This window comes from Solanum pennellii, chromosome 11, assembly GCF_001406875.1.
Source record: "Solanum pennellii chromosome 11, SPENNV200".
Lineage (NCBI taxonomy): Eukaryota > Viridiplantae > Streptophyta > Magnoliopsida > Solanales > Solanaceae > Solanum > Solanum pennellii.
In genome coordinates this window covers 307,218-370,553 of record NC_028647.1, presented here as the reverse complement: position 1 = coordinate 370,553, position 63,336 = coordinate 307,218, and the positions used below count along the sequence as shown (strand labels likewise).

The 63,336-nt window shown below is 30.0% G+C and overlaps 9 protein-coding genes across 9 annotated transcripts in view; 6 read left to right on the top strand and 3 right to left on the bottom strand.

Annotated features, from left to right (window-relative positions):
* The first annotated feature begins 3,481 nt into the window (after nt 1-3,481).
* On the top strand, nt 3,482-9,293 carry LOC107004441 (WAT1-related protein At5g64700). The gene is made up of 7 exons (XM_015202640.2): nt 3,482-3,775; nt 4,517-4,579; nt 5,046-5,162; nt 6,646-6,892; nt 7,132-7,290; nt 8,192-8,343; nt 8,811-9,293. The coding sequence occupies exons 1-7, from the start codon at nt 3,600-3,602 to the stop codon at nt 9,001-9,003; spliced, it is 1,107 nt and encodes a 368-aa protein (XP_015058126.1). The 5' UTR covers nt 3,482-3,599; the 3' UTR covers nt 9,004-9,293.
* Nucleotides 9,294-13,730: 4,437 nt separating this feature from the next.
* LOC107004443 (putative surface protein SACOL0050) lies at nt 13,731-16,530 on the top strand. The gene is made up of 2 exons (XM_027912764.1): nt 13,731-14,083; nt 15,935-16,530. The coding sequence occupies exons 1-2, from the start codon at nt 13,847-13,849 to the stop codon at nt 16,301-16,303; spliced, it is 606 nt and encodes a 201-aa protein (XP_027768565.1). The 5' UTR covers nt 13,731-13,846; the 3' UTR covers nt 16,304-16,530.
* A 59-nt stretch (nt 16,531-16,589) lies between these two features.
* LOC107004439 (WAT1-related protein At1g68170-like) lies at nt 16,590-18,697 on the bottom strand. The gene is made up of 7 exons (XM_015202638.2): nt 18,452-18,697; nt 18,081-18,143; nt 17,870-17,986; nt 17,523-17,775; nt 17,278-17,433; nt 17,029-17,180; nt 16,590-16,952 (listed from the first exon to the last, which is right to left on the bottom strand). The coding sequence occupies exons 1-7, from the start codon at nt 18,622-18,624 to the stop codon at nt 16,727-16,729; spliced, it is 1,140 nt and encodes a 379-aa protein (XP_015058124.1). The 5' UTR covers nt 18,625-18,697; the 3' UTR covers nt 16,590-16,726.
* A 4,130-nt stretch (nt 18,698-22,827) lies between these two features.
* Nucleotides 22,828-29,673, top strand: LOC107004442. The gene is made up of 7 exons (XM_015202641.2): nt 22,828-23,162; nt 25,499-25,528; nt 25,738-25,833; nt 27,914-28,028; nt 28,652-28,964; nt 29,042-29,096; nt 29,252-29,673. Exons 1-7 carry the CDS (start codon nt 23,004-23,006, stop codon nt 29,324-29,326), a joined length of 843 nt encoding a protein of 280 aa, XP_015058127.1. The 5' UTR covers nt 22,828-23,003; the 3' UTR covers nt 29,327-29,673.
* Nucleotides 29,674-31,052: 1,379 nt separating this feature from the next.
* Nucleotides 31,053-31,928, bottom strand: LOC107004444. The gene has a single exon (XM_015202642.2). The coding sequence runs from the start codon at nt 31,753-31,755 to the stop codon at nt 31,189-31,191; it is 567 nt and encodes a 188-aa protein (XP_015058128.1). The 5' UTR covers nt 31,756-31,928; the 3' UTR covers nt 31,053-31,188.
* Nucleotides 31,929-33,317: 1,389 nt separating this feature from the next.
* Nucleotides 33,318-35,610, bottom strand: LOC107004436 (trihelix transcription factor GT-2-like). The gene is made up of 2 exons (XM_015202637.2): nt 35,154-35,610; nt 33,318-35,013 (listed from the first exon to the last, which is right to left on the bottom strand). The coding sequence occupies exons 1-2, from the start codon at nt 35,414-35,416 to the stop codon at nt 33,792-33,794; spliced, it is 1,485 nt and encodes a 494-aa protein (XP_015058123.1). The 5' UTR covers nt 35,417-35,610; the 3' UTR covers nt 33,318-33,791.
* A 4,436-nt stretch (nt 35,611-40,046) lies between these two features.
* Nucleotides 40,047-43,883, top strand: LOC107004446 (sm-like protein LSM3A). The gene is made up of 3 exons (XM_015202643.2): nt 40,047-40,225; nt 42,465-42,560; nt 43,553-43,883. The coding sequence occupies exons 1-3, from the start codon at nt 40,109-40,111 to the stop codon at nt 43,631-43,633; spliced, it is 294 nt and encodes a 97-aa protein (XP_015058129.1). The 5' UTR covers nt 40,047-40,108; the 3' UTR covers nt 43,634-43,883.
* Nucleotides 43,884-44,504: 621 nt separating this feature from the next.
* Nucleotides 44,505-48,807, top strand: LOC107004447 (protein BOLA2). Its single transcript, XM_015202644.2, has 3 exons — nt 44,505-44,658; nt 48,222-48,244; nt 48,323-48,807. The coding sequence occupies exons 1-3, from the start codon at nt 44,599-44,601 to the stop codon at nt 48,516-48,518; spliced, it is 279 nt and encodes a 92-aa protein (XP_015058130.1). The 5' UTR covers nt 44,505-44,598; the 3' UTR covers nt 48,519-48,807.
* A 12,325-nt stretch (nt 48,808-61,132) lies between these two features.
* The window catches only part of LOC107004440 (WAT1-related protein At1g68170-like), a 6,059-nt gene continuing 3,855 nt past the window's right edge, over nt 61,133-63,336 (top strand). The window contains exons 1-2 of the mRNA XM_015202639.2: nt 61,133-61,393; nt 62,999-63,061. Of these exons, the coding sequence (XP_015058125.1) occupies nt 61,194-61,393; nt 62,999-63,061 (263 nt within the window). The 5' untranslated portion in view covers nt 61,133-61,193. The remainder of the gene's footprint in view (nt 61,394-62,998; nt 63,062-63,336) is intronic.

The window sequence follows — 63,336 nt, the reverse complement described above, 5'->3', positions numbered from 1 at the left end:
TATATATATATATATATATATATATATATATATATATATAAAATTAAATACTTCATTCGTTTTAAAGTAATTATCATGTTTCTATTCTCGAGAGTTAACTTGACGAAGTGTCAAAGCTAAATTAAATTAAATTGATATCTAAAAGTTAAATTTAGATATGAAAAAGTTTTACACCAAGTACGGTAGGTTGTAATTTTTCTCTAATCAATTTCGTGATAAAAAAAGAACATTTAAAGATATTGATCAAAATGTGTATTGTTCAATATTGACTTTCAAAATAAAAATCGTAATAAATATTTAGAAGCAGATGAGAAAATACTATGTTTTGATATGGATGGATTAAGAACTTGAAAGCGAATCATTCAATTGTGAAGAGTTAATGGGGTGTTCATAGGAAGAAAAAGAAAAGAACCTTTTAGATTTATTTACTATATTAAGGAGACGTATGAGATGAAATTCACAAATATAAATACATATACTTTTAATATAATAGAGTAAAAGTAATCGAATCTTGTGAGACAATTATTTATTTTTGTTTTTGCAAAAAAATATTTCACGAGAGAAAAATAGTCAAACATAAAATATGGTACGTTAGTTTATATGTAAAATACATGCACACAAAATATTCCATACGAATTTAATCGAATTTTGTCTCAAATTGAAGGCAACTTTTAGGCCAAATTCATCTCCTTCTATTAAATAAAATATAAATGTATTTTGTGACACACATTATTGTGAAAAATAAAAATAGAATAACTATAGTTTAGCTCTCAATTAATTAGGTTGTATTTGTATGTAAAATTATTGGACTAATAAATACAAAAAACCTCTAATCTAGAAAATCAAACAGAAAAGAGAAGATTAATTAAGGATGATATTATATATGATATATAATGAGTATATTATAAATTACAGTTGAAAATAAAATGAACATCTAGCTCTCTCTAAAATGATTTAACCCTATTGCGATATAATATTTACAAGTCCAACATCTCAACTACAGCGTATAACTCAAACAACTCTTAAATTAATCGAACAAAACATATATACTAGAACTATTACATAAATTAAATTAACTTTAGGTAAATAACTATCTCTAGTACTTATTCCCAATGTGGACACAAAATTAATTTAACCTAATGTGGATTAAAACCAAAAAAGGAAATTCCCATAACAGAATTTTATTGAAATGAAAACTCATGAAGAGAAATATATGCTTGATTGACCTCTCTTATCTTTTTAATTTTTTCATAACAATAAAATAATCAAAAGGAACCAATTATTTTTGCAATTGCTTGTTGAAAGGAGGTAAGCACAAAATAAAAGGGGAATCAAGCATTTTGATGATCTTTACTTTATTCAGATTGTGTGTAATTAATTTATAATAATATATTTGGTAAAGTAGTTACTGAATAAGTTTTTACTAATAAAATATTTTTGCCTTGGAATCCAATTTACCAAAAGGGAGCATCTTTAAATTAGAATAGTTCATGTAGAAGTAAAGCAATAATATATATATAAAAAACAAGTGTAATCGAGTGAATGGTAATCTTGTTGGGAAAAATAATTTAAACTTTTAGAAATTAAATTTATTTATGTTTTAGTATTATATATATATATATATATATATATATATATATATATACACTATTTTGAGCTAAAGTAGATTTTATGCTATTATACATAAATATATTATTAGTCATTTTTTATTATGTGAAATAGTGAAAAATTATAAAAAGCATTTAAAGATTTATGAGATTATGAATAGAATATTGTTCGATACTTCATGTCATGTTACACCTATGCATGCAAGAGCACTGAAATATACAATAATAAATGAATGCAAATATAATTTGTTATGACTATTACCACAGTGATACGTGATGATATAATCGTTGATACAAATTATATTTGTTAATATACTTAATATAATTGATTTGTATCGTTTATTTAAATATATTAGTTATTCATTAATTCAAATTAATTGCATCAATTGCATTCGCGATATAATTGTATCGTCATTTATATAAATTAATTGTATCGTTCTTTCCACTCTCTTCCAAATTTCATTCACCTCTCTCCCGATCTCGCCCATCTCTCACCTCTTTTTAGTAGTTAGTTTTTTAGTACAAATTAATTATATTTGTGATACAATTATCGAGCAAATATACAAATCAATTATATCTCTCTTGTTTCTCTTCTCTTTCTCCGGCCAGATCTCACTCGGCTCTCTCATCCTTCTAACATGTAACTACAAATTGTAATTACAAAAATTATTACTTGAGGGTGATTATATGTTTCTATTTGCAATATTTAAAAAAAAAAAAATTCTTCTTATTGTATAATTATTGGACATTTATTTTTACCCTAATCTTTTCAATTCGTTCGAAGCGGCAAAGAGTTGCTTCTTCATCTCTCTGTTTACTTTTTCTTCTATCAAAGTTTGTTCTATAAAAGTTTGTTCTATCAAAGTTTGTTCTATCAAAGTTGGTTAGCGTTCCATAGTAATTAGCTCGGAAAATGATTGCTTATATAGACTTAGACAATTTAATTTTCATAAGCTAGCTTTACATGTTGAGTTAGGTTCATGTGTCATATTTTTTCAAAATATCAAATTAAGGTTCATTCCAAATTTCAGCTCTGAATCCACACTCCAGTTAGGCCCAAACATGATCGGGTTTACATTGACAAAAGAATTTATTGATGGTCTGCTATAATATGAACTTGAACGATTCTCTTTCATAAACTAACTTAAGATGTTGAGTTAGGTTTAGGTGTCTATTTTTTTATAGTATTAGAGCTAGGTACATTTTCAGTTTGAGCTCTCGATTCACGTTACGTTCTAGTTAGGTTTGGACGTGAATGGGTTTTATAACACATGATTTTTCCACTCAATTCCCATCAAACTTACTCACTGAAAAATACATCGGTAAAAAAACAAATTCTCTTTAAAATTATGAAAAATTCCTAATTTTTCCACATAAAATCACCATTATTTTTTCATTTCTTCCTAATTCAATCAAAATATATGTGAAAATAATTATTCTTTAACATTTTTTGTTGGAAATTTAGTAGCTTATGGAACAAAAGAGAGGGGGGACAAATAATTATAATTATTAAAAGGATCTTTCACTCATTTTTTTTTTAATCTTTGGCAAGATTATTATATAAAACTATTGCTAGATTCATACATGATCCTTAAAAGGCCCAATCTAGAAAGTTGTTTAGTGTTTTCTAATTAAGTACTATAGTAATTAGTTAAGGGTCCATTATCTAATTGGAAAAAAAACCTATGTTTCTTTTCATAAAATAAAATTTTAAAAAAAAAGGAAGCATCCCTAAATAGTTCTACTTTAGAAACTTTTTATTGTTGTTGGTCCCTTATGGTCCAATTGAAAAGCAACTTATACATCACTATCAATAGTCATATTATATTGTAGTTTGTGTTTTCCAAATTCTTCTATATAAATCCCACTTCTTCCTCCCAATCTTTTGTAGTTCTTTGAGTTGATTAATTAATAGTAGACAACCAAAGTTTACACCTTTTTTTTCCTCTCAAAAAAAACAAATCACATAAATAAAAAGAAAAGAGAGACAAAATGGATGTAAAGAAGAAAACATGTGTAGCAATTGTAATAATACAAGCCATATATACTGGGATGTTCTTGCTTTCAAAAGTTGCCTTTGATGTTGGAATGAACCCTTTTGTGTTTGTATTCTATAGACAAGCTGCTGCTGCTGTCTTCTTAGCACCTATAGCCATGTTTCTTGAAAGGTAAATTATTTTAATTGTTTTGATTTAGTATATATGTTGTTCGGACGCTTTAAATATGTTGTCGTATCTCTGTCTGAAAGGTCGTAGCTTTTGAAGGATTGAACACACAAAACTGTATCTTAAAAGTGTTTGGAGCAACATATATAGCCTTTAATCCCACTAATCCATTTTTAAAGTCCAAAACATATTATCGTACTTTAGTGTGTGAAGTTCGTCGCTTTTGGAGGATTGAACACACAAAACTGTATATATTAAAAGTATTCGAGCAACATATATAACCTATCACTCCACTAACCCATTTTTAAAGTCCAAACATGATGTCGTATGCGTGTCTGAAGTTCATAGCTTTTGAAGAATTGAACACACGAAACTGTATTTTAAAAGTGTTTTGAGCAACATATATAAACCTATAATCCCACTAACCCATTTTTAAAGTCCAATCATGTTGTCATACTTGTCTTTCAAGTTCATAGCTTTTGTGGATTGAAAACATAAAACTGTATCTAAAAGTGTTGAGCAATATAGCCTATAATCCCACTAACCCATTTTTTTAATCTTTCTTTTAACTATACATGAGTATTTACTCAAATTTTTAGATTAGATGGTTACACAATGTAATTAATATGGTATCAGAGGTGTGAGTGAAGTTAATTTCTAACGTAATTAATTAATATTTTAATATTTTGGATGAAATGATTACACAATTTTAATAATACTGACCTATTATTTTTGTGTTTGTAGGAAAACAGCACCACCAATCTCATTCTTGATTTGCTTCAAGATTTTCATGCTCTCCTTATGTGGGTAAGTTATGAGTTAATTCTATTCTACAATCACATTTTCCTTTAAGATATTTTCAGAGTCATTAAAATCTTTAATGACATTTAATTTATATAGAGTGTTAGTTATAAATACTCATATTTAATTATTATTACCGCTAAATAATCACTATAAAATCATTTATTTGTTGTAGTGAATACAAATTTGCATTTGGGAATTTTATTTGGATTTTTTAACCAAACTAAGCCATTATATAAAACAGTTTACCAAAGTAATACATTTTTCTTAAATTTTACAAAACTAGTATAAACGTATTTCACGGTAACGTTCTAGGGTATATTTTTTTTAAAAAAAATATACCCTAGAACGTTACTGTGGAATACGTTTATACTAGTTTTGTAAAATTTTAGAAAAACATATTATTTTGGTGAATGGCTTTATATAATGGCTTAGTTTTGTTAAAATTATAATGAAATTGGTATTTTATCAGGGTTACATTGAGCTTGAATATTTATGGAGTGGCACTTAAATACACTTCAGCAACTTTGGCTGCTGCAACTACTAACAGCCTTCCAGTTACTACTTTTCTCCTTGCAATTTTACTAAGGTATGTATTTTTTTTTATTTAATATCATCCACTCAGATTTTCACTTAACTTAAAATTAAAATGGCAATTTGAAAATCTAAATATTCTTCTAAATAGGTGTCCTCTTTGTGTGCAAGTAGATGTGTGGGAAGGTGCATTTTATTAATTTATAAAATTAGAAAAGGAAGTATCTTATATATTTTATCAAAGTATAAAGTTAGGTTTGTGTATAATTTTTATATATATATATATATATATAATGGAAGACAGTATACACTATATACATAGTGTATATGTAATATAATCTATGTAAGTAGTGGTTTCAAGAATATACTTTGCAGAAAGGGAGTGTTAGCTAGGATAAGTATATTTTATGCTAATCAATAATAATAATAATAATAATAATAATAATAATAATGATAATAACGATGATGAGAGACATTATACTTTTTCTTTGTGCTTGTTTACTTATATTTATTTCAATCTTTAGATCATCATACAACAAATAATTCAGGTATGATTTAACAAGAATATTTTGGCTTAATAACAATTATTACTTGCCTTTAAGTAGAGGAAGAAAATAACATGATTTTTTAAAAAATATATATTTATATAAAAACAAGTATAAGAATAACATGGATATGAAGTCATCTTAAAAGTTATAATAAAAGTAAAAAAGGAAAGATATTACATTATTCAAGGTCTATGATACATTGTACAATTTGAAAACTTCATGAATTATGTCTCTCACATAAAATGTCATGACAAGTATTCAATTTAATAAAGTTAAAGTTTTTAAGGGTATGTTCGGTATATGTTTGATTGGTTTTTAAACAAATTATTTTAAGAAAGTAAATTTCTTTAAAATGAGGAAAATGAGATTTTTTAGTAAAAACAGAAAAAATAGGTTATACAAATGACGTTTCATATTAAATTAAATCCTCACTATCTCTAACTGGATGAGGCTCCTCTCCGTTACTTTTTCTCTCTATTTCCCCAAATTCCTATTTGGATGGAAGCTCCCATTGGCCATCTTTAATCATATAGATTTGGAATTTTGTACTAAAAGTTGAGCATAATAAGGTAAAGAGAAAACATTTAATTGTAGGGAATCTTTGAACAAAACTTGACCTTTTAGCTAATTAGCCAAAGAGAAAGTAAACTCACTTACCCAAAATAGGCTTTAAAAAGATGAGGTTGAGGGGTTCTATATGGGAGATTTTGACTACTTTTGGCACACAAAAAGAATCTAATTACAACAAGTAGCATGGAGGGGTTGTGCAAGAATTCTCTATTTCACACCATGTTGGAATAAAATTTTCACTTAGGCCTTTCTTTTTGTTGCTTTAACTAGACAGACTATAGTACATCCTTGTTTTAGTGAAATAATAAAGTAGTCCACTCACATATGTTTCTTATCTAAGTGGTGGCCATCCATATCAATTTTGTGTATAGTAATGTTATATTTTTGGTTCGATGACATTAACATGAATATAAAATGCAGGATGGAGAGTGTGAAGATGAGGACATGGGGAGGGATAGCAAAGGTTATGGGGATAGTGTTTTGTGCAGGAGGAGCATTAACAATAGCATTTTTTAAGGGTCCAACAATGAAACTTTTGATGCATCATCATCTATTTAGCTATCATGGTCAAGTGCAAAACAGTGCTGCTTCTGGCAATACATGGATCAAAGGTGTCTTCCTTATGTTGCTTGCTAATGCATTATGGGCTACTTGGCTTGTCATGCAGGTATCTAGTGTTTAATTTGAAACAAACTAAAAAGGAAATAGGACTATATAAAACAGAGCTAATTGAGTGATTTTTTAGCTTTAAAATATAATATTTTTTGGTAACTTTCATGATATGTTTATATAAAGTGGAGTCACTTTCATGATACTGATATCATTGGTAAAATCATCTCTATTATAGAGTTTTTCGACTTGAAATACTGATAGTTAATGAATTGTTTATGTTATTATCTTTTGTAGAACCAAGTTCTCAAGAGTTACCCATCAAAGCTACTATGTACAACTCTACAATGCTTCATGAGTAGTATTCAATCATTTGTTTTTGCCATAGCTTTAGCAAGAGATCCTTCTGAATGGAGACTTGGATGGAATGTTAGACTCCTCTCTGTTGCCTATTGTGTAAGTCTATTAATATTTGTTTTTGTTTTTTTTGCCTAACTTTATCATTTTATGTTTTCCATACTTTAATTAAAGTGATAATAAATGAAAGGATACAAAGCAAGTATAAAAGTTTTTAAAAAGATAAAGAGGAAGAAATAAAAGATGTTCCCATTGTTAGAATGTTAACTAGACAATGTTGTATTATCACAAGAAAGAGGTATTTTAATGTAACACTCATCGTATTTCGGGAATTAACTTGACTAATTATTAAAGTTAAATCGATTTGTATTAACTTAATTTCATAAAAAAAAAATATACCATAAATATTATAAATTACGATTATTCCCATGTCAATATGATAAAATAAAAAAAATACTTCCATCGTTTTAAAAAAATGACAATCTGATTTGATACGGAAATTAAGAATATAAAGAAGATTTTTCAATTTTGTAATCTTAAATTAAAGCTATGTCAAATATATCAAAATATCTTTTGAACTTGTGGTGTTAACATGACATGTGGAAAATTGAAATTAAAATATATATTTTTTTAAAAAAATTATTCTTTTTCAAACAGATTAAAAAGAAAAAATAAGACATTTCTTAAAATGTACGTAAAGAGTATATACTTTATTGACTAAAATTTATATAATTTAAATCACAAAAAATGAAACTTGTCATATAAACTGGAACACAGAGGATAATATCTTTGGAGTATTTTGAAAAATAAAATGAACCTTTGATAGAAATACTTTACTGTTTAGCACAAAAGATTGTCATTTTCTTGTAACACTTTAGATAATACTTTTTGTCATCCATGACTTTTTTTTTTATGGTAGTCTTAATTAGTTAGAATACTTATAGGTTAAGTTTATTATTATTTTTTAAATTAAATTTGCTAATTTTATTTCTTTTGGCAGGGAATAATTGTGACTGGAGTTACATTTTATTTACAAGCTTGGGTTGTTGAAAAGAAAGGCCCAGTTTATATGGCTATGACTACACCTTTGGCCTTAATTTTTACAATTGCTTCTTCTGCTGTGTTTTTTGGAGAGATCATTAGTTTGGGAAGGTAATATTCTTACTTTTTTTTTTTATTTATTTAGAAAATATGTATATTAATATGAAAATTAAGTTGGTCAAATTTTGTAAAACGGTGCTTAAGTAAGCTTATAAGCTAGTCAAATTAACTTACAAAAATTTCAAACTTATTTGTTGTTCTGTCTTTTTTCTTATAAAGATACTTTTTGATTTTGTAAACAATCTAGTCATCATTTTATTATAAGAACAACTTATCTCATTTTTTTAACCAAACGTGTCAACTATTTATTATCAGTTTCATCACTTTATTCAACACATATAATTATTTATTTATAAATTGATTTTAGCACTTCACACTCTATTTAACTATTTACGATTAGCTAATTCAAACATATATAATTTTAATACTTTATCAATTATTTATGATCAACTAACTCAAACGTACTCTAAAATTAATTATTGATGCACTTTTTTTTTTTTATGTTTCATTTCTTGCAGCATTTTAGGAGGGATATTGTTGGTTGGTGGTCTATACTGTGTACTTTGGGGAAAATCTAAAGAACAAAATATGAAAACTTCAAATATTGAAGATATTGAAAAGGCAGAGAATGGATCAAAGGAAGAATCAATCTTGGAGAAACAATCCTCCACACCAAATGCTCGAATCCAACACGCTTGTTCTCCAACTTAATCAGAAGTCTCGAAAATTAAAAATAATATTTAATGTATGTTTACTGGTTAAAATAATTTATTGTTTGTTCGTATAAAATAATTATTATTCGTATCGTATGTATCTCACATGCAAGAAAGAATCCTTTTGGCAAGGAGGGATTTAGGAGCTTCAATCTCATTGTTAACAATTAGCATAGTGTTTAGGATAATTCATGATCAGATACTAATTGAGTTTTATGTTGTATGTGGGAACTAGCTATATTAATGTGACTATTAATAAAGGTTAGTAGTAATCTAGTGTTATTATTATTTTGTTGCTCTTGTTACTTTTTTTTTTCCCCCGGGTTTCTTTGACTCTAATATTTTATATTTTCGATTATTTTATATGATTTACTTGAGTTGGAGGTTTTATCGAAAATAGCATGTCCAAAAAGGGCATCGTAGCCTTTCTTTTTTTCTTCTTTTGTATCTTCTTCGTCCTCCACTTCCTCATCCTCCTCCTTTTTTAAAATTTGACATACTAAAAGTGTAAATAGTTTGGAGTGTATATATCAAAAGACTTGAACTATTGAGATGATTTCGTATCTAAAATTTGGATTGTGAGGTGATTTTGAGTTGGTCGGAATTGAATAGTCAGTAATACTTCATGTATAGGGAAATTATATTCAGCTTTTTGAGTGTATTATTGTGTATATCATTGTATAACTCATGTATAAATAAGTTATTTATATAGTCATAAAGCTATATATGACTTTTGACTACTTCTACGTAAATAAAACGTAACTATATTTATTATAAACTAATTATTACTTTATTTTTTTATTGTATATATTTGAAACCATCGCGATGGTTTTATGACATTCTCCATGGGCATAGAGGCCCGCATTACTTGGTATCACAATAAATAGCGTAAGGATTTTTTGCATACACTAATTACGTTTTATATATTGAAATAACTAACATAATCAACTTGAAAGTATGTATTTCTTGATTTTAAGTTCCAAAGTACACAAATATGCTTATTTACATATGTGTGTAGCGCATATATACATAGATATACAAAAAGATATTAAGAATATATATTATTTGAACGAATATACATAAATCATGTTTCACTTTTATTTTTTATTTTCAAAATTATATTCATCTTTATTTCAAAAGCTTTATCGAATGGGGTTGGATCGGATCAGATCGAATCTACGTGAACAATTCATGATCCATTATCTCTCTTATAATAAGATAAAGATGAAGAAGTAGAAAATTATTAATAAATAACATTTTCAGTTCCAATGCGCGAAATTAGAAAAAATATAGCCAACAAGCAAAACAATTTTTTATTCACAAATAATTAAGTTGTATAATTTTGAATTTTCTTAGTAGTAATCTCCAAAGTAGAAGCTTAATTTTCCAATTACTTCTAGAAAGTGTGACTAATTAAATGCCTAATTAATTATCTAGGGTTACTCTTACGTCGTGTATGGTAAGTATTATAACAATAATTTCTATTACATTGACTTAGTATTTTTCAATACTAAAAATTTTACCTACAAAAATATCAACTTTCATATTCTTGGACTAATTCTATTAATTCAAATATACTAGTCCCTTAATCCATCCAATCCTTTGCTAATTTATTTTTTATCTAAACTCGATTTCATTTTTCATACGTTCAATAGGCATTCGATAATTGATGGAGTAATTAGATAACATGATATTTAATTTAATTGGAAGAAGAATCTATATGGTGCTCGATTGATATTTAGAATATATTTTTTTCAAAAAGAATATAATTATTAAAATTGATAAATGTTAGAAAATCAAGTAGTGCTTCGACGGTATGATTAGGTACAAGTATTAAATATTGATAATAACGTTTAATACAGGTTATGGTTGGGGCTGTGATATATATATATATAAATTAATAATTGAAATAAAATAACTTGAAAGGATATTCCCTTTTGGTGAAAATGATTTTTATTGAAAATATTTTCTACAACCCAATAGTAGGAAGTGGCTTATTATTCAATAAATATTTTATGTCCTACACCTTTTTTCGGAGAGAAGTAGAGATTTTGATACAAAAATTTAGTAGCTCAATTGGTTGGTTTTAGTGGCGGAATCAAGAATTTTATGAAAGAAATTTAAAATATAAAGAAGTAACATCTAAACTAGTCGAAGAGGGTGCATAATCTATTATATACACATAAAAATAATTTTAACCATATATAAATAATATAATTTTCCGTCAAAGAGAATCGAATGAACCTTCTATCCTCAAGTTGGCAGCACCCCTATTTGGCTACATGAATTTTCGGCGTGTTGGTAAATTTTCACTATTGAAAAGCGAAACATAACAAGTTAAAAGAAAATAAAGGAGTAATTAATTTTATTTTGATTTTATAATGACAATTGGTAAATTAAAGCAAATATTTATAGTAACGTTGACAACTAATATATAACCAAGGGTGTATAAAATAAAGTTTTAAATAATATATGAGCAGCTGGCTAGATTATTTTTTAAAAAAAAATTCTATGATGAACCTTGATATAAATTGATGTTTTAAAACTTTTGGCTGGCATTAGATAGACAATTTCTACGCTACGATTCTAATTAATTTTTTAATGCACCACTTAATGCACTTTTATAAAATCATTGTAGCTTTTTCAATATTTTTCTATTGATGTATACGTATTTTAATTATCATTAGGTCCACATTAATAATCAATTGCTTCTAACTCGATTAAGCTTATATAAAAAAATTGAAAATTATTTCTTTCCTTTTTTCCTCGGAGCTTTCACTTTCTTGCTTCATTAGTGACTTGAACTGATAACCTTCGAGTTGAGTCAATTTTTTGCTACAAGATTATTTTTTTAATTCGATTTTATAATTTACAAGTAGGAGATTATTAACTCTATATGAGTTTTAAAGAAGGCGTTGGTTGAGTTGGCACATGAAATGTAGATGTAAATTAAAGTTGCATGGCTCACATTATTATTGGAAACCAATTAATATGTGCATAACATTTCAATCACCAAAAAAAATATTTAAAAAAAATCCTAATCATGCATAATGATTTAACTAAAGAGAGCATATTATAAAGACGTGATCCCAATAAATATAAACGTGGCTAGCACATAATTACATGATCTTTGCTCATTTGATTTTATGGAAAACCATAAAATCTTATTGCAAATTCAACCACTCAACAAAAAGATTGAAAGAAGAAGTGATGATAGTATATGAAGAATTTTGATTTTTTTTAAAAACGATAAATAGTTGTCGAACACTTTATATTCTCAAATTTTTCTTAATATATCATCATATGAAATAGCTAGCAAATGATACATGATATAAAGTCGCATCGAATAAGTTTTATACAACAAACTCAATTAAAAAGAATACAGATAAGAGAGAACCTCAGACATCCCTAAAATTCCATAAATCAATGTAATAAGATTAGTATTTGTGTATTAATTATAAAGGGGGCAAAAAGAGAATAATATTAATTTAGATGTAATTAAGGAATTAAATATTTTTTATTATTTGGAAGAAAATTGGTCCTTTATACTGACTGCCAAAACACGAATCTCCGCAATTTCCGGGAGATATTCCATGGCAATAATTGGTCTCTTTATTATTTTTCCTTTTTAGTTTCATATTTATATATATTAACATAAAATAATTTATGAGAAATATTATAATATTTTGGCTTATATTTTTCAAGAATTAATAAAAAATTTAAATAATTATGTTCGACTATTGGCTTAGGACAGTATGCTTCTTGGTAAGTTCATTGCTTAGATTTTATTTTGTTTTATATTTGCTTTTTAACTTTTGCTCATTTGACCACCATGATTTGAAAAATATACAATTTGTACAAAATTGTTAGTTATTATTTTCTCCAAATTATTAGTTAAGGAGTAGTAAAATATATGGTAAGAGAAAATATAGTTTACAATTTATGAAATTCTAAATTATATGATATGAGAGAAATATACGGTACGAAGTATTTAGGAAAATTAATAATTAAGGAGTAGTAAAATATATAATAAGAAAATATTTTAAACAAAAATGCATCACGAAAGATAGAAAGCAAATAAAAATTAATGCTAGGAAAAATTAGAAATATTACCATTATAACTTGCCTAAAATTTGGCATTAAAAGCCCCATATTTTATTTTTTTGGTATCTATTAACTCAAAAATACATTTTTAGAAATTTTATGATGACAATATAATGATGAAACAAAATAAAAGGAATTAAAAATATTCAAAAGAGACGTTTACATTTTTTTTAAAAAATAACCTTTTAACCTTCATATATGAAATTCTTTATCATTTATAAAATATAACATTTATATTAACGTCTTAAATTTTTATTATTTTTAAGAATATTTCAATATTTCTCTCGAGCTTTATTAAAAACTTCTTGATCTTATAAGAGGCTTGAGCTCATTTGCTATGTCCTGTTGCAATTTTGTTTAGGAGAGGGTCTATCTAAGTTTAGTTAGTCAGTAAATTTAAAGCGATAAAAAATAATAATTTGTGTCAAGTTTAAATTTTTTTTGATACTTGTCTATTTTTTTTACAAATTATAATTTCTTATATTTATATAGTTAACAAACTACGTTATATAGTTTGACTATAAAAAAACGAATTAAAAAAATTAAAGTGACGGAGAAAATAGTAGGATATAATATTTGTTTCCTTTTTAAAATAAAATGGTAATCAAAATAAATAAAATAAAATCCCACTTTCCTTCCCGCCATCTATATAAAATCTCTCTCTTCCCCTTCATTCCTCCACTCTCCAAAAATCAAAAACCCTTCAAACCTAAAAAAAAGAAAAATTCAACAAAAAAATGGGAGCTTGTGCAACGAAGCCAAAGGATTTGAAAGGAGATGCACCGGAAACCGCACCAGAAAATGTTCCGGCGACTGAAATCGCCACCAAGGATGCGGCGGAAGTAGCCGTCGCCGCCAAGGATGTGGTGGTTGTGGCGGAAGTAGAAGTGAAAAAGGAAATTGAGGCCGATGCTGCTGCTGCAGATGACGACGATGCTGAAAAACGCCGATCTCTATCTAACTTGTTCAAAGAGGTAAATTTTATTTTTATTCAATCTTTTTTTTTAATTTTATATTTATTTTTGTCTGTTCGCTGTTGTACTCCCTATTTATTCTGTTGATTTTTTTTTTGAATATAATAATTTTTTTTAAAAAATAAAATAATTTTATTTCTTTGAATCTGTTGTATATTCTTACAAAAACAGACCGGAGAGGATTACAAAATAGAGAATATTAAAAGTCACGAGGAATCAAAAAAATTGAATTTAGTTCAAATACTTAATCAACGAACTATTCGCAATTAAATCATATAAATTTCTTTGTATAATATAGTTCATTCGCTTCCTAATATTTATTTGGGGAAATAAATAATATAAAAATATATATATTTTATTAAAATAAGAATCTAATGATAGTTTAGATTGACATATTCTTTTCTTTAAAAAATGTATTTTTGCTTCTAAGTTTTATCTTTTTTTATGTGTACTAGTACTGATAATGTTATTTGATTGTTGATAATTCATTTTATTGACTATGAGAAAGCAAGAAAAGTCAGATTAATGATTTTTTATTATTGATTGTTGATAATAATGGACTATGTTATTGTGGAAGGTATATGTAATTAAGTAAAGTCATAAACGTCACTTCTAAACCTAATGAATGTTATTAAATTATACCAACATGTAATTATTTTTGGGACATGAAGTTGTACTGTCATCATAATTGTATATGGTCCATCGCTTTATTGTTTAAATTAGTATTTTTGTTGGTATTCATTTATCTTTCCTTAAAGATGCCCTTAATACTCAAAGCAAAACATCACTTCTTTTTGTGGTGGGAGAGTGTTAACTATTCTGTCATAAGGTTTTGAATTTAATCGAATTTTAATATAAATATCAAACCTCGAATGAAAAATGAAAATAAAATTTTTTGGTGTTAAATTTGTTTATTGTTTGATTTGCCTAGCTGGAACAGAGATAATGTAGTGGAAGTACAGATTAATTGTTATATTTGTGGTCTAAAAGAATCTAGGTAATGATGTTTATTTGGATTTTGAGTTGTTGACAACCAAACATGGTCTTGCTTTCTTGGTAATGAATGGACCACTAATTTGTTTTCTTCTCCTTTGTTTTATATACTCTTCTTATCATAGTCTTGTCTGCCTTTTTGTTTCAGTGATTTTCATGTAGTACTGTGTTAACTTTTTTTTTTCTTTTTTCGCAATTTTTTAATTTCAAATTTCTACATAACATATTTAAAATTATAATATTTAAAAGTTTTCTTTATTTATTTAGATTTTCTGTCGAGTCAGAATCAATTAATATACTTCAAAACAAAAAGAAAGAGAAAAGTTACTATAGATTCTCCTGCTCCTGTTTGTTTCAAAACTTTTGAAGTGGAAAGAAAATAAAAGTGGGAAATATTCATCTTGATAGAAAACAAAGAAAATATTTCCTTTTCCCTCTATATGCGTTTGGCTTAGATTTTGAGCATTTATCTTCGAAAGCGATGAAATTTTACTCCAAATTTGATCTTTTAATATTTTCGCTTTGCTCAAACCAGTTTCTCGGACTTTCTCTCACAAAACTTCAAGCATTTTATCCTAGTAAAATACATGTCCAAACATAACTTCTAAGTTCCTAAAACCACAAAACACTCTAATTTCTAAAGTTTAAAGTTTCAACTTCAAAATCTATGGCTAGAACGAGTGTTAAGCTAGTTGCCGCAACATGGAAAGAATGAAGTAGTCATGTTTTTAGTTCACAATAGGTACCTTCTAAGTATGGTAGTTTTGCTACAAAGAACAACAAGGGATGCATTGAATTGATATTACTTGTTATTGTTTGACTAGCTTATATATGATATGTTCCATCTATTTGTTTCAGAACGAAGAATGTAAGGGATCGGAGCAAGTAAACGAGGAGGCATCCAAGATCACACCATCAGAAGCTAAGCCAGAAGAAGTTGAGAAGGTTGTTGATGCTCCTGTAACTTCGGAGATAGAAAAAGCACTAGAAGTGGCCTCAATTACTGCTGAGGCTCCCAAGGTGGAGCCTTCCGAGGAGAAGAAGATAGATGAAGTGAAATCAGAACCTAAGACTCCTGCTGAGAAGAAAGTAGAGGAAGTAAAACCGGCAGTAGAGACTCCTGCAGAGAAGAAAATAGAAGAGGCACCAGTTGCTCCATCTCACGTGGAGACGAAAGCAGAAGATGCTCCAAAGGTAACTGTAGTAGAAGAAAAGAAGTCGAGCTAGTCTTGGTAGTGATAATTTGAACCATAATGGGAAAGCTTTTGAAGAACGAAAATATGCTTCCTTAGTAAATTGCTTGAAGATTGCATGGTGAAGAACGCGTGGAAATGATTTTTTTTTGTTGATTGACAAAGTTGTGATGATCAAAGATTTAATCTTTTATTTGTTTATTGTCATATACTCGTCGTTGTTTTGAGTTCTATTACACATTATATTTTTCATCTTGTTCATTATTGGCATGTTTAAACATACTCTTATCATTAGCTTCTTGCGATACAAGTTAATATGCTTAATTTCCACAACTTGTCTTGTTCTTTATTCACTGATTTACAAATTCTTGAGTTCTATTTGAATTAAATCAGTAAAAGTGGAACTATAATAATTAACTGTTGAACATTTATCGATATATGAGTTGGTTTCTTCTGGTTATGGTTCTTGATGAGCTGCAGTCGATGTTGGAATAATTATATCATCAGTTTTGAATTCTGGGACTACTGCAGCAGTAGCTTGATTTATTCCAGCATATGAGATGATCTCAATGACTCCATTGTCGTTATGTTTCAATGCTTCAGCTGCAGCTACTGTATTCTCTTTGGCTGTCCCCCATAACATAACGTATAAGCCAATAACGATGAATACTGATCCTATTAAGCTGTCATCATTAGAAGAGATTGTTAGTTCTTGATCGAAATTTAATTGAAATGAACAGTCATCAGGTAGATTCTAACCTTCCAAGGTGCAAGTCCTCGGGAAGGACAATCGTACCAACTATGGCTACAAAGATAAGTGTTAACGGATAGAACGATGAGACATAGAGAGGCCCTTTTTGTTTTGTGCACCATGCTACTACTGTCACTCCTAATCCAGAAGAAACAATCCCCTGAAACAATGCTTATATAAGAATCAAGAATAGCGTTAAGAGTTGATGCTCGGATTTTGTATCCATTAGCCACTGGAGATAGAATCGAGAGACGTACAGAATAAGCAGGAGTGAAAAGTCTGATATTACATCCAAGTTTCCAGGCAGATAAATCCCTTTCTCTAATAAAAGCATATATCCCTGCTTGGATAGCCCCACAAAAACACATTAAGGCAGTGTTTGAGTACATTGGGTACCTCTGCCTCATCCTCCCCTGTTGTCAAGAATATAAGTACATTGTATCAACCAAATTTCGGAGAAATAACTTCTCCGTCATACCACACACACACACACACAACCTACCTGAAAGATCAACCAAGATGCATAAGAAGCACAACTCAAAAATGCAAGTATTGATCCCCAAATATCATTATAAGCTGCATGTTGTGCTGTTGTTGCTGTGTCATTAGTAGTATGAAGCAAATGTATATTCATAGATGGTAATTGGATTTTCATTCCTTTATAAAGATTCAGTATCAATGCTCCTCCAATGCCTAATAAAGTTCCAAACAACTTTGCTTGTCCTGCTAATCTATATATATCCAATTTTTCCATCCTGTCAATATCATGTCCACAAATAATTGTTTGATCATATTTGACGTAACAGAAACTCGACCTCACAATCTTAGAATTAAAAGTAGATTGCTTACCCTATAAGTACAGCCAAAATTAATGTAACTGCAGGAGTGAGGTTAGACATAGCTGATGAAAATGTTGCTGTTGTGAAAATTAGACTCTCTGCATATAAGTTGCTTCCAAGTGCTGCCCTGTAAAATAAATATTTGTTTATATTTGAACTTTTTTTTTATTATATAGTAACATAATTGAAAATTATTTCATTATTTTAGCTGTAATTCTCACCCCAATAATCCATTAATAACACCTTGTAACAGTATTGTCCAAGTTAATCTTGGTCTTCTTTTTCTGCATGCAAAAAAAATATATATATATATACATTAACAAGCTAATATTCATTAAACTAATAATAAATTCCTACTTATAAATAGGATTATTAATGTGAATTATGACATTATATATAATCATGATATATCAAACAACTTTATCTGATCAAGGACCGAGACACAAGCGTCTTGATACTATTCAGGTGCAAAGAACGTTAGAGACAGAAATTTCACTCACGGGTCTAAACGACGAGCAAACACTCGAACATGAGAGCAAATAGTTTCAAATGTCACAATTAACAAATTCCAAAAAATATTATGAAAGTTAACCTTTCAATAATGAAAGCAAGAGGAACCATGAAAGCAGTAGCAAAAAACAATCTGTAAAAGACCATAATTTGTACTTTCATTCCATCAGCAACAGCAACTTTGTAGAAAATATTAACACTTCCAGATGCAATTTGACTTAGCACCATTAAAATAACTGTTTTCATAATTGTCATAATTATGTTCAATAAGAGAGAATGAAAGTATAATTAAAAAAAGCACAAACTGTTTTGTGCTTATAATTTTTCCTTTCACTCTCTCTTTATTGGTTTAATTAAAATCAATTAACATGCTCATGTATATATACTATATAATATTATATATATTCATCATACTTCTTATTTTGGTAGAAAAAAAGGTGATCACATGTCCCACCTATATATAGTACACTTATCTTGTTAAAATATCAAATGAATTAGGGGTCACTTTCATTAAGTTTGGCCTTAACCTTAATTTAGGTAACTCAACAAAAGTTAAATATTATGGTTCACGTTACTTTTTAGTTCTTATAATTTTCTTTTTGAGAAATAAACAATATGAATTTGATTGACATTTTAAGATATACTTTTTCATCATATTAATATTGAAAAAAATACAATTTATAATACTTTCTGTATATTTTAAAATATTGAATCAATAACTAATTTAGTTCTTACAATTGCATGTGTTAAGTTACACATTTCTACGTGCATGATCTTTTGTTTGCATGCATCGGAGATCACTAGTTCGACTAATTTGAATCGATAAAGTGTAAACTTTAATTAAAAGAAAAAATGTTTGTTCTTATGACTTGAATTTGAGATTTTTTATTGATTAACGATTGTTTAGTCTAATTATAAGGTTGATTATTCAGGTTATTTAGAATGAGATTGATCACATGCAGCATAATTAACTTAAATTGTATTAACTCTTTGACTATGTGAATATTAACGAAAGTGACGTAATAAAAATAACAAGAGATTACTTCTTATAGATATAAAATATATAATTGAGTAAATACATAAACTTCGAATGACTATAGTTAATATTGTGTCAATGTGGCATGCTATAAGGGCACAAAGAGTTTAATTACTTTAGTATTGCAAGCTTGAGGCAACAACTCACTTTTTTATGTTTTTATAGAAAGAAGATAACGAAATATGAGGAAAAGAATCAACCATGGTTATAAATTTGTTTATTTTTAATTAGAAATTTCGGATTTGTGATCTGATATGAAGACAAGAACCAATTAAGGTTATGATGTAGAGTTAAATATTTCTTTATTTTAATTAGAGATTTTAAATTTGAGCTCTGTTGGATATGAGGAGAAGAACCAACCAATGTAAATATTCCTTCTTTATTAATTAGAGATTTCGAATTTGATGAACCATGTTGTATATGGACAAGAACTAAACATGGTTACAATGAAGTAGTAAATTTTCCATTTATAATTAGAGATGTCGAATTTGAGCTCCGTTGGATATGAAAACAAGAATCAACTAGGGCTACGATTAAGTCGTAAATAGTCATTCATTCTTAATTAATTAGAGATCTTGATTTCGAGCTTTGTTGGATAAAAAGACAAGAACTAATATAGGTTACGATGAAGTCATAAATATTACTTCATTCTTAATTAGAAAATCTTAACTTTGAGCTAGGCTGGATATGAGGACAAGAACCGACCAAGGTTAAAATAAAGTCATAAATATTCCTTCATTTGTAATTAAAGATCTCGCGAATATAAATTTTATTAAACATGAAAACAAGAATCAATCAGGATTATAATGAAGTCGTAAATACTTCTTCATTCTTAATTAGAAATCTCGAATCTGAATCAAATCAAACCCTAATATATGTATCGGCTGTCCATCCCAAAATAAAGTAGACAACAAAGAGTTAGCGTGACATCTATCTCTAAACATGTATGATGGTTGGTGTATATGGAGTCCATTAATTGTTGCAAGAAATAACCTTTATATAGGTTTGTTAAGTTGTAAAAATTTGCAAATTTTTTAATTGTAGATTACTTTATGGTTATATATGTGTTTTGTTGGGTCAATATCAATTTATTGTTATGATAATAATACATAAAATACAAGTAAGTTCCACTCATAGAACAAGTTTATATGATCACTCAATTTGTTGGTTTTAATTAGTGGTAAGTTGTTTAAGTTTGTTGACATTAAAATGTCGACTTATTTTTTGATGACGCAATTTTTTTTACTATTCTAAGTAATTGTATTTTCTGAGATATTAACGTATAGTTCAATGATGTAAAATATAATTTTGTGACTTCCTTGATGTACATAGTTTGCCGGAAAAAAAAAAGATTAATTTCTGTTCGGATGGAAGAGATTGTTCAGATTTATATTAAAAAATAAATAGTTACTATAATTTGTTGACTAATGATTTTTTTTTTTTAGAATATTGTGTATATGGAACTTTGTAATCACAATTTATTAAAGGTAATAGAGATACATGATTATCAATAGAGCGCTTTAAGATATTTCGATTTCTTTTTTACTATTATAGAAAGATGAAGTAAAAATATTATGATCATTTCATAATTAGCTGATAAGTTGGCTTTTTGTACAACTTTAAAGTAGTCGTATCATGTGGAGTTGTTAGCATATTGTTTGACAAAATAAAATAAAGTCATAGTTTATTTATTCCACATTTGTTCTACATTTATGTACATTAATGATCAAAGGTTGATAAGTGATAGGTAGAAATTGGAGTCTTACTCTTTTACTCTAAAATTTCAAGTCAATTCACCTTTTTGATATTCTTATATTTGGTTTTGAATTTATTTTTTTTAACTTTATTTCTCACGTAACACAATAGAATTCAAGATTAAGTTATTTCAAAAATTTTGTTTAACAAGCACAAATTTTAGGTTTTTTCTAACAATAGAAAATTTGTTTTTTGCTTCCATTTAAAAGCAGTTTTATTGATTTGTCAAATGCCTTGTATTTCAAAAAGGTGCTCTTTTTTTGTTTTTACAAAATAAATATTTTTCGCAACAACAAAATTTGTCATGATTCAAAAGCCAAGGTCATGATAACATACACCCCGAGAACCCCAAAAAAAATGTGTAAGCCAAAAGAAAAATCTATCCAAAATTGAATTAACCGATTAAATAAAACAATGTTTTTTAAAAAGAAAATTGATTTGATTTTAAATTTCAAAAATTAGATAATATTTCATTTTATTTTGTAATATGTATAATTTTATGCAATATATCAATTTTTATAAATATTTTGTATAATATTCAATTAATATATTATTTTTGGTATTTACTTTCTATCTAATGACTTTAGGCCTTAAGCTCATTTCTTAAAATAGAGACATGAAGCAAAATCAATTTATGTAAAAATGATTTAAATAATGAGAACTTTATCTGGATTAAGAAGTGATATAACGTGTATTTGTGTATATATGTTTTATTTCAAACATAATATGTGTGCATGTGTGCAAGATTGGGAGATAGAGGAAAGAATTAAGTGAGATTTGAAAGAGTGAGGAGATTGTGTATAAGTATATCGTGTATCTCAATTTTAGTTAAGATACATGTTATATCTAAGATAGCCTGCTCGTCTCTCTCCTCTATCTCTTGATCTCGTTTGTCTCTCTCCTCTCTAAACTAAGCTATGGACTACAATTAGGAAAACTATAACTATTATTCATAATGGTCCAAACAATAGTTGTTTACGAAATTCTTCCAAAAAATTTAGAAAAAATTACATAAATATATATCTTATTTTGTCATAATCTCTAAACTTTCCTACCATTTAAAATAATTACGATGATATACTCTTGGATACATCCTTATTCGCTCTCAACTACATTCATGTCCCTTTCATATGCATTCCTCCTCTCTCGGATACACTCATTTTCCTCTGGATACATCCCTATCCCCTCTCGGCTACATCCATATCCCCTCTCGGATACATCCCTATCCCCTCTCCTGTCCCATTTCGGCTACATCCCTATCCCATTTCGGCTACGTCCCTATCCCCTTTCGGATACTCCCCTCCCCTCTGTACATCCATCATCTCCCTAATACATCTATATCCCTTTTCAGATATATCCCTCTCATTAAGTAATTTATCATTCGCAATCCCTGAGCTTGTATCCACATGTTTCCTGATGTATCCGAGATCCTATAATTTGAAGGGAGTTTGTAATTTGATAAAGAATAGAAATAAGATGTAATTAACTCTTAAACCTATGAGATTTATGTAATTTTAAAAAAAAATTATGAACTTCGACTCGATTATTCGTGCACTTGGCCTTTCAAGAAATGTACTTAAGGCCCATATTTCACATGCCCATAACTCAAAGCCCAAATATAAAGCCCAATGAAATGTATAAGGTGAAGCGTCAAACATGGTCCGATGTTGTGTATACTACGTTGTTTTCCCCCAAAACAGCTCCTTCCATCGTTCCTCACTTGCAAGCAACTAAAAAACACCATTGATGATTCATTCTTTGTACAAAAAGATCGGGAAAAAAAAAGTTCATTTTTTTATCTTTTGCATTTCACTTTTTGGGTCGTTTTCATATTTTTAATAAAATGCAAGTAATACCCAAATGGCGTAATGTTTTGATCTTGAAGAATTCACTTATTCAATCCACAAGAATAGTATCTTCTACACAATCACAAAATACCCATTTGAGCTCTTTCCATTCTACCTCAATATGCTTTGAGAAATGGAAAAATAAGTGGAATTCTGTGAGTTTTCTTGCCTTTTCTTGTTGTTGCACAACACAATGAAATTGAGGTTTTCTTTTTGCTTAGTTTGTTGGCTATAAAGTAGATTTTAGGTTATGTAATTGTTGTTTGATTTAGATATGTGATAATAATGGATAAAGTTTTGATCTTTGGTTGTTGTAGTCATGTAGCTGCAAAGTAAAGATTTGATCTTTGATTGTTGTAGACTAGTAGCTGCAAAATAACCTTTCTTTTAATAGCTGTGGTATTCGAGCCAGCTTTCGCGTTTTCACGAGATAGCTGACACCTCCCTCCAGCAATAGGAACTAGGTAACTTTGTCAACTAAGCTAGGCATATGGGAAGAAATCACCTAGTGTTTTTGTTTGCTGAGAGCACTAGTGCATTTTTTCATATGGAAGTGCAATAATCATTCTCAAGAGGTGCTTTAGGTCATTAAGTTTAGCTGCTCCGCCATTTTGAGCTTATCCTAAAATTATGTGACAGTGCGATTTCAAGGGGAGTGATTTCCTTCTTTCAGCACTTTTGCAGACAGTGTCATTCATGCTTATGAATTTCCATTTGCAAAAAGACAGTAACTATATCAGTTTGTGTGTCCTGCACGTGTACAATACGTTTCCCATTTTAATTTAGATTACCTATTTTCAGAAGTTTTGGAGAACGGATAAGCTTTTACCTCTTAACAGGTTTAGAGCTAGAAAATGAGCGATTAAGCAGTTTTATTTCATGCGGAAGTATCTTACAATGACTTGAGATTTAATAGTGTGTGGTGGAAGCAGTTAACTAAGTTTTTCTAGTCTTGGAGGTGTTCTTTTGGAATGACTTCAGTAGGATCTGAAACCTTTGTCTGTAGAATAGTTAAATAAATTTGAAATAGTTTAGTGTTTGGCATGCTACATATGCCTTTCTTTCTCCAGTAATATTTAGTGGCTTTAACCACACCTCTTAGCTAGAGGAGAATCCAAGATTTGAATTTTATGGACACTGGATTGTAGGACAATGAAGGCAAGTTCTAAGTTGTTCTGAATTTAGTTCTTGTACGTATTTACTGAATTTCTAGGAACATAGATAGTGTTTACACCAAAGTTACTGGTTCAGTCGAACACATATCATAAAGCCTACATCCACCCCTGCACTTAGCCATTAAATCTCCACCAAGTTATCTGTAGTTGATTTTCTTATAGATAATAATTGTTTGATTCTATTCCTTGCACCAACACTCAATCCCTCTACGTGCAAGCAAAGATATGGAGGTCTAAGCATCTGCATCAAATGTATCTCCTCCACAATTTAGAAATATGTAAGAGCCTTTGGAGACGGTCTCTGAATCTGCCTATGTGTCTTCTCTTAAGTCAACAAGGCTTATGCTGTCAATTTATCATGGTGTAGACAATCTGGTCCTTTTGGCTAATAGCAACTTTTCACTCCCTGAATTGCGAAAAAGGGGTCCTTTATAAATTATAAGCACATTGAGGCTTGCTCATAATGTTCTTTCGATTTCTTTCAGTATTGATCAATTTCTGGAGGACACAGAATGATGTTATCTCACCTTAGTCACTAGAATTGCTCAGGCAATAATGCATAGCAGAAATATACTCAGCACCTCTTATTGGTTCCAATGAGACGATCTGAAATGGAGAATGTTTGGCTGCCACTTAAGTTGACTAATCTGTTTTAGACTGTTTACCCATTTCTAGGGGCCAGTTCATTATTTGAAAGCAGGAATTGGTTAATAAATCAAAGGTTTTTGTCATATTCTTTTCCCAGTTTCAGGCTGGTTTAAGCCAGTTAATTGTTGCCAAAACCTCACATGTCTCTTGTTTGAACATGGTTAAATCTTGGCGTCAGTTCACCGTGCTCTTGGTGAAATAGATGTGCTAAATGATTTTGGTTAGGAAATAAGATAAGGTTTGGAGTTCGTTTGTCTAATTTTAAAATGTTACCTCGGTAGGCGTAGTGGTTAGAGAAAAAAAAACTGCTTAAAATTACACCAAGAATGGAGTATACTTCTTCCTCCTATATGTGCTATGTTTCAATTCTCTATTGTAGTATTAAGTGAAAAGGTTTTTCCTTGAGTATGGGGGGAGGGAGGTGGTTTGTTCTATGTCTGCTTGTATATGCAGTGTCAGTATGCTCCCTTATCCACCCCCACCCCCCAAAGAAAGGGTTCCGATACACCCATTTGAGACTGGTAGATTTAAGGAAATTATTGTGTTTCTGCACTCAGTTTTAGTTTTCTCTACTCATATACAGTGTATTTTCATGCTTGTTACCTTTAAGTTCAAGTAGTATCTTTCTTCAGTTTGCATATGTGACCTTTCATAGATTATTCCTGCAGGATTTTAGAGGAAGTCAGCAGCCAACTAAGGTAAATATCTTCACCAGCTTCCAATATTATAGTGTTTGAAATTGGCTAGGATTAGAGATATCTTCACGAGTTTTTTCGCTTGGTTTTCTCTGGTCAGTTATGTATTCTTTTTCCTAACATCTCTTTTTCTTTCCATGTAATACATCTATTAACTTCTCTTGTCCTCCTCATTTTCTTATTTATCATCCAGCTTTTCATTTATTTTTCAGAATTATATCAGATATGAAACACGTCAAAAGCGTGCTGACTCAAAAAAAGCTTTGAAAAATCTTCTCTTTTATGGGGCATCTGGAAACTCTTTTGAGGTAAATATTTAATCTTCTTTTATTTCATAGATATGGTAAATCTTAGTCTTAGTTATATTCGGTCAACTGTCTTTGATAAGGGATTTCTTTCTCTTTATGGAGTGACATAAAATGTTTTCATTTAAAATAATTTCTTTGGATTAGTTTGTTTCCTGAATTAGTTTCCGGTGTTTGGTTGGACATAAGGTAGGTGACCTGAGGCAACAATAGAAGTGGTACAGGGTGTCATTCCGGTAATCATTTTGAGTATTGAAGGTTGATAGTAGTATTTACTTGGTAGTTGAAGACTTGAAGTGATATGAAGTACAAGTTGAAATACTTGCAAAAGGGACGACTTACACATTCATTTGCCCTTTTAGCATGTGAAAATAACCAAACGCTACATTTATCAAGGGAATCATCTTCCAAAACGACATGAATACATCCTAGATCGCTATTGCTGACCTCAATCATTGAACGCAAGGTCATTTTGTATCTTGGAAAACTGAAAATCAGTTCTGCTATTTTTTCTGTTTATGGTCCTTCCCAATAGGAGTTCCTATGTTCTCCATCTTTTACCAAAATCAGGCTAATAGATTAGTATTTTATTGATAGATTACATTTGTGATATCATTAGCTTATCACCAAGATTGCATTCACATATGTATCGGTGTCTAAAAGAAACAATTATTATTTACCACCTACAGTGGAATGCGAGGAACCAGTTTCCCCAAAAAGTGGATTAAAGCAAAAAGTCAACTGCAATAATCAACTAAAGAAAGAAAGTTCTTCCTAGAAGATGTGTCATCATCATATAAGGAAGAAATATCATAGAGAAAGTTCTTCCAAGAAGATATGTCATATCATCATATAAGGAAGAAATATCTTTGCACCAAATGAAGTGTTGTCGGATCAACTATGTGAATCCTGATTATCCATTTCTTACCATTTGGATTGATTTCTTCTCAATACTCAATAACTTAGAGGTTCACCAACACTAAAGGTCTAAACTGGACTAAAAAGACTCCTAGCCAACATTGAACCTAATGTAGGCACACCATCATGACTAAGCCTTAATCTCTTGGTATGCCCTACTTCTTTCCAGTAAATACTCCAAACATGAGCGAAAAGCAATTATAGAAAAGGTTTCCTCTTCTTTTGCAACATCGGCTCCAGCTATCAAACATCCGGTCGCTAGTAAAAGGTGTCACCGGTGCCATTCCGCAACTGTCAAAAGAAAGCTCCAGCAAGAAGCAGCTCAACCCCGTCACATTCTCTTTACAAGAATTTCCATGAAAATACTAACGTAGTTCCCAAAGAACTGAGAGAGAAGTTCGAGACCTATTCTTATGTGTTATTTTTGTTTCTTCTCTTCTCTTCTTCTAGAACATATCCGCTTCCTCACCCCACCCCAACCAAAGGAAAAACTATTTTATGTCTGCTTCCGAATATGACGCTTGATCTGTTCATGTAACCTAAAAACCTGTCCTAATCAACCACAAAAACTTCTGTCTTTTCAACGAATCTCACTTGTCCTCTGTTTGCTTTTGAAGTGAATTGAGTAATCCTAGGAGGATAAAAGGAGGATCTATGAGGGAACAACTCATTTTGCAATGTAGCATTAAGTCACATAATGATCAAAGGTATCAAGGTCTAATGAGGATAGGCCAAGTTCACTAGTTCAGTGTAGTAAGACGAATCACCTCGTATATAGAAGGAAAAGATGGAGTAACAGAAGCAGTGATGAAATTTTCACTTATACCTCATCCCATGTATAGTTTGTCTTTGATCTTTACTGCTTTGCCTTTCTTCTCCCTTGCATCTTGACTCTGTTTGTGGGTTTCTGCTTTCTAAGGAATTATGGTCTACTGTAGTGTGCTTGCTTAACTTCCTCTGTGGTCCAAGCCTCCAAAGCATGAACCACCTTTTCTGGTTTAAAGTCCGCATAGTAGAATGTGCTCAGCTTCTGAACTTTAGTATCTGATCAATTGCATGCAAGTACTCTTTTTATATTAAATTCTCTTCTCATTTCACTATTTTTACCTCAATATTTGTTCTACTCATGGACAATATGCTATTTTCTTGTTGAATAATTTACTAGAATGAATCTTCAACAATAAATGATAGATGGGATATGGATCGGGATGATCGTTCAGAGAAGAAAAGTGAATATAAGTCCGCTGCTCGTCTTAGAGATCGCTCAAGGAGAAGGATGCGTAAGTTTGTACTCTCATTTCACAATTGGGTCTCTGTTTTTAATGAAAATTCTTATATCAAACTGAAAAATATCAGTGTGTTCAACCTTTTGGCCCCATTCTTGAGATTCTTAAATACCAGATGTAACTGAAATATATATTGCTATTGAAATTTGGTGCTTTGACCTAATTGGCTAGGTCCTTTTTTAGAGCTGGGATAGTTTCGAAAGCTCCTTTACTGCCCACCTACTAGCTGGACTAGTGGGTTACCTATCAGGAAACATGCCGAAACCAATGCCTTTTCAGATTGATCGCAATGCTTGTCTTCCAAATAAAAAAGGTTTATTGGCCGTGAGTTGGTTGCTGTCATTCTAAGTAAAATGGGATGAACTTGCCTTGCTTTGCATTTTTTCCATCTAGGAGTTGTATTGCAAGGATTTGAACACTTGAATTAATGCGTCTTTAATGAATGGAAATTGGACTTTTTATGTTTGTCACAAAGTTATGTATGTCATAACTTTAGATAACCTTCTGTTATGCTTTCTGATTGCTAAGCTATCTTTAAATGGTTGATGGTGACGCAATACTGAGCTTATTGAAGGATGCAGGTAGCCTTCATTGACCCGTTAATTATTCGTTTTTAGGAAAAATGAAGAAACGGAGATTATACGAAGAATTCGATGAATATCCTGAATCAGTATTCGAAGCAACTTTTGGTAATAAGTGGTACACTTGGTCTTTTAGGCCTGGTAAATCATCTACTTTTGAAGATATGTTCTCCCGAAGACAAGAAACAGACTGGTCAGAACAGAGGCATTACAGATGGGATAATGAAACTGAAAACGAGACACATACAGAATCCAAATATGAATCGTGTCATATAGGTTCTTCCTCAGAAAGAACAATTCTCGGTTTGCCCCCAAGAGGTCCTCTGAAGATTGAGGATGTCAAGAATGCGTAAGTTCTAGTGGTTTTGTGCTCTCCATACTCGATTATATTGAAGACTAATGTAAACACTATTATTGTCCTTGCAGTTTCCGTTTATCAGCATTAAAGTGGCATCCTGATAAACATCAAGGCCCTTCACAGGTTAGCTTTACAATTTCTGTTTGTCCTCCTACGTGACAACTTACAATAGCCTATCTCAATTTTTGGTTCCTTTCTTGAAACCTTGTTCTGGAATTTAGCTACTCATTCGTATTCTTGGAGTCCTCCTCACGAGACGAGTCATTGAATTTGTGCAGGCAGCAGCAGAAGAGAAATTCAAAAGTTGTGTCACTGCATACAAGTCATTGTGCAATGCGTTCTCCCCAGCTTAACCTATATCTGACGTATCTATGGCTTCTTTTCTTGGAGTTTCAGAAGCCAACATCACCATTCTTAGTATAATAATCGCTAGCTGAGTGTTATGTATTCTAATTTAGCTCTGTATGATTATTTCCATCACTCTTGCAATAATGGGGCTCTTTCTTTCCCAGCAGAGTCGTCATGTACTTAATAAAATTTTGGAGTCTTGTATACAACCAATGCATAACATACCCTAGTTGCTTGGTTTCTGAAAATAGGATGTGATCATACCGGTATTATCGCATCGAATTTCATCAGAATTTTGAACTTATAAGTGTACTACAACAGGTATTTTGCTTGGTTCCTTCGCATTCTTTTTAATATTGTAATCTTTTGTTATCTCTGCATTTTTCGTCTATCGGCTAAAAGAAATTTCACCTGCCTAGTCGTAACTATCGTAGAAATTATACATTGACTATACGTAATAATGATTTTCTTTTAAAAGCTATAATATTTTTCTTTTTGTTTTATAATCCTTGGGTTCTCTCGATAGGTGGGAAAGAGATTTTATTTTAATAATTGTGAAGCTCATAGATTGGCTTGGCAGTAACAATGATTTGTATCCTTTTCATGATAGCAATTTCAAAACTATTATTACCGCTTTGTACCACGAGAATTCAAATTTAGTTCAGCTCTCATACGAATACGTACGTAAGGACTAAAAAATTAGAAACGATTCAAACTTTTGTTTCCCTCCTTTCTAAAATTACTGTTGACTAACATTTTTACCACCCTCTGATAGTTTTTTGTACATGCTACTAACCTATTGTTTTTTATGCTATAGTTTTTTATAATTTTTTTATCATGATTTATTCAAAGGCATTTAATAGGTTTAACAATATGGTAGAAATGGAACAAATGGAGAAGTGTTAATCTGTCATGTGGCAGCTTTCTCATTATTGGTGAGCTACTTATTATAAAGTGTTTAATTCATTTCAATTTCGTTTTGCGTGACAGTGTTTTCCCATTTAACTCTATTAAAACAAACATACCTAAAAAGAATATACACATTTATTAAACATTCAAAACCATTAAAACAAGAATAATAATCATAATAGTATACATTTCAATGAACACTCATATTTAAAATAAATAAAGTTAGATTTCAAAAAGTACAATTTTAACTCATTTTAGAAAATCAAACGCATACACATATACCAAAATTCTCACTTTCTCCATGCTACCTTTTTTCCCTCTTATATTTGGATTCAAATTTCCAAACTATTTAAAAAATATCAGACTAATATAATAATAATACTTCATTTGATTGTTTTTTTAGTTCGTTCAAAAAATAATGTTATTTCTTATGTTTTAAAATTAAAAATGGAACGATTCATAACCAATCACACAAGTTGTTAAGATTATTATGTATCATGAATATCAAATCTTCCTTCTTTTTATAAATTTTATTTCAAGTCAAATAACATTATATCGACAACAGATGACACGAGATAAATAATATACAAATCTCACAAATAAGAATTGATAAATATGGATTCGAGCCCTCTTGTATATGAAGTGAGTGTCTTACTCTGGTGTAAAATTTTTTGTCATTAATTCAAATTTGGTCGAACTTCATCCTCAAATACAAATTTCTTTCCTAATATGATATTTTTAAAAAGAAAATCTAGAAGCACTAACCTACAAAACAAAAATGTACATATCAACAATTTTAAATAAACAAAACTACCAAAAAAATAAAATAAAAATCACAACCCATAATTCATCCAAATATTTTGAAAAATTACAACACATATTTTCCATCAAAATTCCCAAAATTGCCCCTCCTCCACCCACCCAAAACCCTAACGAAAGTTCATTTCTTTTGAAGATCTCAAAAACAGAGTATTACAACAGATGAAGAAACCATAAATCCATAAATAAAAATCAAAAACCCAAAATGCAGTGCCCAATTCCTCTTAAACTTACCAAAATAACTCTCTGGTGGTTCTTGATAATGTATTTCAAATTCATCCCCAATTTCTTCAACCCCACCATTGTTAATCCTCATCTTCAGTTGCCTTAACCTTTCTGTAGCTAACCCTAATGTTAATTTATGACATCTCCGTTGATACTTAAACCCATTGATGCATCTCAATGTTTGGGCTACAGATACGTAGAAAATCAGATGGGATAACGAGAGAAGACCAATGGGTATCCAACAATGTCGGCATTGAAGCTTCGGAGAAAGAGCTTGACCCAGGAAGATGAGTGATAAAAAGATGAAGAAATGTTGAAACATTTTCCATAGTTCCTTTTTTTGTAAATCGATTGCTCGTTTTTTCTCGAGAGTTTTTTCGAAATGGAGCTGGATTATTGTGTTGATTGCTTGTAGAGCAGTTTCTTTTTGGATCAGATTGTTTGGGTGGTGATGGGTTGGGGCGGCATCGTAATCCGCCATTGGAGAAAGCTTGAGAAAAAAAACAGAGAGAAGTTTTGGAGTTTAATGGTGACACTCAGTGTGACTGTCAACATGTGGGCGATGATAGTTGGAAGGTTAGAATATCAAGGTGACAGTAGAGTTTGATCACCGCTGGATTTATTTTTATTTGTCATATTTAATTTTACACCTAAAAAGAAATAACGATATTTCTATTTTTATTTTATTATCTTTTCTCGATATTATAAAATTTATTTAAAAATAACATCTATATCTAATTCTTTTATGTATTTAGGCTCGAAACGAAATATTTTTATTAAGAATAAGGCGATCTCATCGTACACGACGACTCATAGTTCTTATTTAACGCTTAACGGCATAGAAACGTGACGGGGTGGGGTCAATGTTGGATTGTATATGGATTAGTATGAGATTAATTAATTATACTCCTGTCTTGTCTTAAAATGTTTGTGGGGTTTTTAATATTGTCTTAACATATTAGGTAATAATTTATTTATTTATTTTATTTATGTGTCATAATTATGATATTTAAAATGACGAGTATTTGCAAGGACAAGCTAATAAGCATCTTAATTATATTAATATGGTGTTCGATTTATAATTTAGAAATTCACGTAACAAATATATTTATAAGTAATGAGAGGATGTATTGTATTATTTTATGCAACATAAAAGATAAAAAGTGGATAATTAATTAATTTTTGCATAACTACTAATACCTACATAAAAAGATTTACATTTTCTCTTAATTAGTAATACTTGAATAACACTAGCCAATTACTAAACGATCCCGAGTATGTGCCAATAATCCTATATACACTGATTGTATATTGGACTTGATGCAACAAATGGCCGTTTGTTGAAGTGCTTGTTGGGTTAGTCTTTGAGTTTTGGGTCTGACGATGTGTTTCATGTACCCACTTTAATATGGTTGAGCCCAATGTGGCCCAACTATTATTACTGTTCCCAAATTATTCTTTTATATATTTATTTCTTTATAATTCAGGAGAGTGTGGAGGTTGACAAATGACAATGATATCATACATGCAGTATAGATGAAGCGGTGACTCGCATCTGGAGTCTTGGAAGGTACCATCGAAACTCAAAGGTAAATTATATAGAGTGGTTGGTCATTAGACCGACTTTGTTATATGGTGTGAAGTGTTCACAAATAAAAAACCCTCATGTCTAGTAGATAGATGTATGGTTACACTAAAAGTGATAATATAATATTAAAAATGTGGATATTCATGATAAAATAGGTAATGGACAAAATAAAGAAAGCACAATATAGTTAGTAATACGTAATTCCGTAAACATTGGATTACGTATAAAAACACACTTTTACTTCAAATCAGAATTTTAAACCAAATCCAGATACATACCACATATAGTTAGCCAAATAAAAAAGTTATCTTCAAAACTGTTAATAACGAAGTGTTTTCGATATTTCTGTCGAAACAATAATTAGGACCCTTTTGTGAAAATTATTCTAGTTAAAGTACACAACTTTTTCACTCTTACTCATAAATCCCTTCAACAACAAAAAATAAAAATCGACAAACATGTAAAAGTATATTCTGAATTCATACAAACACAATCAACTATTTTGAACTATTACACACATGTACTTATGGAGGATATGGTTGAGAAACCAAAGCCTCAAAGGAAGAAAATGTATACTATGTGCTACATATATAATCTTGAAAGAAATATCAAAATCACACCAAAGCTAAAACTATTCCCTATGACACTATTTAACTACTAACAACAAATGATTAAATATACATAACTAGAAAAAAAAAATATGCCACTTTCTCTGTGTGTGCATTTATAGTAAAACTAACTTTGTGAATGAAAAAGTTCCTCCCTCACACATAATTGAATCTTGATCCCACATTTCCAAAGCACATAATTAACTCCAATGATTTTGTCCCACTTGTCAAAAATGGTACACTAACCACAAAGTAAAATAGAAAACCTTCTTGTCCTTCATCAATCTATTATTTGCATTATCTTGTTGAACAAACTTTTGTTCAACATTCTGTTCTTTCTAATGCTTGTTGTTGCTGTTGTTGGTTGATTATTTGCATTAGTATCTCTCCGGCCTTCATATTGGAACCCGGAGTTTCCATAATGGGCAATTGTTTCTTGGACTTGTTTTGATAGATGGAATCCAATTGATGAAAATATGGACATGTTTTTGAATCTTGTGGCCTTTTCTTTTGGCTTTCTTTAACTCTTCTATAGTACTTGTTTATATTCTCCCATTTCTCTTTACATCTCTTTGCGTTTCTATCGTATCCAAGCTTCTTCATACCACATGAGATGTCTTCCCAAAGAGGTCCTTTTGATGATCCATTGTCTTGGTATTGCAAGTCGACGTTTGTTCTTAGTTTGATTAAGGCTTCCACTTCGGCTTTAGGCCATCGAGAAGATGAATTCGTTTGAAACGAGTTTGAATTCTCACCAGCACTATCAATCTCTTGTTTCTCAATGTTTTCCTTGTCGTTGTCTTGTTGCATAACAACATTCTCCTGATTTCCAATAGTTTTCATTGATTCACTCTCTCGTTCCTCGGTATGCCTATGGGGTAAATCTGTTGGTAACTGTAGTTGAATGGTTTGATCTGAGATTTTCTGCAAGAAAGCAATCACTGCTGCGTCTTTCGCAGCAGAAATTGCTCTTTCGTGAGCTAATGCTTCTTGTTCTTTCTTTAATCTTGCGATTTCCTGCATCTTCCAAGCATCGTCCCTCGCTATTCGATCCTTCTCGCATTTTTCCATTGCTTCTAGAAACTTGTTTTGCAAGTCCTCTTGCTTATCCAACACTTCCTTCATCAACCTCTCAAAATAACTAGCCAATTTCCTTTTCTTCTTCACACTACCATCGGATTCTTTTCCCGAGGACGAGGTCGTGGACGTGGATGTGTACATGAACCCCGGATTAAAACCCCGAACTCGACTATGATCCATTCTAAAATCCTGACATCCACTAGCAGCTGGTTTTATCATTGTCATTGGCATAGGCATTGGTACCGGCATTGTTTCCATTCTATTGATTTGGCTATGGTTTAACGGAGGCGATGAAAACAAGGATTGGCTATCTAAAAGCTCTAATTGCTCGAAAAATCGATAGTTTTTCCCAGTTTGTCTACCAGATCTACCATCTTTAGTTCTCTTATGATACTTATAAATGTTCTCAAACTTCTCCCTGCATTTCTTCGCATTTCGATTATACCCAAGCTCCGCCATCTTCCTGTTACAATAAACACAACAAAATTCCATCCTCCTACTTCAAATTTTCACTAAAATCAACCAAAATCACAGCTATTTTGACTAATTCATATGAAATTGAAAATTGCATGCTCAGAAAAAATTACTGCAAAAAAAATTTACCTAGAAATTTCATCCCAGAGAGGGCTTTTGAGATTGGAATCACGAAATGCAACATCCATTTCCGATCTTATTTTGAGTAAAGCCAAAGTTTCTTCATGTGGCCAACGATTTCCACCTGAAAAATTCTTATCTTCTTCCTCTGAACCTCCACCGACACTACCACCACCACCACCTTCATTCTTCAGCTCCGCCGCTTCACCATCGGCGCCGGTGACGGCGCCACCAGTAGCTGTATTCTCCAACAAAACAGAACTCTCTAGCATTTTTTTTTTCTTCTTACAAAGAAACTTCTCAAAGTGAAAATTTCTCTTTGGACTTTATTAGTAGTAAAAATAATTGAGAAGGCACTTATTATCCTTTTTCTTTTTTCTCTTTGAAAAAAATTGGATATTTTTAAAATTCAACCCCCAACTATTTTATTTTTATTTAAGGGGTCAAGAAATATTGAATGGGTAAGTGAATTAAAATCTATTATTTTTCAACCACTTTTTAAATAGGCAAAGGGATTTGAAAGAATTGAATTGAAGTGGGACATGTTATTGATAAATAAATTTTACAAGTTGTCAAATTGGTGAAAACATGTGTAATTTGAATTTATTTTTATTTTTTGACTTTTTATATTCATTTTATTGTGTTTGAATAAAAATAAAATAAAATGAGTAGTCAACTTTGCTTTGGTGGAGTCCAAAATTACAGCTTGGATACACCATGAATACCATGTTTGGAATAATGTGAAAAGATTGGGGTCAACAATGGATGGTAAAGAGAACAATCAAGATTTTTAATTGCTTCAAATTATGGAAAAAAATAATAAAAATTGATCCATAGTTTTATTTAAAAAAATTAGTTGATGCGTGATATTTCATTTTATGATTAAATTAAATTAAAATATAATATTTTTATAAAATGATTTCATTTCTCTTTTAATTTATATACTACTAGAAACTAGAAATAAGAATCTAATTTTTTTTTACACTTAATCTATTTTATTTTATGTGACATATATTATCTTTTCAAAAAATTATTTTTTAATTTTTTGTATATTTTAAAATAATTTATCTTTAAATTTTCATATTGCTTTTAATGACATTTTTATAATAAAAAAATATCAAATATGTTAGACCACAAAATTCAAATGCTCCCTTTTTTTTTTGTGTGTTAGAAAGAACCATGGAATAACTAATTTTGGGAGGATGAAATATAATAATAATATTTTTTTTTTAGAAAAAAAAGGGTAAGAGATGAGTCATGGTTATGAATTTGTCCATTTGAGGAGATAGCAACAAGTGGAAGATAAAGATGAAGTAAAATTTGAAATAGTAAACATCTAAAAATATCTTCATTTTCCAACTTGGGATTTTGTAAGTTTGTGCCTTAAAAGCTACTGCTAAAAATTTATTTTTATTTTTTTTAAAAAGTCGGCCATACATATATAGCCCACAATTTGGCTTTTCAACATTTTCTTCTTTTCTTTTCATACTAAAGTTTTTATGGGTGAAATTGTGGAATTACTTTTTCCTTGTGTCAACAAGAGTTTTAAAAAAAGAAAAATATATCGTTCCTTCAATTAGTTTATCAAAATATAATTCAAACATATTATTATATAATATTTATATACTTTATATTTTATAAATTAAATAAACAACTTTAATGACGTAGTAATTCTTCAATTTTTAGTGTGCAGATGTAAATATTTAAATTTGTATAAAATTAAATTAGTAGACACACATATTTTACGTGATATATTACATATAAAACATTATGTAGGACGTGAATTGTCACATAAGTCATAATGTAAGATGCATGTGTCTATACTTGTTTAATTTTATATAAAAATTTTGAATACCTACTTAGATCACACTCTAACTGGAAGATGTGTTGAAGCAAAGTAAATAATATATTTATATATTATGCTAAAAATATTTGTAGGTTGCATCTAGTTATTGATTAATTTGAAGTGTTAACTTCCCAAATGTGTCAAGTTTAAGAGTTATTTAGATGTTTAGCAACAAATAAAACAACTACATTGTTGTAAAGTAAAAACTACTTCCTTTGATACCAATAAAATAACATAATAATAATAATAATAATATTGTCAACGTTCATATAGTTAAGTTTAGGAAGCACGAAAAGTATTTGATTACTTTGATAAGTAAACGTAATTTAGATTCTCCTCAATATATACTCATTTTATAAGTTGATTGATTAAATTTCACGATAAATAGTCTCATTTTAAAAATAAATTACTCTTTATTAAATAATAAAACATTATTCATGTTTCATATTTCTTATTCTCTCCTTAATTTATAATCTTAACTTAACATGAATATTCTCAATGATTAATTTTGCCCTATTTATCTTTCCTATTAACTTTTTTTTTAATCTTTTGCAGTATTGATACTTTTGAGGACGTGGCTATTAATTACACATTACTAAATACTAATCGCATATAGTTTTCTTCTAAAGCAAAGTATTCAAACTTGAAAATTTTCTTTTCAAACTTTCTTTAGTTAAAAATAAAGCTTTATCAAGTTACTTTAACTTCAAATTTTCTCCTACATCCTTTGTATCTTTGATTTTTTTTAAATATTTTTTAGGGTTCATTATAACACCGAATATTAAAGTCAATCAATTAAAATAATAATAAATACGCTTTTTATATCAGTCAATTCATCTATTCACTTACAAAAAGAAAAAGATAAATTTATTGATGAAAGTAATTAACAGTAATTCAATTAATAAGTTTCAAATACTAAATTCAGATCGTTCATTACATGAACTCATTCAAAAATATTATTTCCAATAAACTTCTCGTAATATCACCAGTTCACCACTATACCACTACCCGCGTTAAAATAAAAGTAAATTTGATGGAAGTAACATAAAGTTGGCCTTTGGGAAAAGGAAAGAGACAACTAATCATAGAGATAATCAATACACTTTTCATGGAATTCATTTACGTAATCTCAACGCCAGGTCACTTTCCTACAATTTATAATAATACATAAAATTTGAAAATATGGACAGTAAAAAATTATTATTATTTATTATTTTATTCAATTTTTTAAAAAAGGAATCTAAGTAATTGTGTCATTTTCAAACTTGCCAAGGAGTGAAGTAATTATCTTTGAACCAATTGGAGTGAATCTGTGGTTGTAACTTGCATACTGTCCCACACGCTTTACTTTTAAACTTATTAGTAATAATAATACAATTCTTTAACACCCTTTTCGTCTCATATTATTTGTTTATCTTTTATTTATATGCTTAAAAGTGTTATACGAATCAATAGGTTACTCTTTATATTTTTTGAACGCGATTTAATTATGTGTCTTATTTATTAATAACAAAATTAACAAGGAAGGAGGTTTCTTAAAACTTCATATTATTTTGTAATTTCATAAAGATTTAATTTAAGCAAAATGGAATTTTTCTTATTAGGTTTATTTGATTTTGTAGATTGAAAAATAATTTTAGTAATATAAACAAATATGAAACTGAGGGGGAGTAATTGACTATACAAATAAAACATATCTTGGTTTGGTTGTTCCATTGTATTAACTCTCATTTTGAGGTGTAAGTTAATTACTATTCAAATTTAATTAGAAGTTTATGGTGCAAATTCTATGTATGTAGTTTTTTTAATAGAGGGCATTTCATTCCCAATGACCAAGGTAGAACATTTCTATGCAGAGTTTAAAACTAGTTAGATCTATAAATCATGTATCAAAATTCGATGGAATAGATAACTCTCGTCATGTTTTCAAGTAAAATTTATATGATTATTAAAATTAAGTTAATTTGAAATTGAAATTTTATTCAGATATGCAATTTAATTTTTTTTTTGAATTCTTTTTCTTCAAAACATGGGAACTTCACAATTTGTGAATGTTAATCAATTTTTTTACAAACTCTTATACAATCTTACAAAGTGAGCAAAGTATAGTTCACACATAATATATCAAAATATCCTAATTAAGGACGAGTCAATAAATCACATATCTCCATATTCTTTTTTATAAACTTGTGTTTGTGAGATTACATATTATTACAAACTTTCAAATGCATATAATTCTACAAAGATATACTAATCCAATAAATCACTAATAACAATAACTAACTCATATATCTAAATTGTTGAAAGGAGATGCACAGTTTAAAGGAACACCTTATTTGTGTAGTTAAATTGGATTTACCTTGTTCACCGATTGGCCTTATGACAACAAGAAAAGACAATCTTATAATATATTAATGTGATTTCTTTAATTTCCTACTAAAACATGTAAATTTTATCGTATCCCGTATCACATTGGGTGAATCAAAACGATAAGCCTACTTGTATGTTAGTTTCTCTCGAAGATTGATGCAATTTGATAAAGCAACTTATATGTTAGTTTCTCTCGAAGATTGAGCAATTTAATAAAGCATCTAAGTATAATTACATGCATTCATCAATCAAAAGGATTGTCATCATTTCAACAACTTATCTATGGTATCATACATTTCTTACATTTTGTTAGTTATCAAAACATATACTATTAATCATGCTTTTAGATATAATATCACATACATATAGCTACCTCAAAGAATCATCACCATTTTTTGGTTCCAACATCTTATACCGATTATATAGTTCAACATTATTCAAAATATATGTATATATAAATTCAAACAAAAATATATAACCATCTACGAAGAACCATAATTTTTCATCTTAACATCAAATGATATGCTCCTTCATTAATCAGAAGTCTCGATTTCTATTTAAATCGGGCTAACCATTGAACTTAGATGGGCTTAATACTCTATAAGACTTTGATAAGGCCTGTAAACGACCCGCCACCCTAACCCGGCCCACTTCCTTTTTATAATTAGGGAAAAGAGCCCTAAAATATACAAACGAACAAACAAATAATCGCATTTGAAATTTTAGAGAGAGAAAGAGAGAAAGCGCCATGGGAAGTGAAGAGGAGAGCACAGTGAAGGAGCCATTGGATCTCATAAGGCTTAGTCTCGACGAGAGAATCTACGTTAAGCTCCGCTCCGACAGAGAACTCCGTGGCAAACTTCATGTATATTAACTGTTTCCCCCAATTACTACTGGCCGTTGTTTGTTCTATCTTTTTGTTGATAAATTATCTGTTGAATAGTAGAATTGAGCCTTACATTGATGCAAGTTGGTACTTTTTTAAGTTTTGATCTTGTTAACTTATGTTATATTTGTTACCCCTTTTGCTTCGTATTCTAGGGTTTATGATTTTTCTCTGTTTTCAATTTTCTTTCATATTCAGGTTTCCTTTTCAATTTATTTGATTGTTTCTGGCTTGATACCGAGTTTATGAAAATGAAGATATAATCTTGTTGCTTTGAACTAGCATGATTGTGGAGGGTTAAAAATTAAGGAGTTACAAAAAAAGAGTAATTTTTATTAATCTGGACTAAAAAGCAAAGTAAGACGAACAAGTTGACAGAGCTCAATTTTATGAGTAGGGCAGAAGCCAATGCATAAAGAATTACCCTTCAATCTTGTGGTCTTATACAACATGTGTGAAGAAAGAGTTATTTTTTTAAAAAACTGAATCAAAAGTAAAGTAGGGCAACCGAAATGAAGTGAAGGAGTTTACGGAGCACAATTATATGAGTTGGGCAGAAGCCAATTCATTGATGTTATATGATTTCAAGCATTGGCCCATCAACCACTAGGCTGGCAGAGCTACGTTATGCTGAGGGTGGTCAGGCGGACACTCTTCGCCTATAACTGCTATCTAATTTGGTTATATGTTAAAGTTTGCACTCCCTTGCAATAACTTTATGGGTAGCTCAGTGGTTGAAGGCGTTCTTGAATGGCATAGTTACGCAAGTTCGATTCCTGGTAGCTGTAGCAGTCTTATTTTTTTTTCTTTTTTAAGCAACATAACTAATTATTTTCTATATCTATTAATTAAGCAATTATAACGGTAGGAAATTGAGGCCGACTCGAAGTGTATGTCAATATAGTAATATGTGGCCTAAATGTTTGATATTTGATGTTATATATGAAGTCATTAAGAGTATAGACATACCAAATATCCTTCAGGAACGATATATTAAAGAATATGATAGTAGATGCTAATTGCTGAAGAATAGGAAAGAGGGTGTAAAAAGATATTAATGCACTACCATCAGTCAAGAAAGTATAATATAAACATGGGGAGATCTTGGGTTGCAACTATTGTGCCTGATCAAGTTATGTAACATATTGATATGCTGTTAATGCATAAAACACATTTAGATAATATGCAGTCTACAGCAACTGAGGACTATCTTTAAGTGGCTGGAGGTGAAGGGAGATACCGACAATTGTATTCTATATGTTCTATAAAATTTCTTTTTGCATGATAAAGATGTGATTTTCTGTAGTGTTATAGCATATCAGTAGAAAACAAGGGAGAAGTTCTTTCTTTCTACTCGGATGGGGTTATGAGTGACTAATTGTTGACATGGACTGAAAATAGTAGAAGGAAAGCAGCATGATCACTCATGTGGGTGTAAGAAATAATGTGATAAGGCAGAACACCTATTTTGCTGATAAGAAAGCCTTTTGAGTGCTTCCATTTGTCATTATCTCTTGAATTATAAATAAAATGTCTGAAAAATAGGAATAAAAGGAATAAGCAGTCACAGAAAAGGAAACCTTATCTATGAAAGGAAGCAACTAACAGACAAACCAAAACTAGACTATCATCAGAACAAATATGTAAAGCATCTTTACCCAGTGTCAACATTGAACATGGTTGGGTGCGAAAGCTTTGACAAATAATGTTGAGAGGGGAATAAGCAATCACCTGTCTCCACCATCAATGAATACTACTTGTAGGCGAAAAGACATTATATTAAATACAATAACCTGCATATTAGGTGGAGGTTGTGTTTCTTGTTTGCCTGTTCCTTCAAATATTTGTTTGTTTGGTCACTTTGTCTGAGAAATTATAGGACTATTGTCAAGTTGTTGTGTTACCAAAGAATACTGAAGAACAAGTACATGCCGCTCCTTGTTACAAAAAGGGAGCAATTGCATGATGTTGCTGGAAATTCTGAATTATGTTTGGTCGTAGGGGATCATCTTGCTATTGCTCTGCTTTAAGGATACTATAGTTTGTTTTGTCTTCTGATTCTTGGTTATTTCACAGGCATCAGAATTTCCAAATATCCAATTTGATATACAAGCATGCATGAATCATATTTTACTTTTGACTTTTATCATTCGTTGAATTTGTATGGAAAAAAAATCTTGTGAGGTGACACTAAGCTGTCGTGTGGTTTCCTTTTCAGGCTTATGATCAGCATCTTAATATGATTCTCGGTGATGTTGAAGAAATTGTGACCACAGTTGAGATTGATGATGAAACATATGAAGAGATAGTTCGGGTATGCTTTATTTCTCTTACCTTCTCTTTTTTATTTTGGTTTGAAATTAAGATATAATTCTTCTCCCCTTTTCTGGTCATTGCAATACATCATTCCAATTAGCATCAGACCCTTTGCTGTAATATGTTGGACAAGTGGACTATACCTAGTGCTATGTACAATTAGCTGGCTTTGACGGCCACCTACTCTACGTCAATAGGACTTCACTTTAGAATTATCCCAACTTCCAATTGAGCTTTTATCTATCAGCAGATAATGTTGTTGATTTTTTTTTTTTTTTGACAAATATGTCTTTGTTTCTCTCGTATTTTGTTTCATTTCTCCCTCAATAGTGTTCAGTGGTGATGCTCAATCATTTCTTTCATACCAAGGGACATTTGCTTTTATCTTATGTGATCCCCCCTTAGAAGATTAGGTGCTCCTTTTCCATCTGAAGTTTCGAGAAGTTTCTTCTCTTATTTTCACTTGTAGTGGAATCAGGGGTGTATCCTAAGAGGGAGGGGTGTCAATTCACAGTGTTTCAATGTACAACTCCCAATCTTCCAAGGTCCATCTTGTGTTCCAATTCAAAGCATTGTTTTCTTTTTCTTTCTTGGTTTTATTCTTTCAAAATTCCCAAGTTTTGACATATTGAAATCTCTATTTTCCTTTTATAATTGTGAAATTTTATAATGAAGGCAAATGTCTATATTAGATCTAGTCATAGTGGAGGATGTCACATATATTCAATGGGTTTAACTAATCATAGATCTTTGTGAAGAATTACTAAAATTTAAAAACAAATCGAACATTGGTTCAACTTATCCCAAAACCTATCAAATTTAAACCCTGGATTCGCTATTGATCATAGTGGTTGATATCCTAGATTGGCCCCATGAGTAGAATGTATTTATTTTGAATTGCTTTTTGCAAGAGTTGTTTGTGTGTTGAGGAATGGTTTTCTAATGATTGTAAAAGCAGCTGACATTGGTTCTCTGTTGATTGTGTTTTAGGCGACGAGACGGACCATCCCGTTCCTATTTGTTCGTGGAGATGGTGTGATTCTGGTGTCTCCTCCACTCCGGACTACTTGATGAGGAGAGGCATCGTGGTGTATGAAAATCTGCAAGCATGCTATATTTTGTTTAAAAGGTGCTGCAGTAGACTATTGTTGGGGGAAGGGGGTGGTCTGTGATTTTGTCTAGTACATGTGTTTTTCAAAGCACAAGATTAGTAATGTTGAAATCCTATAGCATTGGATATTTGTAAACCGTGCTTCTTCTGTTTACTTAACTCATCAATCTTCAACTGCATATTTCTGAGTACAACTCTAGAATGAGACAAGCGTCTGTTTGGATTGGCTTATGGCTGTCAAAAGCCATAATTTGTGATTTTTGACAAACACCATGAAAGTGCTTTAAAATACAATTTTTTTTTTTTTGAATTCAAATATTATGAAAGTGAAAAATATAAGTTAATCCAAACAGACTGGGTATCTTATTCGAATGTTATAGGATTATATGCCATATTGTTGTCGTCAAATATTCCTTATTCCACTTATGTTGCCATTTTTCACCCATCGCCAATTTAACTTTTTATTCTTGAAAAATTATTTGAACATGGAATTTGTATAATTTCCATTTTAAATTTCTAAAAACTTCAAAACTGTTTTTACACTAAAAAATAGACTTGAATTTGTGTTCATAAATCTTAATTTTCAAGTATCAATTTAAAAATTATTCCGGAGAATAAAAGTACTCCTTAATTGCAATTTATGTGATATATTTTATATTTTGAGATACAAACAAGTTAAATATTTGATTGTAAATAATATATATTGAATTGTCAATTATTCTGACTTGTAATGTTTTTCTAAATCTAATTTATAAATATATAATATAAAGATTTTATGAGCAAATATTGGGTCAACCCGTCTTGAAAAATAAGATGTATAAATTGGGATTAGTAAATAAAAATTGTAAAACCTAGGAAGAGAAGAATAGTATTTGGGGCATTTTGCCAGAAAATAACAGAGAAAAAAAAAGAGTATTCTCGAAAGATGAAGATGAAGGAGCAAGTAGAATCTTCACTAAGGGCAAAGCTTAACCCTTCTCATCTGGTAAATTCTCTCAATATATACATATCTGTTGTTAACTTGATGAGTTTGTGTTCGTTTAATTTGTTCATAGCAAATCTAAACCAAATAGGTTTATCAGGATTTTAGATTTTGTTAAACCTTGTCAGTTGCAATTGTTGAAATTAACTGACAAAGGAAAATAAGTGATAAATATTGGGGAATCTCCCAAATGCTGAAATTTTGGTTGTTATGGATTTATAGGTCAAAAAACAAAATCTTTAAGTTTTAAATTTTAATTTATTAAAAGCAAAATTCTAACTTCAAATCTGCCTTGATTGGATTTTTTCACTATGAAGATGATATTAGTTGGATTTGCCACTATGTAAAACAACTCTGAGTTAGCTACTAGTAGGTGCCTCCTTAAGAACGATGGCTGAAATTTAAAGAAGTCAAGTAGGTGCATCACCTACGTAAGAATAAAGGGCCATAGATTAGAAAGTAGGTCCATCACCTACTTAAAGGCTTATGGCCCAATGATACGGACCAAAAGGGAGCTGTCTTGGGTCCGCCCAAGACCCATCTTTCAAGTCCATTAAGGACTATATAGATGTATAAGTAACTCCATGGATTTATTTGCTTGAGCTATGTGCTTCACCGACTTGCTCTGACATCCTAGTTGGTTGATCTAGTTGGTTAGATGTCCTAGTTGCTTAATAAGGGCGACCCACGTGTTTAAGGAAAATTAATGACCTACTAGTCTAAGTATGTGACTAGTAGGTGTATCACCACTTTAGAACAAAGGGCCAAAATTTAAAGAAGTCAAGTAGATGCATCACCTGCTTAACTCCCTGGTTTATTTGCTTAAGTAGGTGATGCAACTGCTTGTCTTATATACATTTTGGAACTTCGTTCTTAAGTAGGCACCTACTAGTTACTTGCTTAGACTAGTAGTTTATTAAATTTCCTTAAGCATGTGAGTCGCCCTTGTTTCAAGTAGCTCAAGTTACTAGGATGTCAAATAAGCAACTCAACCAAGTAGGACTTCCAACAAGTAGGTCGTCTAAGCAAATAGCTCAACCAAGTGGGCCATTTGCGCAAGAAGGTGAAAATGGTACATTCCATGGTACATGTGTTTGAAGTAAGGGAAAGGCGAGTGAGCTATAGTTATTTTTTTTTTCAGTTTCTCTTAGTATGAGAGAATTTCCTGATTGGAAAAAAGGTGCATATATACCCAATACGTGTATTTGTATTATATCCTTCCTCTGTTCACCTTTCGGGTCAAAGGATCCCCCACAATTATCTTTCGTATGAAATGTGCCCCTCCACCTTGAAAGAGTTGTTCAGCCACGTAGGGTATATTTGACCTTTTCAGTTGTTTAGGCTTTATAGACTTCTTCAATTGTAAGGGTATATTTGGTCTACCTGGCTCTATCGTGAAAAAGATAGAGCCGTGCTGGACAGTCGTAAGAGGGAGGGAAAAATATGGGACGGAATTAGTGATTTGGGGCTTTCATGGACCGGAAAGGGAAGTAAACGCAGGCAAATGTAAGACAAACCTAATAGTCAGTGATAAAGTTGAACATTTCCTTGATTTTGATCACTAGCCATAAATTGCCAGTCTTGGAAATGAACAGTGTTAGAACATTTAACATCTAAATGATTTTCTAAAAAAGAAGCGAAACTTGTTGAAGTGTTTTCTACAAAGGTGCTTTAATAAGTCCTTATTTCAAGAGCATATACCATCATAGCAAGATTTCAGGTACATCAATGGTTGGGGGAAGGAACTTAGGTGATGTTTGGTTGGGAGTAGTGGAGAAAGTGATCTCCACTTATACTTAGTGTTAATATAATGTTTGGTTTCATTCTTTCTTTCCACATAAAATTTAGGATATTTATAGTACAATTTTTGTTTCCACTTCTCTTGTCGCATAACTGATATCCTCTTTAAGTTATGCGGGTACCTATATATTATTTTATGCAAGATAAGAATGCGGGGATAGTATAATAAATGCGGGGATAGTATATATTATACGAGATGACAAAAATAGCCCTTCACGTGGTATCCAATATTTATTTTGTCAAAAGAATTTAATTTTTTTTTTTAAATATGCACTTTAGTATAACAAATCAAACATCCATTGAGTAAATAATCCTTCCACTACAGTCCTTGTATTATAACCTTAACCTTGCATTTCAATCCCTACATTACAATCTCTACATTGCCATCCATGCATTTCTAATTCCCCTATAACTTGCTTCTAATCCAAACGACCCATTAAAGCATTGCGGTACCTGAGATAGTTGCTCTTTAACCGGAATACATATATGAGCTACCTATTATTTATGTCAATAAGAGACGCTATACTAAGATTTCAGGTACATTAAGGGATAGGTGGAAGAACCTCAAAGCATTGAGGGACCTTAGAGTTCTTCTTTTCCTGGAATACATATATGAACTACCTTTATTTTGTGTCAATAAGAGAGACGCCTGTCATGTAGGTTGTAAATCTTATTTTTGTATCTAATTTAAGTGTATTCCAATCTTTAAATATAAAGGTGCTATATAAATAATGGTTGTGCGAGCTATTGTATAGGAGCGGGGTTTTACCCTGTGCGCACCCAAAGGGTAGCGGCTGCGGATTTCCCTTGTCATTAAAAAAAAGGTGCTATATAAATAAAAGCTTCAAGCATTACTCAATTTGAGGCATTATCTTTTAACTACACTTTCTGAAGTGGAAAAGAATAACAAGAAGGAAAGCAAAGAACCAGTATTTATGTCAGGTTTAAGAGAGGTATGACCGTAAGGGTTTGCAGGGAGCATAAGTAGGAAATAAGCACTGAATGTGTGCTAACGAGGCAAAACATCCTTGAAGTTGATATTCTGTTTACATAACCAGCAGACACTGATCATATGTATATTTTGGAGCACAGGATCTTCAAATGGGATAAATAATATGTAAACTTTGATGTATAAAAGCCACAAATTTGTTTCTTCACCTCAGCAGTTTGTGGGCATGCTACTGTTATTTGTCTATTATCCTTCTCTATGATAGTTATTTATTAACCGCATAGAATGCTTTTCATCGTCTGCTTATACATTTTTATCTGCACGTTTTGGCTCGCATATTTGATGTTCTCGATTGTACCTCTTATTCTTGAGGGTTGAGATACTTGGAATTCTATGATAATCCTGGAAAGCCAGAGAAGTTTCCTAGTCAATGTTTAATTGAAGAGAACGTAAGATGAGGTAGTTCGTGGGTTTGATTTAGGTGTGCACACTTTTTTGGGGGGATAAGGCTAGATTTGTGCACTCATAAGAAACAACACACATCCGAGGTAGGGCTTAGATTATGCACATTGGAAGGCAAAATTGCTTCTAACCCGAATTATACATTTTAAGGCCATCACTTGGAACAAAAATGTCACCAGCATTAGTGCTTTGCTTTAAAATCCCACAGGTCAAAAGCACTAATACATTACTTATTATGTTCTAATTTTTCTACCGAACACTGAAAAACCTTCATATTTTATTTCTTCCATTGTGTTTGCATAGTAAAAGTACCTAACAATTTCTTGACTTCCTTCCTTTTTTTTTTTTTTTGCAGGAAGTTGTTGATATGTCTGGGGGGTAAGTTCTTATGCATGGAGTTGTAGTTCCATTCTTCTAGGATCTCTTTTCTTACGTTGGACTTGTTCTTTTTCTCAGATGTGGTGCAAAATTCTCGATTGTCATTGTGACAGAACAATTTGAAGGCAAAAGATTACTTGAGAGGCACAGAATGGTTAACGGTGCACTGGCGGAGGAGATGAAGGAAATCCACGCTCTCTCCATTACAAAAGCGCTCACTCCAGAGCAGTGGAAACAACAGCAGGAATCTGAAAAGCCTCAAGCAGCTGCTTAAATTAATCATAATCGAATCAGCTTTATCGACGAAATGCTTCTCTCTTCCCTATATCTAATGAGGGGTTAACTGTGTTATAGGTTAAGAAAACCGTCTGTCTATCATGTTTTGATTGAACTTGCTGGATTTGAGACACTGCGATAACTTGTAACTATTGAATAATGCAATAGCTCTTGGATTCAATCAATGGTTATTGCTTAGTTGACAAGTGATGACATGTTTGTAACTAATCGCGCCCGTTCAGCTTGTTATGAGTTTAGAACATTGCTGCTCATGTGTTTTACCTATAGTTGATGAGAGTCTCTTTTCAGTATGTCCTTATTTACTACGTATATCGTTTTCTCGAGTGTATAGCTCAGTTGATAGAGTATTGAGCTATTAATCTAAGGTTCATAAGTTTTGATTGTTTTGCTTAAACCTCAAGTACTTCAGTATGATCAAATTTCCGCACGATGAAAATACTAGGTGATTTTTTCCTATTCATCCAAGTAGAATGGAGACAATTTTCAAATCATTCCTAATACAATACTAGATAAGTTGGTGCATGTGTTAGTAAGAATAGAAGTGGATTAGACTCGTTTTGGTAGAGAAGTTCCTTACTCTCTCAAAGTGGAATTTCTCGGCATGAATTTGAATTAGTCGAGTGACAAAAGTAGGTATTGAACACCACTCGAAATATAAGCATGAATTTAAATTAGTCGAGTGTCAAAAGTAGGTATCGAACACCACTCGAAATATAAGTTTTGGCAAAAAAACTTTCTCCAAAATATTAGGTAACCACTATTGAAGAATCATGTTCCTTTAGAATTTCAAGAACAAAACTTACTATCAACAAGACATTTTAATCTTTGAATACAATTCCTTTTTTTCTTCATATTTTTTGGTAGATTTAGCTGCAATTCTACAAATTAACACACATTTCTCCTCTATAAGTCATTTTCACCAATGCTTTTAGGCTCACTATTATTTTCTCAAACATATTTTATGTTTCAAAAAGGAAAAGAGGAATCATAAGAAACTGTTCATGTTTACCTAAAATAGTCTAATCACAATATAGCCACAGAATAATACTTTTAACTTTGATAGAATATAACACTATTTCAAAATCTTTGTTGAAAATAAGATTCATGGGGTTCTGGATTAGACAATTGGAGAGGTAATTATCACTTTTAATTATGTTTTTTGGTAGTATAATATAATTAATTAATATGTTTAAATCATAAATAAACTTTTCTTTCATAGCTAGGAAAAATTCAAGAAGACTTCAAAACTTTTCTTCAATGTACAAACTACAAAATAAGGACAAGACTGATCATATTAGCCAAATCAAAAACCATATTCTAAAAGAGATCATAATCTTATATACACTCAAAATGTTATTGAATATAAACCTAAATTTATCCTCAATGAATTTGAGAAAATTTGTCTATCCATAAAGGGAGATTTTTTTATTTTATTTTTTTCTAATTCCGCTTCATGGTCTAAATATTCACGATATAGTTTCCTTCAAATATCGAGTACGAATAAATATTTTCCATATTTGCATATCTTGTTTACTTGCAGCTAGGAAGAATTTAATAATTGGACAGGGGGGTAAATATTCTACAAGGTAATCAAACTTCTAAATTACTTAAGGGTACACAGTACACACATCTAAATTATTATTGAGATGATAATTATAATACGAGTAATTAACATCCTTATAAATTTGAATTAATTATAATTAGAAACATCTACTTATTTTTATATTCTAGGTCTAATTTGTTTTTCTTAATCTATTAAAAGGTTAACACATATCAACTATGCCAATTCACACCAACAATCTCATAATTCGGAGTCAAGCTCAAATTAAACCTCTGATTAAGGATAAAATTAAGTTTACTTCGACGATCGCCTTTTGTGAAATTCATAAATAAATATAGATATAAACTTGTTATATCTATATTTAACGAGTGGAACTCTTCAATGCACAATTAATGTATATATATGGCGATATGGACATGATTGACCATATTAGTCTAATCAAAAAATATTTTTTGAAGGAGATGATCATATTCTTACAAGATAAACCTAAATCGATGGAGCACGATGAGTTGAAAGGAGAACTCAAAAAAGACTGTCTATTCATGATGCGAAAGAAAGTTTTCTTCTAATTCTACATGGTCTACAAAATCATAAAAAGACTTGTCAAGACTCGTATTATTTTTATATGATGAGACATTGTTGGTTCAAGTTCATTGGCTTTAAATATTTTTATTCTTTGTATAAAAAGGAGATGTAACAAATTAACCCTTTAAGTGGACAAATATAAAATGCACCATATTGTACTTGCATTGTGTAGTTAACTCAATCGATAGAGTTACTTTTGTACAAGAAAGAATCAAATTCTAATGAACTTCGCTATGCATCAACCATTTATTCAACAAACTCATTAGCATTAAGGTTCTCTTCGACACGATATAATAATATATTCAGTATAATTTTATAAGTGTAATCTAAAATGTACACATATTTTATTACTATCTTGAAAAATAGAGAACGCAGACCGCCGACTAAAAAATATGATTAAACAGATCAAAAATAAAAAAATCATGACAAAATTCTGTAGATAACGTTATGCTATACTATAAGAATTTTAATTGTAACAAGTTACAAGTTATGTGCCCAATATTATATCTAATCAAAGAATCCTTTCCCTTTAATTTACTGTAGTATAGGCTTATAGGTAAAGAAATTTTTTAGGTCCAAAAAGCCTATCATATTAGTTACACTGAATAGTTGCTCCTTTTAATTAGAATTTTCATTATGGGTAGAGATATTTGTCGTAGGATGGGCGGACTCACACTCACAGGGATACCTTTCGTTGTAAAATTATGTTGTATATATAACTCAAATTTTATATTGCAAATCCTTTACCGAAAACACTTCTATTGGACTTGAAAAAAGTTGCACTGAACTCTAAAAATATTCAGTTTTATCCTGCCATGAAACTAGAACTCGAAAATCAGGATACATAACTATAAGAGAGTAGCTATCAAAACAAGCCCCCTAAGTTCGCACGTACGGTTCACGCATGACACACTTTCTACATCTCCTTCGCCTACAAGGTAAACATCGTAGGTTAAAGCACAACGTATTCACCACTACACTGGCTGATTGATGCACTGGCTTTACCATGATAAAAAGTCTGAGAGCGATATCGTTACACGCTCCGCATTTCATTCTATTGAATGACTCTAGCTTCAAAAACCATATACATAAAATTATATCGACTTACATACGTCTTATTAACTAAACAATCGAATACACCACGCCAAATATCATTCACTCAGCTTAAGCCGAAGAGAGATTAAAAAAAATCAAAGATATCAATCGCGCCATAATTAAGACATATATCAATAATAGTAGAAATTGCAAAGCTCAACTTCAAAATGTGAGTTTTGGATAAAACAAAATTCACAAGTTCCCATTAGAGGGATACCATATAATCCTTTTTCAAAAATCATAATTAAAAATATAGTCCAAAAGAATGTGCATTGTCTTGCCTTTCTTGAACTATATAAATTGGCTTTTTTATTGTATTGGCTATTATTATTTGCAACAATAAAACATTGAAATGACATTTTCTTGCTTCTTGAGAGCTTTGTCAACCAAAACTATGGATCAAGGGGTCATACTAACAGCAATAATAACGTTTAGACATTTGTCTTTGAAGGCTCTTAAATTAATGAGATACATCGAGAAATAATATTATTTTATTTTTCATTTGATGTTCAATATTCATATAACGATCCTGAATTCGTTTTACTTCATTCTTCATTGTGGCTCGATTAATTTGAATTAATATGAGGAAGTTACACTTTTAGGATAACGACTCTATATCAAGAACGACGAGAATTCAAAATATGTGATTAATTTTTTTAAAAAAAGTATTATCAATACACCACAAATGGTTGGAGTGAAAGTAATATTAACGATTAAGGAACCGGTGTTTATTAAGTCAACAAAGAGGGGCACTGAATTACTAATCATTCATGGATATTAAGTAATTAACCACATTGTATTATGACTATGTTAAGGTCAAAAAAGAGGGCCAAAAATCAATAATTGTAATACTTTAAGAAAAAAAGAATTATGTTGTCGAGATAAAGTTAAATAAGTATTTAAAAAAATACTTCTTAGATAAGACAATCACATGTATATAAATAACTCAACGTACAGATTAATAACAAATCTTTTGGCTCGAATTTCACTATCGTTCAAAAAGCAAAAGATTAAAAAAAAAGTGATTTAATTTCTTCAAGGATAGTACTATCGCATTTTTCATTTGGATATTTAGCTAGTCAAAAACGTGTCATATCGAATTAAATTAAACTCTTTTTAATTATCATGTATATGAGTGTATACAATTTTTATCAGGTCTTATTCATATACCAAACAAATGTTAAATTAAAGTAAATAAAGGGACCACTTGTCTCTTTATCCAAAAAAAGTTGAAGAAATCTTTTTTTATTACTCAAATTTTAAGTGCTCTTCAATATAGGTGTGTCCCATCTTGTCTTTTATTGAGCTTGTTGCCTATAACTCCTATTAATCACACATGACTTATAGGTTAGTTAAAATAGTATTGAACTAAGATTAGATCAAATCACTTTTCTTTTAATCACATCAAGGAGGAATATTAAATAGTAATTTAAAGAAAATATGAGTATGATGATAGTTATTCTTTTAATCGAACATACAAGATCAATATGAAAAATCGATGTTTTTGGTATATAATTTCGTAGAAATTTTTCAACTGTTTCGTTAAATATTTCACATATATATAACTCTACGTATATATGAAGGCTGCTTGACTTGACAAGTCCTTCCATCCAAATTCTATGAACCTAATTTCTTTTAGGCTGTACCAACTAATTAAGCCTGAGCTTTTGGGAAAGAAAAAGGATACATAACTATAGATAGTCCCTACTTGTATGTGTCCAATTATAAAGCATCAAAGTGACTCACTAATATGTTTTAGAGAAGGAACTTATATGGTGATAGTATCATGTTTGAGTTCCACTTTGACTCTTGTAAGTTGTAACCAAAAATGGTATGATTGGAACACTTAAAGCTATAAATACAAAAATACCTACATCAACCTTTATGTGAAGTGTGAACAAAGATACGTGAAAATGATGTTAAAAGTATAGTTGAAATACAAATCGATATTTCTTATGTTTCATATTAATTGTTGACATTACTGAACATGTTCGGACGTGTCAAATTGTCAGTTAGTCAATTTATAACATCAAGATAAAATTCGTTAACTTTTTTCTACTTTTCCCTTAATTAATATTAAGTGTTTTAAAAGTAAAACTAAGAATCATTAATTAATTAATTATTTCCAAGTTTTCAAGAACTCAAATCAGTTTTTGGGACTTCTTACTCACAAATTTTCAAGTCTTTTTCCAAGTAAAATACATATACAAAGATAACATTATAAAAAATCGGAACCTTCCCAAATTCTCAAATTTCAGTCTCAAAATTTATGACCAAACAAAAACTTTGAGCTCCTTCGCTAGAAAATTACATAAATTATTAGGTAGATCATAAGTAGGTACCCATGATTGTTGCAACTATAAGTTGTCTAATGTAGCTGTCCATATGGCACAAAGTGATGCCATACATTATCTCTTGACTATGCTTCATCCATCATGTGGCCAATTGGGAAAGTGCTAGGTTATATATTGGAAGCAATAGCACAGTTTCATATGTTATTTCTCCCATGATTTGATTGTAGCACTTGTCACTTGTTACCAAACCAAAGGCAATATATTCAAAGTTTACTCAACATTGTTTCTTCTTCCTTTCTTTTTTCTTGTTTTATCATGTTACTCCAAATAAAGGATAAAGGTAAAATTTTGTTTCTAAGATAGATTTTACTCAAACCATAAAGAGAAAAAAAAAAGATATGAAAATATCAATGGGGAATAAAGGTACACTATATATATAATCTACATTTTTCAAATTTCTTACGGGCATGGTAGGACCTAAGATTGAATACAACCTTAGTCTTTTATACAGTCACGAGCTCATTGCATAGAGCTTGTCTAATGCGATTTACATCTTCTGTATAGTTTGCAAGTCACTGCACCGCGAGGCAGTTACTACAAAGTGCTCACCCAAAGGACAATCAGATGTTTTAGATTTCTCTAGTTCCAAATTTATTTATTTGAGGAAAATAACTTCCCTTGTGAAAGTAGCTAGGGAACAAAGTTCTACCATTGACATTCTAAATTTATTGTATCTTGTCCACCCTCCAATACCACACCTAGTTTATAAACAAATACTGTTAGGATGATATAGTTTGCTTAGAACATTTAAAAAAAAAAAAACAAGAAATTCACTTATTTCTGAAGAAAATATTTTTATTTGAATTTAACGAACCCTTAATAGTGAATCTCACTTTTCACTTTTACACTATTGTAATTAGTTGTAGATCTAAGTCATTCTTGTGACATTTGTGACCTTAGCTAGTTGCTATTATTTACTCACAAACCAAAAAAAGTTGGAAATTTAAACAAAAAAAGTAGTAAATGGGAAAAGTGAGGCCACATGTTGATTATTTAATATATTTACCTAAGAATAAATTAGGGAGAGTTATAGAAAACGAGTAGAATTGGATCCTATTTAAATTTTTGTGGGATTATATGTTTCACTAGTTACCTTTTAGAAAGTGGACATTTTATAAAACACACTGAAAAGTAATTGAAAGGTGAACACTCAATTTGGAAGACAAAAAGTGTGTGATGCTATACAAAAAATGTGGATGCAAAGTGAGATTCTTAAGTCGAAGTCTAGGCATAAATGAGTCACATTTTTTATGGCAGTAAAAAAATGAAGAAAAAGAACAAAAAAATATAAAGCTAAAAGGTTGAAACCTTTTTAAATATAAAATATTATTTATATTGATCGACTGTTTACATTAAATTAATTTAATGAATGTGTGTTATAATAGTATTATATACTTAACCATGTTCAATTAATGTATATATTCAATTACTTCCCATGGTAGCACATTTTTGTAATTCCCATACTAATCCAAATAATATTTTCCTTGTACCTATTGTAACTTTTTTTAAAAATAAAATAAAATTCTCCTACTATTTACAAGTATCATTAAAAAGCATTTTGATAAGACACCATATTTCAACATTTATACCCTAACAAAAAAAAGGGTATACCCTAACATGTTATGTTTGTTTTCCAAGTTCAAAAAATTTAATAATTTTATGTCCCTTGCTATAGTAATTATATACTGTTTGTTATAGGTGAAAACTCTGTTTATATGACCCCAAGTATTGTCTAATCACACATTCCTAGCTGCGACAAAAATAAAAATAAAAGAAAATATATCGGTCGTACCAATAAATGTGGTACGATAAATCATATCTATCTATCATCGAGTGTTCTAAAGAATATATCAAAACAAGCCGCTATTAATGAAATTCTTTGTCAGCTTTATGTAAATTACTCATTTTTTGGCTACAGACTTTCAAAAATATCTTAATCTAAATGGATGCTGACAAATGACCAATCCGCTATGAATAAAGAAGGTATAATAAATAATAATATTATGAATGACCAAATATCGAATATTGATAATAATATCAACACACTAACGTTCACCCACCTCTTGTATCGCCTCAAATGGTCGTTTTAGCACTTGTTTTATTGCTTTACTTTCAACTAAATTACTGTTTAAACTTGTATTAATTCCCACTTGTGTCTCAATCGATCGATCCTTTAGTAAAGTTCTTAGGAAGATAATTTGGTTGATATTTTTTTTTAAATATCTTTAGAATTATATTGTATTTGACCAAACTTGGGTGGAAATATCTTTTCCAGAGTAAAAAAAGAAATATCACAATTTTTTTTATATATTACTTGCATATATTTTTTCTTGTATTATCAAAATATATACTACTTAAATGGTTATATAATTCTATTTATATTGTTACTTGATTGGCAATTGATCCTCATTTTTCATGTAATTAGACTATTTTATTAAGTAACACATTGAGTTAACATCACATTATAAATGAATAATACCTCAAGATCACATCTTACTCCAATTTTTGTTTTGTTTCATATTTTAAAATTATTATATCCACTACTTAAGAAACCAAGAAGATTGGAAAACAAAAGTCGTATGATTCTTTTCCAATAAACATAAAGAGAACGTGGGATACTTGGAATCTTTCCAACATTAGTTCATGTCTTATGTTCACAAACTTCTTTCATATTTTTCCTAATTCTAACGTTATAGCAAAAGAGATATTTAATAGTCATAAGCGAACTTAGAAGATATTTAAGAGAGTTTATTCAAATTTCTTCAATAAAATACAACATAATATATAATATAGTTCTTTAAAAATATAGATACACATATAGATAGACTGACTTTAAACTCTTAAAATATAAGATTACGTTTAAGGTTAAAGGTACAAATTTCAAGTACTATATTTTTATTTTCCGAACCTCCTTAACTAAAATCTTGAATCCTAACATTGTTAATAGTAGTAATAAAAAATAATTATACGGAAATATTCTTCGTCCATTGCATTAAGAGTCGTCGAAATCTTTAGTAACATATAATCATGACATAATACATAAATATGTTCTTTCACTTGGACCCTACAATTTTGGGTTGCACAAGTAACACTCAAACTTGTTTATGTTACGTATGGTTAATGTGTCTACTAATTTAATTTTATACGAATTTAAATATCGATTTATACACAATTGAGAGAGCACAAATATAAAAAGATTCTACGTGTTAATTATTAATATTTATATTTATTATTATCGCTAAATATGATATATAATTATATTATTGCCTCTAAATAATTATTGGTAAATTTTTTATTTGTGGCAGTGTTGAGACAAAATATATCCATTTTCCCACTATCTCCCCAACACCACCCACCACCGCCACAACCCCACTCTCTTCCACTATCTACTTTTTTTGTGTGTGAATTCTCTATCAAAACATGATTCTACAAATTATTGGTACCATGAAGAGAATTCTGTATAACAACTCTGTTCAATGTATATTAGCTTCCTCTTCTTATTTTATTTTCCGCCCATGTTCAGAGGTCATATTAGAGCTTCGATAAATCTAGATCGCGTAATGCAAAGTCCATTTAGAGGTGGCTCGCATATGTATGTTAGCTTTAACTTTTATCTTTTTCTTAATTATCTTATAAATTACTCATGTTAATATTATTTCTGTCTCATTTATGTCACACATTTTTCTTTTTAATTTGTTTAAAGAAAAAGTCATATTTAAAATAATTTAACCTTAAATTTTAGATCACAATTTTTTTTGTTTCATAAATTTTGTGTCAAGATAAAAAAAAAATAATATCAACACAAATTAAAACGAAAAAATAAATGGGATGGCAATAACTACGTACACTCTAATTTTACACCCTACTGGCTACTACACTCAACAAGGGGAATTTTACGTCCTTAGATAAATTTTAATTATATTGTTTTTCTCGTGAATAAGCAGAAAGTATTTGTAAAAACAAATTATGAAGTTAATGATTTATAGAAGGTGGACTCTTGGGTGGTCTTGGGCCTTCTCAACCCAAAAGCTAGCTCAAAGGTTGAGGCTTTCCCTCACACTTATAAATTGACCATCAGCCCCTTCCACTTCCGATGTGGGATAACCCAACAATCTCCCCCTTCACACATCGGGCCTTGGGCTGGAGAGAACGACAACCCAGTTCCTCCCGGTGGGCTGAGACTTGTTGACAACCTGGGCTCTGATACCAATGTTGGGTGGTCTTGGGCCTTCTCAACCCAAAAGCTAGCTCAAAGGTTGAGGCTTTCCCTCACACTTATAAATTGGGTGTATTTCTCATTTTATTTATTTTTCATATTATTACAATTGATAAAATTACAAAAGCTTGAAAAGATGAATAAGTAAAGTTTTTGGGGTGTTAACTAGAGATTTGTGTTTGAGTTTGGATATGGAGAAAAAAAATTTGACGACGTCATTTCGAATGAGTCGTGCGCGATTCGATTAAATTGAGTGCACTCCTTATGGTGCTAAAAAATAAATTTCCTTTATTGGACATGGTTTATTCATGAATCAAGATCTCCTGTATATAAAAAAAAATATATCCTATTGTAAGAAAAAAAAAATACTAAGAAGATATCGAACATGACTTTAATTGTTGATTACTATCACTCGTTGTTATCATTACTAATCAGTAATCACTATTTACAATGATCATCACTAATCATCAATCACTATCACTAGTCACTATTATATATCGCTAACCATCGTCATTATTCACTACCTCCTTCTTCTATCACTATCATCTACCAAGTAATTGTTAACCGCTATTATCGTTCACTAATTTCAATAAAATCGCATCTTATTCATAATATTTAATTAACTAACTTAGTTTTTGTATTAAATAAATAAAAACCAGTTTTATATATTGAGATGCATAAAAAATAAAATCTTGAACATTTAATATTTAAACTTTACTAGAATATTTTTATATTAAAAGATATATTCAGATTCTAACGTCTTTAATTTTAATAAAAATACATACTTGTAAAGTGTGAGAAAATCATCCCTTTTGGCAAAAGATATACAGAATCTTTCAATTAATGTTGATGATAACTTGACAACTTAATTATTGATGACAAAATATATAATGCAACTACAATTATTATACAAACCACATTTAGTAATGCTGTCTGGCTCATTGTAATCCCAGTTTTTCTTGCGATGTTTTTGCTTCTATCTACTATACTAAATAATAATAATAATAATAATAATAATAATAATAATAATAATAATAATAATAAGACGTGCTTGTTAATTGCCAAGAATTTGCCTTATGTTCTAAGTATCAACTAAATAATTGTTTTTTCTTAAAGTTGTTCCCTATTCACCCACCACTCAAAATTAAATTTATAAATGTGTAAAGCTATCATACTATTATCTTCTATGCATTTAATTTTTGGACGTAAATAAATACACTTATAAATTTATATAAAATTAAATAAATAGATATAATCATCCTATAATAAAGAAATAATATTAAGCAATTACGAATGAAAATCGACTCACTCAGCTGAGTATAGAAGGAAATCGAAAAATTCAAACTAGTATGAATATAAATCAACTCTATGTTTTCGAAGTACCTCCTTCGTTTGTATCTAAAAACATAAATATCAATTTGAATTAAGTTAAAGAACGTGTTTATTTATCAGTGATTACCTTTTAATTTTACTAAAAGGACACCAAATCAAGAGATATCCTTGCCAACTGCCAATCTTTTGAAGGGATCCCATATAGAAGATACAGATCATACTGAAAAATGTGCTTTTAAGGGCTACCAACATACCCAATGTCTAAAAAGATGTCCATGTTTTGTTTTTTCCCATTCTTTTTGGGCTTTAATCAATTAAACTATACACTTGATAAAGGAAATATTTTTTATATTAGTAGATTAGTATTTTAAATCTTTGGTATGTACTTTTTTTAATATTAAATGTAGATCGATAATATACTTACTAGACAAGGGTAAAAAAGCATCATACCTTAGTGTATTAGTTATGGGTTCGTTTATCAAGATGAACTTTTGTTATAGAGCGTTAATAGATTCACTAAATTCTAAGATAGATTCTGAACATAATAAATTTTAAAATCAAATATAAATTTAAATCATAATATCGATGATTTTGATCCCCTTTGGTTGAAAAAAAATTATTTTGTATAGTCAAGATTGAGACTACATGTATATAAAAATGTTTCTAAAGGTCGTAAAATCTTTAGATAGAATAAAATTAATTTGATTATCAGTAAAAGAAAAATATAGAATATTAATTATCTTTTCTGATGTGGTGTCACTCCTAGAAGTGTTCTACGTATATTACTTTAAATTAAATGTGTGAAAACAAATAAGTGACTTTTTAATGATGTAAAAACTCCATATATTAAAACAGAAATAATTCTATTAAGTGCATAAAATACCACTTATTTTGTACGTTACTAATAATTAATTACTATACTTACTCTTAATTAACCTCGGGAAAGGGTAACATTTGCCGCCAGCAACGGCCGCCCTATGAGTCAATCAACTAAAGAAAACATGTGTATTGAAGTATGGGAAATTTTTTTTAAAAAATAATTTCTACTCGTGACATATGTTTAAGATCTTATATATTAACAAAATTAAGAAAAACTAATTTTTATTTTATTTTTAAAATTTCGTATTAAATTAAAATAAGACAAATAAATTAAAATTAAGGAATAATAAAGGGTTATTAGAGATGGACAATACAAGGGAATGGAGTAGTGTCCCATATTGAAATTAAGCTTAGTGTAAAGATCCCTTTCGAAAAGACTAGCTATTCAACCATAAAGTTTTTACTTATTAAATGAAAATTAATTAAATTAAAGTAGAATAAGACATGACTTGTCTACAAGGTGGTGCATGCATGCAAGAAAATTAAATTAATTTTTTTTTTTAAAAAAAAGTACAAAATATTGTGCTGCATGAACACGCAATTTCTCTAATAAAAAGGGCCAAACAATAGCTCATTTTTGTACCATTAATTAGTAGTCTCAAATTTTCTTGTTTTGTGTAGTAAAATATAATGGCTTTCATTGAGAATTATACAGGTTTTGAAAGAGTAAAACATGTTGGAGCAATGACTTTGGCAGCAATATTATTAGGAGGAAATATTGTATTGTCAAAAGTCGCAGCAGATGATGGAATGACTATGAGAGTTATGGTTGCTTATAGATGGATTTTTGCTACTGCATTTCTTGCTCCAATTGCTATCATTGTTGAATGGTAAGTAATTACTTGTTTTCTATCATCTTCTTACTTTCATGTCAACAGAGTCATTCAGATCGAATTTATATAGTCGTCCAGGAGTAGGACCTTTAGCTTTAAGGATGTGTGGATTCGAGTGATCATCAAGGAAGGAAAATGGTGGGAGCTCATACGAGGGATAAAAGAAATGGCAATACTACTAGATAAAGTTATAAGGTTTTTAGGAAAATGTTTAACTTATTTTCTCCATTTTTGGTTGGTTAAATTGTTAGAAATGGAAGTTTTAAAAAATGAGAAAATGATTTTTAGTGAAAACATCATAAGAGTTATATATCATCCTATGAAATGTTTTATTTTACAACAATTTAAGTCATAATTAATAAAATGGGCATAAAGATAACTTTAAGTACGATACTAATCATGCAAGAAAAATGTCAAAAGTAAAGTATGATATTCCCATTGATCCACTCCATGTGACACTATTAATATTTGAAAAGTTAATGAGACTTTCGAGTGACCACTAATTTTTTTTGGATATTTTATATCCTATACTAGCATTTTGACTTAATTGTATTTATTTTATGATATTTTTAAATATAAAATTTAATTTCAAAAAATCTAAAGAATTTAATAAAACTATTCAATATGTATCGATAAATAGAAGATACCTAGTAAAATAGCTAAGGTATAACTATGATAAGATTAAGAAAATTGAATAATTTGATCATTGATCGTACTGGACTTTACCGTATAAAATGAAACAGAGCGAATATTTGTAAAGATAAATGAAAGAATCTAAAACAATTTTTTCCAAGTAAAGAAAGTTTTAAAAGTAGTGGTACTTAACAGTACAAAATAAAAACTTATGGGTGTATATGTTCATCTACATGACTTGTTGAGAAAAGAATATTTGCCCCTATCTTTTTGAGTTGTCTCTTTTGACCCCGCCAAGTCTATTATTTGCACTTTTAATTATTGCTCCACTATATTATGTTTGTCCTTTTTATTCTCTTTTTTATAGTATTTTTTTCAATTTCAAAATACTTCTCTTTAATTTGTCCCTTTTTTATTTTATTAGTGAAGATAAATGTATCTTTGACGACATGAGAGTTCTTGGAAGTCAAGATACTTTCTTTCTTTTATTTATATATATGATTATATTCGATTCGAGTATTGTAAAGTCAATTTCTGAATATGATATTTTGATAAGATTTAATTCATGAAGAATTGCACCCAAGACTTATAATTAACGGTGATTGGATTTCAAACTATCTTACTAGATATTTTTTTTAATTTTTCACTTGGTGGTTTGATATTCATATTGAGACTCGATTATTCAAAATTCACACATTGCACGATCACAATATTTTCTTATAAACTCGAACTCAAACCTCTAGTTAAGAATAAAAGGAAATCGAATCATCCTCACAACTCATGTTGGTGTCAACGAGATACTTATACTCCATTTACTCCATCTTATAGTATGATTTAGCTATTAGTTTATTAAAAAGGTAAAATTTTAAAAAATATTTTTGATTAGTATGTATATTTGTGAGTTACATTTCAAAATATTTTATTTGAGAAGAATTAATTTTGGTTACTGTTTTTTTTTTTTTTTGTTAGGAATAAGCGACCAAAACTAACTTGGACTGTTATTGTGCAAGCATTTCTCTCAGGACTACTAGGGTAAGTAATATTTCCTTCTATTGACTTTCAAATTATTTACGTTTTGTCCTGATTTATACGATATATTTTTTCTATTGATCTAAATTTTTCATATTTTTTAAAATTTTATTATCACTTACACAACATCACATAAATTTATGATTAAAAAATAATAAAAGATAAATTCGATCAAACCACGAGATCCTAATCAGTAACTCCTTAATTAAGACTCAAGCAATAATATATATATATATATATAAATATATATATATATATATATATATATATATATATAT

What these genes read in the sequence shown, in the direction of transcription:
- LOC107004441 (XM_015202640.2), top strand. Translation starts at nt 3,600, where the DNA reads ATGGATGTAAAGAAGAAAACATGTGTAGCAATTGTAATAATACAAGCC. An exon ending in CTCCTTGCAATTTTACTAAG is followed by an intron (nt 5,163 to 6,645) that starts GTATGTATTTTT and finishes TATAAAATGCAG; the next exon opens with GATGGAGAGTGTGAAGATGA. An exon ending in GAGATCATTAGTTTGGGAAG is followed by an intron (nt 8,344 to 8,810) that starts GTAATATTCTTA and finishes CATTTCTTGCAG; the next exon opens with CATTTTAGGAGGGATATTGT.
- LOC107004443 (XM_027912764.1), top strand. Translation starts at nt 13,847, where the DNA reads ATGGGAGCTTGTGCAACGAAGCCAAAGGATTTGAAAGGAGATGCACCG. An exon ending in TATCTAACTTGTTCAAAGAG is followed by an intron (nt 14,084 to 15,934) that starts GTAAATTTTATT and finishes TATTTGTTTCAG; the next exon opens with AACGAAGAATGTAAGGGATC.
- LOC107004439 (XM_015202638.2), bottom strand. Translation starts at nt 18,624, where the DNA reads ATGACAATTATGAAAACAGTTATTTTAATGGTGCTAAGTCAAATTGCA. An exon ending in CTTGCTTTCATTATTGAAAG is followed by an intron (nt 18,144 to 18,451) that starts GTTAACTTTCAT and finishes TTTTGCATGCAG; the next exon opens with AAAAAGAAGACCAAGATTAA. An exon ending in ATTTTGGCTGTACTTATAGG is followed by an intron (nt 17,776 to 17,869) that starts GTAAGCAATCTA and finishes TGATATTGACAG; the next exon opens with GATGGAAAAATTGGATATAT.
- LOC107004442 (XM_015202641.2), top strand. Translation starts at nt 23,004, where the DNA reads ATGCAAGTAATACCCAAATGGCGTAATGTTTTGATCTTGAAGAATTCA. An exon ending in TCGCTCAAGGAGAAGGATGC is followed by an intron (nt 28,029 to 28,651) that starts GTAAGTTTGTAC and finishes ATTCGTTTTTAG; the next exon opens with GAAAAATGAAGAAACGGAGA. An exon ending in ATTGAGGATGTCAAGAATGC is followed by an intron (nt 28,965 to 29,041) that starts GTAAGTTCTAGT and finishes TTGTCCTTGCAG; the next exon opens with TTTCCGTTTATCAGCATTAA.
- LOC107004444 (XM_015202642.2), bottom strand. Translation starts at nt 31,755, where the DNA reads ATGGCGGATTACGATGCCGCCCCAACCCATCACCACCCAAACAATCTG.
- LOC107004436 (XM_015202637.2), bottom strand. Translation starts at nt 35,416, where the DNA reads ATGCTAGAGAGTTCTGTTTTGTTGGAGAATACAGCTACTGGTGGCGCC. An exon ending in CTCTGGGATGAAATTTCTAG is followed by an intron (nt 35,014 to 35,153) that starts GTAAATTTTTTT and finishes TTATTGTAACAG; the next exon opens with GAAGATGGCGGAGCTTGGGT.
- LOC107004446 (XM_015202643.2), top strand. Translation starts at nt 40,109, where the DNA reads ATGGGAAGTGAAGAGGAGAGCACAGTGAAGGAGCCATTGGATCTCATA. An exon ending in AACTCCGTGGCAAACTTCAT is followed by an intron (nt 40,226 to 42,464) that starts GTATATTAACTG and finishes TTTCCTTTTCAG; the next exon opens with GCTTATGATCAGCATCTTAA. An exon ending in CATATGAAGAGATAGTTCGG is followed by an intron (nt 42,561 to 43,552) that starts GTATGCTTTATT and finishes ATTGTGTTTTAG; the next exon opens with GCGACGAGACGGACCATCCC.
- LOC107004447 (XM_015202644.2), top strand. Translation starts at nt 44,599, where the DNA reads ATGAAGATGAAGGAGCAAGTAGAATCTTCACTAAGGGCAAAGCTTAAC. An exon ending in AGCTTAACCCTTCTCATCTG is followed by an intron (nt 44,659 to 48,221) that starts GTAAATTCTCTC and finishes TTTTTTTTGCAG; the next exon opens with GAAGTTGTTGATATGTCTGG. An exon ending in GTTGTTGATATGTCTGGGGG is followed by an intron (nt 48,245 to 48,322) that starts GTAAGTTCTTAT and finishes TCTTTTTCTCAG; the next exon opens with ATGTGGTGCAAAATTCTCGA.